This window comes from Coffea arabica, chromosome 11c, assembly GCF_036785885.1.
Source record: "Coffea arabica cultivar ET-39 chromosome 11c, Coffea Arabica ET-39 HiFi, whole genome shotgun sequence".
NCBI classification, from domain to species: domain Eukaryota; kingdom Viridiplantae; phylum Streptophyta; class Magnoliopsida; order Gentianales; family Rubiaceae; genus Coffea; species Coffea arabica.
In genome coordinates, this window is record NC_092330.1 from 19,071,095 (window position 1) to 19,143,183 (window position 72,089).

The window sequence follows — 72,089 nt, forward strand, 5'->3', positions numbered from 1 at the left end:
CATGGGACTGACTCGAATAAGCTTTTGATCATGGGACTGACCCGAAAATGCTTTTGATCGTGGGACTGACCCGAAAATGCTTTTGATCATGGGACTGACCCGAAAATGCTTTTGATCGTGGGACTGACCCGAAAATGCTTTTGATCGTGGGACTGACCCGAAAATGCTTTTGATCATGGGACTGACCCGGATAACCTCTTGATTGTGGGACTGACCCGAAAATGCTTTTGATCATGGGACTGACCCGAATAAACTCTTGATCATGGGACTGACCCGAAAATGCTTTTGATCATGGGACTGACCCGAAAATGCTTTTGATCGTGGGACTGACCCGAAAATGCTTTTGATCATGGGACTGACCCGAAAATGCTTTGACAATCGGTCAGTGGGATTAAACCCGAGCCTGCCGTGATAAAATTTGTGTTGATTTTTGATTGATGATTTTTTTTTCCTTTGCTCTTCTTTTTGACTTTTGAAAATCTTTCCAAAAAATTAATTTGCCCCAGTATGATGAATTTTTGCAATGTGAGTCCAGAGTTGATTCTGTATCGCCATGCTGTTGTATTTTTTGATGAAATTTACTTGCGACATTTTCAATCTGCCTTTGTTCACCAGAGGACTCTTTCCGACACCGATTCCAGTGCGAGGTGTGCTTACTTTCATCTGTGTATGCAATTTTCTGCAAAAGAGAGAAAAAACAAAGAAATTGCCACCATCATTTGATCCGTTTTCCTTTGAGAATCGTGTAAACATGAGTCTTTCAAGGCCTTTATCAACTTTTGCTGCGGCAGTCGATTGAGTTGGATTTTTCACCCTAAGGCTTTTCCGATTTACAAACTGATCAGGTATGTGCTTTGCCATATTGTGAAGTCTGCGTAACTGACTTTGTTGAACCTTAACCCTTTTCAAGAGATGACTGAACCCAAGTGTGCTTTGAATAAACCACGGGGATTGTTATTCACCAAAATTCAAAGATAAAGAATGAAGTATGCAAGAAAATTCACATGTCATGAAAGAATAAATATGCACAAGAATGCACACATAACCATTTGTGCTTAAATTCTACAAAAATGCCATGAATGCAAGTAATTTGGAAAAATGAGCTTCCTAAGAATGTATTTGTAAAAGAATGTTTTACAAAATGACACCGTTTTGGCCAACAAATGTCATATTCAATTCTCTGGATATCTTTGTTCTGGAATTCAAAATTGACAGAAGTATGACAAAATGAGAAATCCAAATGCACCAAATCACCAGCTGTTCTTCCTCGTGCTCGCTCGCTACAAAATCCTACCTTGGTGCCCTTTCGGGTTTTTACCAAGGTTGCCCCCTCCTTTTTTTTGTTTTGTTTTGTCTTTTGTCTTTTGTCTTTTTTCTTTTTTTCCTTTTTTTTCTTTTTGAGGTGCCCTTTCGGGTTTTTACGTAAGGAAGCAATGGAAGAGCTCGACCATAATCGCCTCAGGAGTATGAGTTAAAGATTTCTGACATCAGTAAAATGCACTTCCCTTGTAAGATTAAGCGAAGGCATTATGGACATCACTTGTCAGTTGATTAGCAAACTTTCCAATAGAAATATAGCAAGTGACGAAAGCCAGGACTTTGGGCTTTTGTAATGGAGTCAGGTGGGGTATTTCAAGAAAAGTTAAGGCTTGAAAACAAATTTTGATGAGAGAGGTGCGAAATGACCTGAAATTGCATCATTTGAAATCATTTCCAAATTTTGAACGAAGCTGAGGAAAATTTGCCCCAGTTTGATTGGATTTTCTCTCTTTGCATTTTCATTGCATTTCCTCACTTTTGCATTTTTCTTTAAAGCTAATTGCCCCGGTGTGGGGTTTTCTTTTCTCTTTTCCTCTTTTTCCTTTTGATCATCTCTTTTCAAAATGAATTTGCCCCAGTATGGGGATTTTTCCTTTTCCCTCTCTGATAATCTCGTTTCAAAATGAATTTGCCCCAGTGTGGGGTTTGCAATTCTCAGGGGCTGCCAAACGAAAATTATTGTTCTGATAGCTCAAAAGGGATGACTAGGGATGAAATGTTTTGATTGGAAAGGAAGATGGCCTGACCTTTGCCTCGTCCCTTGCATGATTTCCAAAAGAAATTTGCATAATCAAAAATAAAACTTCTTACACATATCTGAGTTGATAGGTTGCAGGAATGTCTGTCCATCTGTTTCTGCCCAAAATGATTGTTCTGCCAGGTAATACCTTTTGAACGCCTAATGAGCTTTGCCAATTTGAAGCAATTTTTGCCTTTGGCTTCATCTTTCATTAGCAAAATCACTTTAGCACTTTGTTCCCTCCTTCAAAGGATCGGTGGCGGACCTTTTTGTTATGAACACAGGCCATGGGTTTTGGCAACATTGGCCATGGCACATAGCATTCAACTGTTTCTCATCAATCAAAATCAATCGTTGATGACGCTGCTTTAACCCATCAGCTTCCAACCTGGCAGGAAAGGGATTTTTCAATGAAGAATTTCTCAATGAAGGGTTTTCTCAATGAAGGCTTTCTCAATGAAGGTTTTCTCTCAAAAGAAGAGATTTTTTAATGAAAGGCTTCATCAGATTCCAGAACAGTGATATTCAAAGGATCAAATAATTTCATCTTTGGCCATCTAAAAGAATTAAAAAAATTCATGACAATGATCAAATAAACAAATAAAACCAATTGTGCATTTCATGAAACTCCAAATCAAAGCGAAAACAAGACAACACTCAATTTGCAAAAGGCGCTTTCATTAAACTATTCACACATGCAAGAAAAAGTTTTTGTGAACTTTAGCAAATGACAACCCCTAGATTTATCGAAATTATCTTCGAGGGGGAAGATAGTCAGCCATCCAACTTGTGCAGAGCTCCTTTAGGATTTTCAAATTTCGTCATTGGAGGTGGATGCCTCAAAGGTGTCCTTGTGTTTAGGAAAGGGATTTGTACTTATACTTGGTCCTTGTTCACCCTTTCCCTTTAGCACTATTTCCCCAGCCTCGATCATGTCTTGGACTTTGTGCTTAAGTGCCCTGCAATCGGCAGTTGAGTGGCCAGGTACTCCCGAATGATAGGCACAAATAGCATGTGGATTGTACCCAGCAGGCATGCCATGAAGGTAAGTTGGAGGGGGAATCACGCCTATTTTGTTGACAGCCTTCAATTGCTCATACAATTGGTCCAAAGGCCTGCCTAGGTTGACGAAGGTTCGGGTACGGCTTTGATTGTAGGTTTCAGTGGGTCGGGGATAGTTGTAGGTGGGTCTATTTGGTAGGGAAAATCTTTGGTGGTAAGGGGGTCGAGGACGAGTTTGTTGAAAGCTTGGTTGAAATATTTGGAAAGGAGTTGTAGGCGGGTTGGCATAATTTGGGCGAGGTCGAGAATGGGTGATATTGGTGTGGTGAACAGGATGAGGGCTTAAATAGTAAGAGTAAGGGTATGAGTAGGTAGGGTATTGTTGAGGTCTGGGTCTTGGGACAGGGTTTTGACTCCAGGTGAAGGTAGTTTCCCCCTCTTGCTTTTTGAATTGTTGCTTCTTCCCATTACCTCCTTGGCTTTGCAAAGCTTCCACTTGAGTTTTTAGGGCAGACACATTAACAATTTTTCTAGCCTTCACGAAATCATCAAATTCCTCAAGCTTATTAGCAATTGCGGCAAATGAGCATCCAGTCATGCGAAAAATTTCTTCAAAGTACGGCGGATCATGTGCCTTAATGAAAGTGCGTATGATTTCGTCCTCCGTCATTGGTGGCTCGACTTTTGCAGCTATTTTCCTCCACCTCTTGGCATAAGTCTTGTGATCTTCAGATGGCTTCCTCTTTGTCCCTTCCAACGTGGTTCGTGTTGGAGCCAGCTCGCAATTATACTCGTACTGCTTTACAAACGCATTGGACAGGTCCAGCCAGGTCTTTGCTTCTTCAGGTTTCAGCTTGGAATACCAGTCGAGTGCATCCCCCTCCAGACTTTCTGGGAATAGCCTCAAAGGCAGATTTTCATCATCTGTTGGCCTACCCAACTTGTTGGCGAACAGTCGGAGGTGTGTCTTGGGATTGCCCGTCCCATCATACTTGTTAAACTTCGGAGTTTTGAACCCCTCAGGCAATTGCACATTCAGGAAAAGGCAAAGCTCATCGTAATCCAGGACTCCTTGCTTGTTCACCCCCTGACTCTTCCTTATAAATTCATCAAAACAATCAAGGCGCTTAAGCAGCTTCATATCAACGGGAGCGGAAGATTCCCCCATTTCTGGCTTGGTTTGAAAAGTATGGTCCGGCAGGAATGGCTCAGCAGCAGGGTAATAAAAGGTATGTGGCTCAGGTGGTATATTTGAAGTGATTTGGGGTTGTGGACCTCGCATGTGAGTAAGAAAAAATGAAGGATGAGGAGGGTAAGTGTATGGCAAATTTGTGGTGGGATAGGTGAAAGTTTCTTCAGGTGCAATAGGGAATGATGGAGTAACAGTGGCGTGGGCCGAAGGTAGGACAAATGTCTCTTGCTCAGGCTGTCTGGCGGGTACAGGTTCAGGTTGAACTCCGCTGCTAATTAGCTCATCATCCAACTTCCTTTGAGCGGCTATCTCAGACGCCATCTCTCCAAACTTGGTAAGCATCTCAGTCAACTGAATCCCCAAACTTGCAGTCTCGGGTTGAGCGGTAGTAGCAGACCTATCTGACTGTTCTGGTTGTGAACTCATGTTTACACGATTCCTTTGGACTTGACTACGGGATCGTGTTATGATGGGGCTTCGACGAGAAGCTATGTTTAAATATTACCTGAGAATTTTTGAAAAATTGCCTTTAGATTCAATCCTCGCTTAGTTATTCCAAAGAAAATAAAGAAAGGGAAAAGAAAAAGACAAGAGTTAGTAGATATCCAGAAAATTCGGATGCATGTCCTATGGGGGAACCCTTTTTTGTGCCAAGGGTAGGCCTAGAATGAGGATGCAATCCTCTAGGGTAGGCACTATACCATACCTGATGGATCCGATCAACTCATTGAGTGAGGAGTAATTTTGAAAAATTTGGTCAATTGAAGTGAGAAGAGACGTTTATCAAAATGAGGATATCGTCCGAAGGGATTGATTGCTTTTGATTGATACAAGAATTTGCAAAAACGCACAGGTTTGACCTTGACGAACTTCTTATCGAAGAGATTGGAATTCGTTTTGACAACTTTTCTTAGTGGAGCACGGGTCAAAACTCCAACTGATCAAATGGCTGGATACAATGGATGGTTTTCTCAAAAATCGACTAAATTTCCCAATTTGAAATTGAAACCCTGATTAGTCAAATGGGTTGAATGAAATTGACCATTTATTTAAAATCGACCGGATTACCCTAAAAAGGGAAACAGGTCAAATGAATTGAATGAAATTTAACTTATCCAAAATTAATCAGATCACCCTAAAAAGGGTAAATTGATCAAATAGATTGAACGCAACTTGATTTATTCAAAATCGGCTCGATTGCCCTAAAAATGGGTAAATTGGCCAAATGAATGTGTCGCGCCCCATTTTTTTGAATGAAATAAATAAATATGGTTTAAAATGTGTTTTTGATTCAAATTGTAATTTGGAAAATGAATTGTGGTTTAAAAGGAAAAATGGGTCTAAATGGGGATTTGAGAATGCGACGATTTGACCCAAAGTTATAGTTTAAAAAGGGTTTTTTTGAAATGAAAATTGGAGTCGCCACTTGGTAATGAGTTAAGGTGTACCAAGTCACCTAAAAAATGAATTTTTTGAAAAAATAGGAAAAAGTAGTAAGAAACCCCTTTTAAACGACTCCTAGTCCACGTAAACCAAAGAAAAAGGTTCGGGAGTCACATTTGACAAAGGGGAAGGCAAGGATAAAATCCAAGGCACCCCTTTGACCTAGCCAAGGCTAGTTGCATGATTTAATCAAAGATTTTCTTGTTTTAATCAAAGAATTTATTACATTTGGATGCACTACATGAATGCAAAACGGAAAAGAAAATGCAATCCTAAATTCTATGATGTCTCTTGTGAGGCTTTTGGTCCCAAACCACATGAATTGTGGCGGCCAACAGAGGAAAACCTCATAGAGGTCGATTAATGCAAATGAGAGTTCGAATTCAAGTGTGCAAGTGTGTGAGTGTATGAAAGATGCATGAAATAATAAGTGCAAGTGTGCGAATGTAAAAAAGGGTGCATGTGTGAAATTGTATAAAATTCAAGTGTTTTTTGTGTGCAAGTGTATGAAAATAGAATAATAGATATATAAGGTAAAGTGGAATTTCATTTGTGAAGTGGAAATAAGCAAGTAATAGGTAAAATGTAGTAAAAAGTATGGTTTGAAAAATGTGAAAAATTGTGGTTAAAAATGTATGGATGGGATAAAATGAAAGTATGACCCTAGAGGGATGCAACAAATCGGGTACGGGAAAGACTCCTAACTTTTCGACTTCGATTTTCCCTTTGATTAGAAGGCGAAACTAGCGTGCTAAGGCTATCGAGTAGCCACACTCGCTCGTTTCCCTTATCGGAAGGGGACACTCACACAAAATGAACCCTATAGCTAGCATGGGATGCAACACCTAAAATGAGGGGAGAAGGGGTTCGAGGATCATGCCAAATGATAAAACTAAGGAAAATGCGTGATATGTGGTGAACAAGCAAATGATGTACTAACGAGGAGAAATCCCTAAGGGTCTAGCGTTGGACTAGCCCATTCTATGAATTCCGACTAGCGTTGGACTAGCGGAAACGTACATTCATCCATCACATTCATTCATGGCCATGGAAAGCGAGTAGACATGCCAAACACTCCTAAACACATAGCACATAACATTTAGCATGCTCAACTAGATGCAAGGCCCTAACAAAGCAGCAACACATAGCATATAAACAAGCAATAAAGCTAAGGAGCCTGTTACATTTGCGAACTAAAACAAAAGGGGAAGGGGGAAATGGACAAAATGCTCGCCGAGCCCTATCTATTACAAGCCAAGAGGTGTACACATACCCCACAAACAAATAATGAAAAAGCAAAAATAAATGAAGTAGATGACAGAAATTTAAAGCAAGGTAAGGATAGCAAATTAGGCATGCAATTCTCACTTAGCACGTTGGATCACTTAGAGAGTGACAAAAAAGATAAAAGAAAGTTATACCTCCCCCGTTTGTGAAGCTAGTAAAAAGTAGAATGGCTTCAAAATAATAGAGGAATCAATGCACCAATTAAATAGTAAAGTATAAGGAAAATCACCAAAAATTCCCTTAATTGCAACTCAAATGAAATCACATAATGCATGATTACCAAAAAAGTGGAATGATCCATCAAATTCCCAAAAATAGCAACTATTAAGGACCCAATTGCAATATTAATAAATCACCCAAACCCAATTCAAACATTTTAGGAACTTCAAGGGTCCAAAAGCAAAGAGAGAGTCATGTCATGGTTCCAATTGCAATCAATTTAGGACTCAATTGCAAGAAATGAAAACATAATTGGGTCTTAATGAAACAAGGGGATATGTGAATGATCAAAATGCAATTATTCTAGGACTTGAAGGGTCAAAGTGAAAATTTTAGAAATATTTCATGCATGCGTATGAATTGCTACGAGGCTATGTTTCTGCAACAAAGTTTCAACCATTTCTTAAACTTTCTGCAACATTCCAGCCACATTTTGCTCTTTGATTCATTATCTCAAACAAACAAAAATTCAAAGTCTCAAACCACTAATACCACACGGTCATTAAACATTCATCTCACTTTCCAACATAAGATCTTTATGTTTAAACATCAGAAAATCATGCAAAAGGTCACGCAAGCAGCAAATTTCTGGAAAAACAAACATACAAGAACTGGTTCGGCACTTGAACTGTCTAAGTTCCAGCCAAGTTTTCCAACATGCTTCAAGTATTTAAGATCTAAATATGCAAACTCAGCACCAAACTTCCACTTCCCCCACCCTCTTTCTACACAAAACTGACCAATAGATTAGAAGAAACCAAAGCCTAGTGCATGGTTACAGTGAAAGAAAACAGCAAAGTAGCCACGGCAACCTTGCTCTGCTGCAAATTCTGCGACCAGCAGTTTCATGTCTTCCTTACCTAGTTCAAGGGTATTCATGCACAGTAACTCAAGTCCGGACACTTCCTAAACTGAACAGACATAGCCATGGTAGTTCAAAGCAAACAACGGCAAAAAGAAGGAAAATGCAGTCTGGCCGAATTGATAAAAATGCAACAGAATTTCTGCTATCAACAAAAACAAAACAAGTAAGCTGCTGTATTTTTTTTTTAGGCGAAACATACCTATGTGCTGAGTTAGTGGGCTATTGTGAACAAACAAATCATCGTTTTTATCAAAACACAAGCACAATCCATCTAAAAAAATTATAAAACGCGAACTGAACATTCAACGAAAGAAAATCAGCAACAAATGGCCAAAAACAGCGTCTGAATACGCATTCATCTCTCGGTCCCCAACAAGAAAAGTCTAAACACATCTTTGTTAGAAAACACTCACAGCATCCTAAACAATCAGCAAATGAAAACAATACCATCAAACGAGCAACCCAAGAGAGAACAAAAACTGATCTTTCCCGTACTGCTGTATCGAATCGAGCCTCAAGTTTGTTGCAGCGAATTTTGTGCTCGATGCTCAGCCTAAAGTAAACTAAAACCCAGGCAATAGGATCGGCAAACATCACACAAGTCAAGCAAATATAACAGTCTCACTATGAATCATATACTCAAACCCAAACTTAAACCAGACTTACGGACTAAAATGAAAGGCTACAAGCGACCATTGAACCAATAGATAGCAAAAAAGTTCAAACCAACAAAGGAAGACAGTTTCTAATTCTAAAAGAGATAAGGATATTACCTTAATCACAAAATGAATCGGGGAAGGACCAAGAAAAGAATTCGGATGATTCTGCCAGGCTTTCGGAAGACGTAAATGGAGACCAGCGATGATAACACAGCACCATCCTTGCAACTTCAAATCTCCTTTCTTCCTGACTCTGCCCCCATTCTATTTTCTGTTTTCTTCCTCCTTCTTGCCGTCCACCTTTTAGCTATCTCTCCTTCCTCTCTCTAACTTCCAACCGCCTCCTTGAAGCTCTCTCTCAATCTTTTGTTTTTCCTTATCTGGTTTCTCTCGGCGCCATCGTTCTTGGACAGAAACGATGAGCTGATTTCCTTGCTGACTCGGTGGCTAGCTGCTTCTTTGGTTCCCTTGTTGTCACTCAGAAAAATTTTCTTTCTTTTCAGCCGCTACTCCGATCCCTCTACCTTCTTCTGGTTCCTCATCTTTCTCCCTTTTTCCTCTCAGATTTTTTTTCGATCTCTTATGCCGCCGCCTACCTTCCGTTTGTTTTTTCTTTTTCTTGCCGTAACCTTCACTCCCGTCACCTCTCTCTCTCGCTCTCCCAACTCAGCCGAAACCTAGCCCCCCAAAAAATCTAGAATCCTCCCCTTCCAGGTGTCCTAGACACCTGGCCTCTTATGGCTCCTCAAATTGTGTTCAAGGACCTCCTGCCATTTCTGTTTGCAAGCTGCGTTAAAAAATGCAGCTTTTTCTGCTGCGACGTTTTTTTTTTTTTTTTTTTTTTAAAAAACAACTTGATAATTACAAAAATGATAAAATAAAAATATAAATAATAAATTGACAAAAACCAGATAATAATAATAATAATGAAAATAATTTAAAAACTAAACAACTAGAAACAACAAAAATGGCCATTTTTCCATCTTTTTTCTACATTTTTTCTTTTTCATAGTTTTTTCTCATTTTTCACCTTTTCTCTTTTTTCTAAATGAATCAAACAACAATAAAAGATAAATTAAGTCGAAATGACTAAAATAAAGCTAAATAAAACAAAATTGCTATTTTTCTTTTCTTTTTCCTCTTTTTTTTTTCCTTTTTTATGATTTTTCTTTTTTCATGATTTTTCTACGCTAAAACTTAAAAATAAAATAAAAACTAGAAACTAAAAAAAAAAACTAAAAGCAACCACGACAAATGAAAATAAAAAATAAAATAAAAAAAATTACACCAAAAATTTGGTGTCTACAGAATGAAATTGAATTAGTGATTTATTCAAAGAATCGGCCGAATGACCCTAAAAAGGGTAAATTGGTCAAATGAATTAACAATTTATTCAAAATCGACCAGGTGACCCTAAAAAGGGTAAATTGGTCAAATGACCCTAAAAAAGGTAAATTGGTCAAATGAATTGACGATTTATTCAAAATCGACCAGGTGACCCTAAAAAGGGTAAATTGGTCAAATGACCCTAAAAAAGGTAAATTGGTCAAATGAATTGACGATTTATTCAAAATCGACCAAGTGACCCTAAAAAAGGTAAATCGGTCAAATGAATTGAAATTCATGGAATGAATTGGCAAAATGGATTGGTTGAATTGTCCGGCCATTGGTTATTTCAAAGAATTAGTCTATGAGCCTTCTAAAATCACGATTTTGGCCTCAATTTATTTATCGTCTCAATAGGAGGAATCATTTGTGAATTTTCTTCAAATTAATGTCCTTTTATGCAAGGGATTTTTACCAACTTTGATAAAATGACCAAAAAGTGATTATTAGACGCTCATATTCCAAAGATCACTCTATGAAAATGATCGGATCCTACCTTACCTTGTGCACTCCTCCTTTGGATGGTACAAAATGTAAACGTGCAAGTCTCGTTGGATTAAGTATCCGAGACACAAGACGGCTTATTCCTAACACGGGATCCCCTAAATGGCATTCCCTTTCTAGGGTTTAGTGCATGATGCCAGTTATTAAAGCAGGAAAAAATGCAATTTGAAATGAAACGTGACCTAAGGAACCCTTTATCTGCCAGGGTAAGCCTAAAAATGACATGCAATCATGCAATATACCAAAATCTTTAAACGTGCAATAGCCTGTCTACAAAGGTAGGTTCTAAAAGAAAGTCATGCCAGACCTCTTATTTCCTAATGTTTGTGAATGCAAAAGACAAGAGACAAGGAAACGTGAGTTCAACACGTAATCACATAACACATTGGACAATTAAGCAACAAAGACAGATAAGGAAAGAGGGGTGGGACCCCTCCCCTCGTGAATAGTGTCCCTAGTTTAGGATAAGGCCAACTCTACCCTAGGCAATTCTATCATGGATGCATGAGGTTAGGGCTCACTAATGCATCTAGACTCGATAGGTCATAGGTCCCCGAGCCTTCAGACTTAGAAACCAAGGGTCATCAATCCCAAGGTTCTTTGTCGGTGGCTCGAGCGATTCCCCAGACATTGCTACGCACACGTCGTGTCACGGCCACATGTCTGAGTGAATCTATCAAAAATCCTCAATCTTCGACTAAAAGCTATAGGCTATTAACCCAAAGCTTAAAGCGGAAGATTAAGTGACCCCTCGGATCGTGCTACGCACACGTCGTGTCACGATCACACGTCCAAGTAGGTCGCCTAAAATCCTAACAGGGTGGAGTGGCGTGACAAGCCACTAAAAGAAAATAAGAGGGATAAAAGAAGTAAAGCGTATGCTCGTATGCTAGTTCTCGTTTGGAGGGGAGGGGTCAAGAACCAACGCGAGGCTCTAAGGTAGAATCCCCTCCCAAATGCAATGCAAAGCGCGGAATCACATACAAACATCCATTCATCAAAACAATCGTAGGCGAACGTGTGAGGAAGTGAGTTGATACGCGAAATGCAAAAATCCTAGAAAAGGGAAAAATGCAACCCTAAACATCCAATGTGATAAATAAAAAGGTTTAAAAGAAGAAAAGAATTTGACTAAATCGATTGCTCGGACTCTCAAGTCCCCAGTGGAGTCGCCAACTGTCGCGCCCCATTTTTTGATAAATAAATAAAATGGTTTAAAAAAATGTATTTTGTGATTGGAAAATGAATCGTGATTTAAAAGAAAAATGGGTCTAAATGGGGTTTTGAAAATGCGACGATTTGACCCAAAATTATAGTTTAAAAAGGGTTTTTGAAACAAAAATTGGAGTCGCCACTTGGTAATGAGTTAAGGTGTACCAAGTCACCAAAAAATGAATTTTTAAAGAAAAATAGGAAAAAGTAGTAAGAAACCCCTTTTAAACGACTCCTAGTCCACGTAAACCAAAGAAAAAGGTTCGGGAGTCACATTTGACAAAGGGGAAGGCATGGATAAAATCCAAGGCACCCCTTTGACCTAGCCAAGGCTAGTTGCATGATTTAATCAAAGATTTTCTTATTTTAACCAAAGAATTTATTACATTTGGATGCACTACATGAATGCAAACCCTAGACCTAGGGGTATTGGGGGAAATTTCTCTTCAAAGGTTAAGTGGTGCCAATCACATTAATTGTGAAGCCCAATAACGATCCTTCGAAGAAGTCACGAATAATGCAAGTGGAATGCTCAAACAAGGAAAGAAAATATGAGAGGTGTGCAAATGAAGGCAAAAGTGCTCGTGTGCAAGTAAAGGGATAAAAAATGCATATGTGCAAATGAGACAAAGTGTTCGTGTGCAAGTGAAGGGATAAAAAGGTGTACGTGTGCAAATGAGAGGAGAAGTGTTCGTGTGCAAGTGAAGGGATAAAGGTGTATGTGTGCAAATGAGAGGAGAAGTGAAAGTATAAAATGATAAAGTGGATTAAAAAATGCATGAGCCTAGGGAATCCATGCATATTGGGTACGGGGAGACCTAAATCGTGACTTAATTTGCCCTTTTATAGAGGGAATACAAGCATGCTAAGGCTTAGAAAAAGCCACACTCGTCTATATCCCATATTTAAGGGGACTCTCAATCAAATGAACCCTATAGCTAGCATGAAATGCAAAAAATCCTAAAATGGAGGGAAAAGGGGTTCGAGGGGCATGCAAAATGATAAAACTAAAAAGAATGCATGACATGTAATGAACATGCAAATATGTGCTAACGAGGGGAAATCCCTAAGGGTCTAGCGTTGGACTAGCCCATTCTATGAATTCCGACTAGCGTTGGCCTAGTGGAAACGTACATTCATCCATCACATTCATTCATGCTATGGAAAGCGAGTAGACATGCCAAACACTTATAAACACAGCACATAAAACTTAGCATGCTCAACTAGATGCAAGAACCTAATTAAAGCAAGTAACACATAACACATAGGCAATTAAAACCCTAACTATTACATTTGCTAGCTAGGCACACGTCTTCGATAGGTCTTCATTGAATGCTCCTCCAAGCCCTATCTATTACAAGCCAAGAGGTGTACACATACCCCATAAAGAAGAACTTAAATAAAAGCAAAAGTAAATGAAATGAAAGAACTAAAGAAAGGCAATGAAAGCAAATAGTCATGTAATTTCCACGTAACACGTTGGATCACATAGGAGAGACACAAAAAGGGATAAAAGAAAATATACCGCCCCCTTTGAATGGTGTCCAAATGAAAGAAAAATGGCTTCAAAACAATAAAAAGGTCAAGGTACCACTTTAATTGAGAAAAATTAAAAGAAATGCGCAAATCTAAAGCTCACTTGATCGTAAAGCCCCTAAAGTCATGACTTAAGTGCAATTGACAAAACATGGTAGTTAATTGAAGCAAAGCAAGCAATGAAATTGCAAAAATTAAAGCTGTCAAGGACCAAATTGAGGATATTATTCAATTTATGGGTCATATTGGCACAATGGGAAACTTGATGGGTCAAAGTGCAATTTTGAATGATTTTTATGCATGCAGCAACGTAAGAAAACAAAATTTTCTGCAACTACAAAACCTGTTGCCTTTCTCAAACCTGCGGCAAGTTCCAGCAAACAACTCCATCCATTTTATCATACAAACAAATTCATCAACCCAGAAATTATTGACCCAATTCAAAACATGAAATTTTGGGTGCAAGATTAAGATGGCAAATCTGGTTTTGATCATCAACAAAAGAAGGAAATTCATTATCCATCAATAACAAAAGAAGCAAATCTGGCTTTGTGCACCTTCAGCCGCAGCTTTTCTTGCATTTCAACATACAAATGTGTTCACCATATACCAGAATTTTAACTACCAATCACCAACTAAACTTGTAACTTCATTGTAGGATTGAAACAAGAAAATGGAGCTAATCATCAAAGGTAGAAAGAAAACTAAACAGCAAAAGAATGAAACAGAAAAAAACGCAGCAGGCTTTCTGCAATTCGGCACTTTACAAAATCCAGCTTTCAAACACAATCAAATCCAAGCAGAACTACCACACAATCCTCTCCCTTTTGTATCATGAAACTGGTAGATTTAAACACCAAAAGTCGGATAACAACATGCACATTTGGACAGCTCAAGCAATCTTCATATAAAGCTTATGAAACATTTCTGCAACAATAAGAAGTTTTCGGCAGCCAGCAAAAGCTTTGGGAATTTCGGCAACCAAAAGTGCATTTGCTGCAAATTCCTTCGACAGCCTTTGCAATTTTCACACGATCCTTTGGTAAACAAAATTTGTACCACAGCTTTGACACAACTTCAATCAAAACATGGTTGGAAACCTCTAGAAAAAACAATTGCTGGAAACATTTAATTGTCAACTTTCACGCAGAAACTACAAAGACCCACTCTTCGAACTGAAATTATTCCTACGCCACTCTCCCTTCTACAAACTTCTGCAACTTTCGAATATTAGCGGTTTGATTCCAACAAGAAGAACCATTCGAACCTTCTAAAATAATCGCCAAAATCTCCAACTAAACATCTAGCTTTATAAACAGAATTTTAGGACAAAGATATACGAATGCAGAAATGAAGATGTATATTATCAACTGTAAACTTAGCAAAACAGAAATCGCATCAGCGCATCAGGACAAATGGGAAAAATGAACCCACAACATGCTATTTTAACCTGAAAAGCAGTCCAATCCACTACCACGCACTGAACTAGACATAAAAAACAGATTATACGCGTACAGAAATAGAACCCATTGGACATAATCACAGGCTCCAGTTGGAATGATTGAACCAAACATCTTTACCGACTTGTCATGACCTCTAGGAACTGAATAGAGACTCAAAACTTAGACCTTCATCACAAATTCTGGGAGCAAAATAGACATAAAGTCGGCCTAAACGAAATCAAAAATGCAGGAGAAGGAAAAACGGAAGGGATGGTTTGTGAAGTCGGCACAAAATCTGGATACTATCATTAGTAAAGAAAACTCAGCTACAAGGACACAATACACAACTAAAGAAAGCATCTTTAGCCTGTAAAATACAAGTAACAAGCAAGGAAGATTACCACAAAAGGAATAAACTTGCAGGCAAACAGATTCTTGTACCTCCTGGTCATATCCGAAAATTTCAGACAGGAAGAGGTTGTGGGTTACCTGTTTTGATGCTATAGAACGGGATTTATGGTTGGAATCTGAAGAAAAGGACTTGACTTCACCACAATCTGAGGGAAGATAAGCTGCGGATCCTCTTTTCCTTTGTTTCTCAGCTTCGATCCTCCAGTCACTTTTCACGAAATCTCCTTCTTTCCTGCTCCTTTTCCCTCTCTCAGAGTCACGGCTTTTCTTAGCCTTTCTCTCCTTTCTTTCTGGCGTCTAAACGTTACCTTCCTTGGTTCCTTCCCCTCTCTATTTCATTCCCTTTCCTGTTTTCACTTTCCGTTTTCTCCTTGTCGAACTCACGACCGCCTTTTCCTTCTCTTCCTGTTTTTCCTTTTCTTTCTTTTGCCTTATCTCACTCTATCCCGTCATTCCCCCTCGTAGCTCTCTCTATTTTCAGCCTTGTCTTCCCCCATTTTGGTTTCTCCCCCTCTCTCCTCTTTTGCGGCTGTCCCTTCTCTTGCTTTTTTATATCATCAACCCCCCTCCTAAACCCTTAAAACATTGCCACCATATTTGCAGCTTAAGGAGCCGCACAAGTCCTTTGCAAACTGCAAAAAATTGCAGCTTGCATGCCACGGCTCAATTTTTTTTTTTAACTAATTTATTAATTAAACAAAAATGATAATAATAATAATAACAATAATAACAAAAACAACTTAATTAACATTGGATAAAATAAATAAACTAGAAACAGCAAAAATGCCACTTTTCATTTTTCATTTTTCTCATTTTTTCACTTTTTTTTCATTTTTCATTTTCATTCTCATTTTTCCATTTTTTCCAAGAAAACATTGAATTTAAATTAAAACATATTTTTTTTGAATGCTTTTTCTTTTCTTTTCGAGAAATTCTATGCTAAAACTTAAAAATAATAAAACTATAAACTAAAAACTAAAAATCGAATAAAACTAACACGACAAATAAAAAACTAAAAATAAATAGTAAATGAAATTACACCAAAAATTTGGTGTCTACAGGGCTCAGAGGCCGATATACTACGTCAGCCGTGCTTTGCAAGGGCCGGAAACGCAGTACACAATGGCAGAAAAATTGGTCCTTGCCCTGATGCATGCCGCCCGGAAACTCCGACCTTACTTTCAGGTCCATAGTATTATTGTCATGACTGATCAGCCGTTACGACAGATACTCACAAAGCCTGAGATCTCGGGCAGGATGACCAAGTGGGCCGTCGAACTGGCCGAGCACGACATCGGCTATCAGCCTCGCACCGCTATCAAAGCTCAGGCCCTAGTAGACTTCCTTGCTGAGGGAGCCAGTTTGTCCGTGGCTGAACCGAGCTCTTTGTCCAAGGAGGAACGGCCGGAAGAGCCGTGGGTACTATTCGTGGACGGAGTCTCGAGTAAGGAAGGGAACGGAGCCGACCTACTGCTCACCTCACCCACCGGGGAAGAGCTGACCTACGTGCTCAGATTTGACTTCCCGGCATCTAATAATGAGGCGGAATACGAAGCCCTATTGACTGGATTGCGGATAGCCCACCAGATGGGTATAACCGCGATCAAAGTCCGGAGTGACTCCCAGCTCGTAGTCCACCAAGTTCACGGAGAGTACGAGGCCAAGGAGGACATCATGAAAAAATACTTGGCTAAGGTACAGGAGGCAATCACCCTGTTTAATGTTTTTGAAATCGAGCGAGTGCCAAGATCACAGAACAAGCGCGCGGACGCTCTGTCAAAACTGGCGTTTTCCTCGTTTGCCTATCTGAACAAGGAGGTCTTGATGGAGGTAGTCAGGCAAAAAAGCATCGACCAGGTCCAAGTCTTGGCTATAGACAGCCCGGCCTCTTGGATGACTCCCCTCGTGGACTTCCTCAGTCGGGTGTCCTCCTCGAGGACAAAACCGAGGCTTGCTGACTACAGCTCAGGGCTACCAGGTACGCCTATGCTGGGGGGACCCTCTACAGGAGGTCGTATTTGTCCCCCTGGCTAAAGTGCGTGACTCCTGAGGAGGGCGACTACGTCCTCCGTGAAATTCATGAAGCCTTATGTGCGGCGCATGTGGGATCCTGGGTGTTGGCCAAAAGTGCCTGCTCCTAGGCTACTATTGGCCCTCAGTGTTTCGAAATGCCGCGGCGCTAGTTCAGCAGTGCCGAGCTTATCAGGTGCACGCCCCGCTGCGTCACCAGCCACCTCAGGAGATGGTCCCCATCCACAGTCCTTGGCCCTTTGCCCAGTGGGAAATAGGCCTTCTGGGACCTTTTCCTCGAGCTCCCGGGAGATACAAACACCTCGTAGTGGCCATCGACTATTTCACAAAGTGGATGGAAGCGGAGCCTCTGCCCACTATCTCTGGGAAAGCAGTTCAGAAATTATTCTGGAAGAACGTAGTCTGCCGCTTCGGGATCCCGCGTGTCTTGATATCTGACAACGGGCAGCAGTTCGCGGAAAACCGTTTCAAGAGCTAGTACGGGGAGCTCTGGATCAGCCAACACTTCATGTCGGTCGGTCATCCCCAGGCCAACGGCCAAGTGCAGAACGTTAACCGGACCATTCTGTAAGGACTGAAGATTAGGTTGGAACTGGCCCAATCTAACTAGCTAGAGGAACTCCCTAGTGTCCTCTGGGCTTACCAAACTACGTCGAGGACAGCCACTCATGAGACCCCTTTCTCCTTGACTTATGGGGCAGAAGCGGTGGTACCAGCGGAGATCGGCCTCCCATCGTCTCGGACACAGAATTTTGTTGCAGCAACCAATGAAGAGGAACTGCGGTGTAACTTGGACATGCTGAAAGCCAAACGCGAGGAAGCGGCGATATGGATGGCTAAATATAAAAGCCAAAGTAGTCTGCTGGGAGCCTCGCCCTTCTCCAGGGGAATCTCCACCAGCTCGGCCCCAACATCGCTCTTACCCACCAGGTCCTTCAGGGCATGCTCCTTGCAATACCCATCGAAGAGCCAGTCTAGCTTCTTCTCGGTGGCAGGGTTGTAGTCCTTAAACACGGCCAAGTTGAAGCCAGGCAGGCCAAGCTCCTTCACCTGGTCCAGGGCTCGCGTGAAGCCGACCTGAAGGATGGGCTGGTTGAGGAGGGCGACGTGTTCAGCAAACTGTTCGGAGGAGATGAACTCCCGAACAGCCTTCTTGTGCTCCCGGCTTATGGTGCCGAAGAGCTCAATGGCATGGTCCGCCTTCAGTTTCTCCACGCCCGTCCTCTCCTGGTCCAGCTCTGACCTGGTGGAGGCGACCTGGACCTGAGCCGTTTCCAGCTCCTTCTCGGTCTTGCCCAACTTGGCCTTAAGGGAGTCCGTCTCCTTAAGGGCATAGGCAAGCCTTTGCTCAGACTCCCGATTCTTTTTCTGCAGTTTCTCCAAGTCGGGAGACAGCTCGGAGAAGCCGGCCGCCAGGGCAGCCCCAACGGTATTGGCCTGAGGAAAGAAAAAGGAAATAAGCATTCTACGAAATCGAGTTGGAGAGCAGAAACACAAGTGGCCTAAGTGGAAGGAAGCTTACTTGGGTCTAGGCGGTGAAGTACACGCCCTGGAGCTCGGACGGGCTGGCCAGCTCCATCCACCTCCTGTCTCGCAGGAGGACCGAACCCACCACCAACTCGTGAGCCACCTCGGGAAACTGGACTCGGTCGTTGATGGAAAGCCCCCAGGACGGGCAGAAGCGGCGGGGGTCGTGCATGGAGGGAGCCTGGCCCGGTTTCATGGGGGCCACACGGCGGAAATGTCGCAAGCTAGGGGAGGCTTCTCCCATGCGTGCTCTTCCTCGGAGCCAACCCCCAGGTGGACTAGACCCGCGTGGGGCGCGCCCCCCGACGTGAGCAGGAGAGGGGCCTCTTCCCAGGCTGGGAGGGCTTATCCCCCCGGCCCCTCTTCTGCCCGGTCGTCTTCTTCTTGCCGGCGACCTGCTTGGAGGGGGACGAAGACTGGGACGCTTCCTTTGGGGGGGCCGAGCTGCCCCCTGGAGCCGGAGATGCCTCAGAGGCCTTATTGGCAGCCTCTGGTTGCGGGGTAGGGGCGACCTGCTCGGAAGGTGTGCCCAACAGTTTGGAAAGCCTCCTCACTGCAACAAACACCACCAGGTTAGCAAACGCAGGTTAGTAAAAGAAAAAAGAAAGTAACGGACTACAGGGGCATAGAGGCGACATTACAGGTGTCGTAGTCAGTAGGGGAGGGCACCACTTCTCCAAGGGACCCGAACAACGTCCCCATCAGCCCGGCCGTGGATATCTGCTCGGTGGAGAACCTGGCCGCATAGAATTTCACAGTAGAGCTCACCAGCTGGCTGAGGGCTTCGGAGTCCAAGTCCCCCGGGTAGGGGTCGGAATCGACCTCCCCGACCTTTCACACATTAAGGGGAAAATGCGTGGATTTAACAAAGAAGAAGTCCCCTTTCCAACTCTTTATGGAAGAGGAGACCCCGAAGAGTAGATCCTGGGTGCCCTTCCCCCCCCAAAACTTTACTAATAGTTCGGCGGGAGAAATAGTACCACCCAGGAAGGGAGAGCTTGAGGGTGTAGAAGGCTCGGAAGAGAGAAAGAGAGTAGGGGATGGAGCAGATTTAGTAGTAGATCAGGAATCCGGTGATGATCCTGATCAAGTTCGGATGAACCTGGGTGATTCTGAGCCCCTAGTAGCTCAGGATCTCGGATAGAGCCGAAGGAATGGGGAGTCGGAGCCTTGCGACCAGCTGCTCCCTATAGATGGCTACAAAGCCGACGGGAGGTCGGCTGGCTCGGTTGTTGGGCCCGGCAGCCCTCGGCTCGAAGGCCGGGGGAATGGAAAAAGACCTGACCAGCTCGGCAACCTCCTCGGGTGAGAGGGTGACCTCTTGCTGGTCAGGATGACCGTAGTCGAATCCAGGATCATCCCCCAGCTCGGAAGCAGGGGTCCCCTCGGAGGAATCCCTGTCCTCGCCAGCCCCTCCCTGGGTTCCGTCAGGGGAGTCATGTGGGGACTTGGGGGAGGGAACGGAAGTGGCCTGCTGCTCAATGAGAGCGTCGAGCTTGGCCACCTCCTCCAGGATTCGGGCAGAAGGAGAATGGGCAAATGGAGAACTCATGATGATTATGAGCTCGACCAGGTCAGAGATGTGGAAGTTGGGATTAGAGGCAGAAGAGGAAGAAAGTGAAGGAGGGGAAGATGAAGATGAAGATGAGGATGAGGATAAAGACGAAGAAGAAATAAGGATCCTAAGGGCTCTACGATGGGCAGGAACTCGAGATGCGGTGGAAGTAATGCCGGACTGATCCGACATAAAAAGCAGAAGATGGCAAAGGGAAAAAAAGAGCAAAGGAGGAAAGAAAAAGACTTACTGATAAACGGAATGGGAAAAGATGGAGGAACCGCCCGAATCTGGGCATTGTGGGCCGGAAGTCTTGCCGCTGGAATTTCAGGAAGTAAGAAAATACGCGAGGAGAGGAAAATGGCAAATAGAGTCGGAGAGAATCTAGAAGCCCTTATTTATAGGGAGTGAAATGGGGGGAAACGGCTGCTTGAATTTGAACCGTCCCTATGTGAACGCATTTAAGAGCAGTACGGAAACCGAAGAGACGCGACAGCCGAAAGGACATGAGCGCAGCTTTTCAGTGACAGCACTGTGCTAGAGGTGACCCTGGCAGAGCAGGGCGACGCAGGTCTCCCACGTGGCAGGGGTGTAGATTAGATCTGTTTGGAAGCCCTACCTAATCTAGGGGGCTAGTGCAGAGGCCCCGTCCTGGACCCAGACACGTGGCAGCCCAGGGAGACCAGAGCTGGGCCTGGACCCCAGGCCCATGGGAACCGTCCTGGGGCACACCACCGCTAGGGCTCCGAAGGGCTCCAGGGGACAATCCCGCAGAGGGCGGGGAGGATTCCCTCAGCGCGGGATTGAGACTATCCCGAGCAGGTCCCGAAACGTACGGAAGTCGGATTCTTGAGCGGGTATAAATGGTAACGCACACCAACTACATAAGGTTCGCTCACTATTGGCAAAATACTCCCAACTGCTTTACTCCTAGTAAACTCCGTTCACCGGGAGACTAACTTGACCGTCGGAGTGACCCCGGAGACCACCTCGGAGCTCCCCTGTCAGTTACCCTAGAAACCACTTGTTGTTTGTTTTGCAGGGTTGGAGCACGCTCTCCTCATCAGCACACCGAGCTCATCAGGTCAGCTTCATCCAGGGAAGCTCAGCGCTTCTTCAGTACCCTTGCTTAATAGCTTATTTCCAAGTGCAACAGTGGAGAAAATGTTAAGAATCTGTGCAACAGTGGAGAAAATGTTAAGAATCTGTGCAACAGTGGAGAAAATGTTAAGAATCTGTATCCCGACCTCTAGAGGAAATGATTATTTGAGTTGGGAATCAGCGAAGAACAGAAGATATACTGTTAAATCAGGATACAATCTGTATCCCGGCCTCTAGAGGAAATGATTATTTGAGTTGGGAATCAGTGAAGAACAGAAGATATACTATTAAATCAGGATACCATTTAGCCTAGACTTTAAGGTATGCATCTATACCACAATCCTCCATTCTAAACAAAGCCCTTGCGAAAATCCATTTTTTGGCAGGGGGGTTAACAATTCTTCTCCAACTAATATATCATTTTTCAAAAGAAGTTGCAAATTCACACCCTTATGTCTGAGATGTCCTAGCAAGAATGAAACTACCTCACATCTATTTCTCGAATATGATTTGCACAAAGAATGTGGAGATCTTCCATGTTGGGCTTGATTTTAGCAGTGGACATCCAATAGCATTCAAACAATGGTGTCAGCAGTAGATTCAGTTGGCACCATCTAAGGACCTTATACTGTTATCTTTTTTGCATTCTTTGACAAATTTGGATTGCAAGAAATAAGTTACTTTGGGAACGAGTGAGCATCCATCCGCTGAAGCCTTTTCAATCTGTTTATCGGATGTTTCACACTTCCACCCTATTGAACTAGATTGACTGTACAACGAGCCTGAATTCTACAACCGAGCCTCTGGTAATTTACAAAAGGGACCATGGAGTTGTATTTTCAACATGATTCATCTGTGCAATGTGGGTACCCTAATATTATTCTTATAGATGGATCATTTGACAGTCAATCAATGAGTGGTGGCATTGGATATGTTGTTAAGAACTCCCAGGGGATGACAATTCATAGTGTCCAAATTGGTGCTAGTTGAATCAGCCATTCAGTTGGGGCTTTTTTGCCTGTTTGGAGGCCATTATCGGGCAAAATTGCTTTGTTATATAGATATCTTCATTAAAATTGATAGCAGTTTACCACTTTCATACACAAGTAATCCAACAGAGTTGCCCCCTAGTGTTAGGAGTGTAGTATTGGATAACTCTCGCTATGTCTTATTTTTGCTCCCATGAATTAGCAGTGGTAGCTTGATGTAATACTACTCCTTTTTTATGAATAAATAAATGTTTCTCTTTTGGTTTCAAAAAAAAAAAAAAAGGAAGTCCATATGAGTAGCTCTCCTACCCCCTCATTTCCAGCACCTCCAAAAAAATGTCTATTCCCATGAGAGCTTTGCTCATGAGAGTTTTGCTCTCTACGGGTCTTTCTTCCCTAGTTTGCTCATGAGAGGATTCCAGGCTTTATTCCCATGCACGCCTCTTTCTTCCCTAGTTTCTAGTGGAAGCGTCATCAATCTTCGTTTCATCACTTCTTGTTTCATAACCTCAAATTTCCTTCATTTGTTCATTTCTGTAAGTTTCTTTTTCATTTGTTTATAGTTGTGTCGTGTATTAACACTTCTTTGCTTTGACTTCTTCCTCAGGTTGTAGTTGTGAGCGGCTTATCCTTTTGGCACTTTTCTATACTCTTTACAGCACTATATTAATCATCCCAGTGCATTGGCTGTGGCTGAGGAATTGGAAAAATTGTGCCAAAATCTAAAGCTCCGGGATGACAAAGAAAAAGTTATGCCAATGCCAGGAGAGAATGAGGCTGTTGACTCCACGTCACATGAGTTATGTATTTTGGGGAAGCTTCTCACTCGGAAACCTTTTAACAGTGAGGCGGTAATGGTCACCATGAAGAAAGCCTGGAATCCTTCCAAAGGTTTAACATACATTGCCGTTGGACATAACCTTTTTCTATTCAAGTTCAACAGTATTATGGATAAGAGAAAGGTTTTTCTTGGAAGGCTATTTGTTATTGGTCATTTTGTGGGAAATGTGCAGCCATCAAAGGTGGAATTAAACTTTTGCTCTTTCTGCGTCAAAGTTTACAATCTTCCATTTGGTTGGATGACTATCAAAACTGCAAAATTTATTGGCAATAGGCTAGGTGTCTACGAAGGTCTAGATTCCAAAAAAAGAGGAATTTCCATGGGGAAAATTCATGCAGATCAGAGTAAGACTTCAGATTGACCGCCCACTTAAAAGACTAATGAAGTTATTCATTGACAACAATGTACACTCGGTGCACTTTCGTTATGAACGACTCCCACTCTTTTGTTATTTTTGTGGCAAGGTGGGTCATGGTGATCGGGATTGTGAGGATAAATTTAGCTCAAACACTGTTCCTACAGGGGAACCTAGGTATGGAGCTTGGCTTCAATTTAAGCCTAAAAAACAAATTTCAGGCCACCAGTCCGGTGAATGGTCATCAGCAACGAATAGAAAGGGCAATTTCAGCGAATCTGCAAAAAATAAGCGTCCAGTTTTGGGGGAATCCCAAATCATAGATTTGGTTAATTTGAATTCAAACTCAAAGTCCTCTGATCCTATAAATGAGATTTGGAGAAAAACAGATTTGGATAAAGGCAAATCCCAGATATCTCATGGTAAAAAGGCTGAAGATACCTGTTCCCCGTTGTGGAACACGAATTTCTCTTCAGCTGCTTACAACCAAAAACACCACCTAAGTGTCCCTATTAAACCATCCTTATCCAACACAATTAAATCCCACATCCCACCAAACCAGGACTCTATTACCAACCACCTTATCTCCATGAACCGTTCTTCCTTATCTACTTTACAAACATCAAATAACCTGGCAAATAAACCACACCAATCATACCGTGATCCTGTACCCGCTAAAACTAATAAGGCTCAACAATACTCAAGCCCACCTCTTATTATTACCAAACAAACCCCTAGCACGCCAAGTCCAATCCCTCAAAACTCCACCTTAGCCTTTCAAAATCCAAGCCCCAAAGCTGCAATTAAACCTGAAGCATTGGAGAATATTAACCCAAATGTTATTCCTTTCACTCCTAACCCCTCTAACCATCTCAACTCAAACCAACCCTCAACAACAACTCACCTGATCAGACAACCCCTGTTTCTACAAACCAATCTAGACCGTCCACACCAGAGTTATTCCTTGTTGATGCAACGTTGACACAACAACGAAAGTACTCTGACATTAAGGTGATGCGCTCTGTTGCAGCAGTTGTTCAGCATAGAAAGAGTAACCGAAAACCTTTGACCTTGAAAGTTCAGAGTTCTAATTCAAGCACTCCTCTGTTTGCTCTAAGACAAAAAGAAGTGAGAAGGATCCCAATTCCAAGGATATTGAGATGGAGGATATAGATGTAACTAAAAAAACATGTCCATGCATTATCGATTTATTTAGAGCTAGATTAGGCCGAGCATGTGCAAGTCAGGACTTTATCGATTTATTTCCAGAAACAAGAGTGGTTAATGTCCATGCATTATTCTCTAATCATATTCCGATTTTGCTAAAAATTAACAAATCCAACTATTTTCCTAGAAGTAGTGAAAGCACAAATAAGAAAAAGCGGTTCATGTTTGAAGCTATGTGGGTTAAAGCTGAGGATTGTGAGGAGGTTATCAAAAAATCTTGGGAAGAAAAGTCTGCAATAAATGCCTCTGATAATTTACGAGTTAAAATCGAAGAATGTAGACTGGGTCTCTTACATTGGAGTCGGGTGAAGTTTGGTAATTTCAACAAAGCATCTGATGTTTTGAGGCAACGGATTGCCCAGCTCCAACAAAGGGTAATTACTAATTCCACCAAATCTGAAATTGAGATCCTAACGAATCAACTAGACGATATTTTGGACAGGGAAAATCTCATGTGGAAGCAACGCAGTAAAGTACAGTGGTATCGTGAGGGGGACAGAAATACCTCATTTTTTTATGCTCGGGCATCTCAAAGAAAGTGTCATAATCAGATTGAGCGACTCTAAATAAAGAGGGCAAATGGTGTCAGTCGCATGGAGATATAGAAGATATCATCCTGGACCATTTCGGTAATATTTTTTCCACTTCACAGCCGTCAAATGAGATGATTAATTCTGTTTTGGATAGAGTACAAAGTAAAGTGTCAACCCAGATGAACAAGTCGCTTCTTCGACCTTACTCATCCAATGAGATAACTAAAGTTTTAGGTCAAATGCATCCTCTTAAATCCCCAGGTCCGGATGATATGTCTCCAATTTTTTACCAAAAATGCTAGCATATTGTTGGGAAAGATGTCATTCACTGGGTACTTCAATTTCTAAATAATGAGGTTTTTGATGATTCTTTTAATTACACATATATTGTTCTTATTCCGAAGTGTTAGTGTCCATCCAACATTTCTCAATTTCGTCTAATCAGTTTATGTCATGTCGTCTATAGGTTAGCATCCAAAGTTATTGTTAATAGATTCAATAAAGTTCTCTCACAAATCCTTTCTCCTTTTCAATTAGTTTTCATCCCAGGTCATCTTATTACTGATAAAATTTTAATTGCTTATGAAGTAAATCATTCTCTCAAAAACAAAAATTCTGGCAAGGAAGGATCCATGTCTATTAAGTTAGACATAAGCAAAGCTTTTGATAGGGTGGAATGGTCTTTTTTGAGAGGCATGATGGTAGCTTTAGGTTTTTCTCCTATCTTCGTTGATTTGATTTTTCAATGTATCTTCACAGTTTCATAGTCATTTTTACTTAATGGAAATAAATTTGGCCATCTTCGACCTCAGCGTGGCATAAGGCAGGGTGATCCAATTTTCCCATGCTTATTTTTAATTTGCTCGGAAGCCTTTTTTTGCTTGTTGCAAGAGGCTGTTCTCTGTGGTAATATTTCAAGAGTTCGAGTGGGGCACAATGGACTGAAAATCTCACATTTATTGTTTGCAGATGACACGCTATTATTTACAAAGGCAACTCTTCAAGAATCCCAACACATAAGCTCTATATTACAGATCTACAAAGTTGCCTCGGGTCAAGAAATCAACTTGGATAAATCTGCCATTGTCTTCAGTACCAACACTTATTCAAGAGTGAGAGATAGCATTACTCATTTTCTTAATATCAGAGAAGTTCATGCACATGACAAATATCTTGGTCTTTCCACGATTATTGGTCGTTCCAAAAGTGAAGTTTTTGCATCTATTCGGGATCGAATCTGGCAAAAAATATTAGTGGTTGGAATGAGCAGCAGCTTTCTAGGGCAGGAAAGGAAATAATGCTGAAGGCTGTGGTTCAGGCTATTCCTACTTATTCAATGTCATGTTTCAAATTTCCAGATTCCTTATTATCAGATATCCAATCAATGATGACAAAATTTTTGTGGGGTGATGTAATAAGGAAAAACCTATTCATTGGATAAGTTGGGACAAATTCTATTAAAAAAAAGAAAAGGAAAGAAGGGGGAATCTGATTCAGACAACTTCAGGCCTTCAATTCAGCTTTGCTTACTAAGCAAGCTTGGAGGATTGCTACACAACCGTCCTCCCTTTTACATCAAATTTTTAAGGCCAAATATTTTCCTAACTCTAATTTCTTTTTGGCAGGATTAGGGTCTCGATCCTCATTTACTTGGAGAGGGATATATGAAGCATGTAAATATCTGGTCATGGGAAGTAGATGGAGGGTTGGTAATGGAAGAAGTATCCAGATTTGGAAAGATCGCTAGCTACCTGGGCCTACAACTTTCAAGATTGTATCTCATTCGGATAGGTTGCCTGAAGATACTACAGTGGATTACCTGATTGACAGCGATAAGAAAAACTTGGAAACAAGATCTATTACATGAGTTATTCTAGCCAGATGAGATAGAATTGATTAAGAGTATTCCGATTGGTGATACTCATAATCAAGATAAACTCGTATGGCACTTTACAAAAAATGGATTTTTCATTGCTCGAAGTGCTTACCATCTAATGAAGCAACAATCCAGTAAATGGCAAGACATAGCTTTTGGGAGCAATAGAATAGCAAAAAGAATCTGGAAACGGTTATGGATGTGATGCCCCCACTTCTCCTTAGGGTGAACCCAAGGGTATCGGCGGGACGCCTACCTAGCTCTCGCCAAGGCTCAATACAATCAAATTTAAACTTAAAGGTAACCAACCAATAGTAAACATCAATATAAAGAAAGGCGCTTCCTTAAATAAACATTCAAATCTTACATGACAAGTTCAAATTGTACATCAAATCTCCCCCTAAACACACTCACCATAAGTCGACTAATCAATTACATCCAAAATTATAATCAAACGGTTAATCAAGTAATTCACAATTAACAATAAAACACGATTAATAAGGATACGGGAGCTCTCAAGAGCTAAATTCCACTTGCTTTGTCAAGACTCGATACAATACCTCCACGTGATGACACTCCGTCAACCGGGTAGGTATTAAGTTCGCAGAAACTCCACTTACTTCCCCCAACTATCATTTCACCCTCTCGGATCCGTAACCAAACACGCACGAAAGAGCGATACTACACGAGTATGCCAAGCAAGATCTCAAAAGATCAAGCTTTATAATATTTCATGGTTCACCAAGCTTCTCAACCAAGCCCATGCCGGCTCAAGTCACAAGATTAACCAATGGAATTTGGGCGTTCCCCACGAGTACACGTATAAGTCGATGAGATTCGTTCCAATCGACATTGAGTCAAACTCAAGTAATATTTCACATATGAGCAAGTCAATTATATAATCAAGTAAAAGAGAACGAGTGCAATAAAGTACACACTCAACTCGACAAGTCATGTTCACATATACAAGCAAGATTAATCAAGTAAACACAACAATTCATGCACTTAACACTCACCAATTCAAAAGTAATTGAACGAGTAAAGTCTTTAGTTGTCCCCTCCGAGATTCTCTTTAAGACTCGCTTGAGAACCTTAAGAAATAGGGACCATACATCACTCACGTAAACTCACGACCACTTATCATTCAAGGAAGAATGTGCATTCGTTTAAACGTAGAACAATGTCACAAGAGGCTTTTCTGTATTGAAATTCAAGATTCAACAGTAAGGATTTAAAGTCACAAGGAAAACTTGTATCCTCCATGAGATCGGGTTTAAAATGGACTATCAATATCAAAAGAAAGTAAAAAGTTCTTAAAAGCTCATTTCCTACGAAATTGGAAATTTTCTGCTTTGCGCGACAAAACTTGGAAAACTAGATCTTGAGTTCGGTCCATCCAAAAATGGAAAACTTTATACCGTTGGAAACTAGATTAAAAGCACTAAAAGTTCCCAGAAGACACCCTTCCAAGATTCCAAGCAGAAAGCATTCATTTTTCAGCTCAAATTTGCTGATTCATGAAGACAAGACAAAACCAGTCTTGATTTTCAGCAATGTTTGGAAATTCGACAAAATTCACAGGAAGTGAATCAGTCTCTGAAATTTATAACACGATAAGGGCCCCAAATAAAGTTTTAAGCACAATAAGTGGAACTGAATTCAGAGTTTTGAGCAACAAAATATAACAGTTTGAAGTCGGTTGATTTTCATGACCTGATTAGTGGATTTCCAGTTTTGAAGAGCAATCTTTGGGGCATTATTTGGGTATCGAAATGGCATTGAAATTACTCCAAATTTAGTACACTTAAACTTATATATATGAACAACCTCTTCATCAAAATTTAAGCAAAAACTCACAAGGGAAGGCAGTTAACGAAACAACCCAATTTTGTGAAATTTCTCAAAGCTAATCTGCCAACCTTATCTCTCTTTCTTTTTCGAAAGTTTTGTCCAACGAAATCAGCCCCAATTCGCTCCATTTTTGAAACCAAGGTTCCAGAACATTTAATGAGCAATTTATGGGTAATTGACTCTAAAATTTTCGAAATAAAACACCCCAAAACAGAATTGACCATTCGGTCAGCAGGGAAGTGTAGACACCAAATTTTTAGTGTAGTTTCATTTATTTTTATTTTTATTTGTCATGTTAGTTTTTATTTACTTTTAGTTTTTAGTTTTTCATTATTAGCCATTTTAGCGTAGAATTAATCGAAAAAAAAGGAAAAAATCATTAATCAAGCAGAGGAAAAATCTTAGCTTTTTGTTGTATCTTTTGTTACTAGTTTTGTACATTTTTATTTAAGCTTTGTTATTTTGTATTATTGCTGATTAGTTAAGTGAGTGAAAAAAAAGAGGGAAAAAGAGCCGCATGCAGCAGCGTGAAAACATATACCATTTTCTGGCAAATCGATGGCTGAGGATATAGAAGGGAACCAACCCTTCATCCTCACCTTTGAAGTGAAGGTTTAGGGGTTATGGTTCCCCATATAAAAGCAAAGAGAAACAGCAAGAAAAGGGGAACGGCTGCAAGGGAAAGGAGGAAAACACAGAGGGAAAAGAAAAGGGCTAGGGAGAGAGCAACGGCGGCTAGGGTTTTGAGAGGTAGAGTAGCAATGGAAAAAAAGAGAAGCAAGGAGGAACGGTGAAGCAAGACAAAGAGAGGATCTGTTGACGGTTGAAAAAGCTAAAGGAAAAACGGCGGCTGTGAGAATCTGGGGCAGGGGATAGAGATAAGTGTAGACACCAAATTTTTTATTTTTTTAACTTTATTTGTTTGATTAATTCAATCTTAACTTTATTTGTTTCAATTCTAGGGTTTTTATTTTATTTTGTTTTATTTTATTTTTATTTTTATTTTTATTTTGTTCTAGTTTATTTTATTTTGGTTTTCATACTAAATTTCAGAAAAATGGAAAAAAGAAGAAAAGGAAAAAATTGACAAGTGGAAATTTGCATGTGGGACAAGTGTCCCCTCTTGTTTGTTAACAACACATCACCAAGGTGGCAAGGGGTTAGGGACACTTGGTAAGTTTTAAGGAATTTTTGGAAAAAGAAAAAAAAAGAAAAAAGAATTGAGGAGCCGAGAAAAAAACAGAAGAAATGCAAGCAAGAGGCAGCGGCTGAAGGGGGGAGCAGGGAACCAAAGAAAGGCAAGAAACAGAGGAATCGAGAAGAGGGGGCTTGACGGCTGAGAGGAAAAAACAGGGGGAGAAAACCTAGAAACCAGGGGGGGTAGAGAGAAGAGGGGCCGATGGAAAAGGGAGTGACGGCTGAAAATCGAAAAGGAAAAAACAAAACGAGAAGGAGACGGCTAGGGTTTTGGGGAAGAAACAACGGCAGAGGAAGAAAAGGGCCGCAAGAAAAGAAAAGAGAGGGGAACCGAGAGAGAGAGCTCTCGGCTAGGGAAAAGAATGACCAACAGAGAAAAGAAATGGGCGACAGGCAGAGAGCTTCACCAAAACTAAGAAAAGGGGAGGGATTGAAGAGGGTTTCGTCTAAAAAAAAAAAAAAGAGAACGAAACAGGGCAGGAGGAAGGAAACTAGAACAGAGGGCTTCGGCAAGCTTGGTGAAAAAAAAAAACCAGAAGCAAGAAGGGAAAGGCCGCGACCAGGTCTGCCGTTGCCGCCACCGGAACCCACCATCATCGCCCGTGGATCTTCATCGTCAAGAGCTCTGTAAGTTTTCTATTTTAATTTCCGTTCTTCTCAAGAGTGTGAAATGGGTCTGCCATGGCTTCATCTAGTGTGATTCTCCTGTTAATTGGCTTCATTTTTGAATACACATGCTGCATATGTTGATTGAGTTGAATGTCTTGATTTCTGATAAATTTTGGGGCTGATTGACTTCAATTTGAACAAAAATCTGATGAAACTTTTAATGCCCCCAATCTGTTCGATGTAATGTCTAGCCGAAAATTCTTTGTTGAAAGATGGTTTTGTTGCATTTGTACGTTTGAAAGAAATCGGACAAGTCAGTGAGTTAGGTTTGTTGCAGCAGTTCTTTTGTTTTCCATTTTGGTTGGCTGACGTATTGTTTCGAATGTCAATAAGGTTGTCTTGTGTCACTTCTGTCATTTATGATCTGCTCCAAAAGCCTAATTCATCAGTTTTGGTACTTAAATCAATGTTTGTTTCTGATTTCTTTTTTTTAGAGGAGTAAATTGTTTCGGCCATGGATTTTTTTTGTGGGGAAAAGCAGCTACTGGAACTCTGGTTTTGTATTATGATTTTGTTTGTTTGGTCCTGAGTGACTCGGTTTGAGTCTTGGGGCATTAGTTGGTGTATCTACATGCTCCATTGGGGCTTATAAATTCTGTCCCATGCATGCTGAAATAGTAGAGAAGAAGCTGCCGCATGATTCGTTAGTCATCGTGGGTTGCTGAAATTCATAGTTGCTCCAAATACTTGATTCTCTTGCTGTACAATTAGGATAGCTGGTATAAAATTACTATAAGCTATGAAGATTTGACTTGCAAAGTGGCCTAAGGCAGATTTCGCAGGTCTTTCACCATGTTGCAAAAATCTGAACTTTCAAAGTGCTATTGGCTTCATTTCGAGTTTATTGATTTATAAACATAGCTTGCTTTTCTGGTTCCCTTATGAAGAGTTCAACGTTTGGTCAAGGAGTGGAATGTTTTCTGTTGCATGATTTGGTTGGTCGTTGCAAGCAGATGATGAAGTTTCTTTTTGCTGCATTTTCATGTTTTGTCCTTGTTTTTTCTTGGCTCGGGTTTTATCCGGGGGGATCATCAAAGTTGGAAAATCATGTTTGGTTTTGTTAAAAGCAATGAATGGTGGATAGGTAATGAGTGCTGGTATGAATTTTGTGTGGGTTGAAGTTGCAATTTTGGTAGCAGAAACGATTGAGGGAAGTTTCATGAGCTGCAAAATTTTGCTGCAGAAAGCTTTCTCGTAGAATTTGCAGGAAGTTTGCATGATAATTTCTAGAAATTGCACTTTGGCCCCCCAAGTCTCCCTTTGTTGCACTAAGGCCCAAAACCTTCTGCAAATAAATCATTTTTACCTCTTTCAAGCTTAAATTTTTGTATGTTTTACGTGTGTTTTTTTTTTAGTTCATTAATTCTGAATTTTGGAATAAAATTAGGCTTTAACATATTTGGTTCACCCATCAGTTTGTTGGATTATTCTTTGAGTCAATATAATAAAATGGCCCATTCCCTTTCGTTTTGGATTTCCAGTGGGCTGGGAAGCTTTGGCCCAAACAAATAAAGGAAATGGTCCAATGGCTTGGTCCATTAAGAAATCAGAAAATGATTTTGCAAATCATTCCTCAGACTTTTCCTTAATTATGCTACGGCCCTAAAAATGTTAGGCTTCTTTCAATTGGGTCCTGATTTAATTGCAAATAGATCCCTAAACTTTATTTTTCTTTAATTTTGACCTCAAAACTTTGTTAATTTTTGCAATCAAGTCCTTTCTTCTTTTGACTTCTTAAATGTGGATTGTTTATTTGATTTAATTGATTCAATTTCACAATTCATTTTTATCTTTTATGAATATTTGTTAAAGTGATGCCTTGACCTTTTCTTTGTATTTTGGAGGGTAAATAAGTGATTTCATTTCATTGGGCCCCAATTCAAGGGAGGTACATCCTAATCCCTTATTTTTTACTTTATTTGACTCTACGTGCTCCTACGTGTTATGTGTGAATATGCATGCTTTACTTTGCTTTTCATTTTGATTTGATTGCCTATTTTGTTTTCTTTTTATTTCATGTTTTAATTGGCAAGTTATTTGAAAGGCACTTGAATGCCAAATTTGTAATAGTTAGGTATTTATTTTTTATTTATTCATTTCCCCTTTTTAGATTGTAGTAGGGCTCCCCTAATGTAATAGATAGGGTTTTCTTTGCTTTATTTGCCCTGTGTGATTTGCATGCTTATGTGCTACGTGTTACTTGCTTTCTTAGGGCCTTGCATCTAGATATCATGCTTACTTGCTACGTGTTTATGTGATTATTGTGTTTACTTGCTTTATTATGCTCTATTTTGAGTTATTAGATTGTAATAAATGTGTGCCGTCGCAACACTAGTCCAACGCTAGTTGTGGCCCCTTTTCCCGAATCCACACTAGTCCAATGCTAGTCGTGGCTTATTGTTTCGATTTTCCACTAGTCCAATGCTAGTAGGGATCCATAGGCATGGGCTAGTCCAATGCTAGACCCAATAGGCTGTCCCCTCTCGTTAATGCATACTTGCATGTTTCACTACATATCATGCATTTTTCTTAGTTTTTATCATTTGGCATGCTCCTCCAATCCTTTTCCTCTCATTTTAGGCTTTTTGCATCCTCATGCTAGTTATAGGGTACATTTGCTTGAAGATTCCCCTTTTGATAAGGGAAACGAGCGAGTGTGGCTACTGAATAGCCTTAGCACGCTAGTTCTTCCTTCTAATCCAAGGGGAAATCAAAGTCGTGAAATTAGGAGTCATTCCCGTGCCCGACTTGATGCATTCCTTCAGGGTCATACACTTTCATTTCTTATATCACCTCCACGCTCTTTTAGCCACATTTTTTCACTACTTAGACTTTTCTCAATCCACAATTTCTCACCACTTTCATCCTATCACTTGTTTATTTTCAACCTCGCAAAATGGCACTCAAATTGCACTTATATGTATCTACTATCATATTTTCATTCATTTGCACACACAAATACCTTTATTTTCTCACACTTGCACACTTACACTTGAGTCCTCATTTGCATTAATCACGACTTCTATGAGAGCTTTCCTTATTGGCCACCACAATTCATGTGGTTGGGACCAAAAAGCTTCATAAGAAACATTTTAGATTTAGGATTGCATTTTTTCCTTTTCGCATCCATTAGTCATATCCAACATGCGATACATACCTTGGGTAGAAAAATTAGGAAAAGTGGGGCTAAGTCACGCAACTAGCTTTGGCTAGGGTAAGGGAGTGCTTTAGGTGTTGCCTTTGCCTTCTCCCTTATCAAATGTGACCCCCGATCCCTTTCTTTGGTTACGTAGATCCAAAAGTTCTTTAAAAGGGTTTATTTACTTTTTCGTTCAAAAATAAAAAATCATTTTTGGGTTGCTTGGTACACCCTGTCGCGCCCCATTTTTTGATGAAATAAATAAATGGTTTAAAAATGTATTTTTTGATTCAATTTGTGATTGAAAAATGAATTGTGATTTAAAAGAAAAATGGGTCTAAATGGGGGTTTGAGAATGCGACGATTTGACCCAAAATTATAGTTTAAAAAGGGTTTTTTGAAACAAAATACGGAGTCGCCACTTGATAATGAGTTAAGGTGTACCAAGTCACCCAAAAAAAAGATTTTTTTATTTTTTGAGAAAAAATAAGAAAAAGTAGGAAGAAACCCCTTTTAAACGACTCCTAGTCCACGTAAACCAAAGAAAAAGGTTCGAGAGTCACATTTGACAAAGGGGAAGGCAAGGATAAAATCCAAGGCACCCCTTTGACCTAGCCAGGGCTAGTTGCATGATTTAATCAAAGATTTTCTTGTTTTAATCAAAGAATTTATTACATTTGGATGCACTACATGAATGCAAACCCTAGACCTAGGGGTATTGGGGGAAATTTCTCTTCAAAGGTTGAGTGGTGCCAATCACATTAATTGTGAAACCCAATAATGATCCTTTGAAGGAGTCACTGTGAGAACCCGTAAAACCCTAATATTTTTCCTAGGGTTTTAGTTTCCTTAATATGCGTTTTCTGCATTTTCTGGCTTAGAAATATTTTCTTGGTGGATGTTATGAGCAATTATAGTTTTTAGATAATTTTTCTAGTATTGGAGAATTTTTAGAAAATTAAGAATATATATTGGACGTGGGACCCACTAGTGCGAAAAGTTCGGAAAAATTCGGCCAATAAGGTTAAGTTTCGGATACTGTGTAAAATTTATCGGGTGTTAAGAGATAAGTAGAGGGGTGTGAAATGATTGATGTGAGAGAGAAAAAGAAGTGATAAGATTGCATTAATGAGGTGACAAGTGTCACCCTCTTATTGGTTTTACTTTAAGATTTACTATTCACTATTTTGACTTTTGACCAAATTGAGTAAATATCTTGAAAAATTGCTCAAAAATCACCATTTTCTTCTCCTCCATGGCCGGTTCTTCCTTGAGCCAAGAAGAAAGAAATTCTTCAACTTTCTAGCTTCCATTTCACTCAATCTTCCAAAACCAACCACATAAATTAGATTCTACTCCATAAAATCTATCCATTGGGTGCTAGTGAGTGGTCTAGTGAAGTTTGTTTGAAGAGCTAAGGTGTCCAACATCTCTATCTCTCTTGTTTACTTGGTAAGTGGTGTGTGACTTCCCTCTTATACTTAATAAAGCTTAAATTATGCTTAGTAGTGGCTAAAGTGATGGATTATGTGATTTATTTCTTGATTTGAAGAGTTTTGGTGAAGTTTTCAATTTTATGATGAATTTTATGATTTAATATGAATGGGATGCTGTGGCCATCTATGATGGTTGATAATGAGGGGTAATGACTCATGTGGGTGTGAATTGGTGATAATAGCAACTAATTTTGGGTTTGGAGTGAATTGTGAAATGTTAGGGTTTTTCAACCCCTAATTCTGTCTGGTTTTGGATCATAGGGTTATAGGCCGAATTGGACTTTGCTCAAAACATGAAAGTTGTAGGTATTGATGATTTTGAAGTGCCTGCAAAATTTCAGGTCATTTGGATTAGTGTAGAGTGAGATATGCCGATTTTACTGTTGCTGTTCTGGGTTGATCAGAATGCGAAAACTGCACTTGTAATTGGCCATTTTGACTGGAATTGCTTTGGATTTAGGTGCTGGTGTCTTCTGATAAAATGTATCTGGATGTCTTAGCTACCATATACCTTTGGAATTTCGGCATTTGGACCTGTATAGACTGAGTTATAGTAATTACAGCATTATGTGATTTGTAAACCTGTTTTTGGTGTTTTCGGTTGAGTATTTGGCATATTTGACCTAGTTGTGCTAGGATTTGGACTGAGTGACCTTCTACGTTGTTGTATCCCTGTTCCATAGCTTCGAAACAGTGGGCCTTACACCCCCATCCGATAATCGTAGTGAAATTGACGCCATTACCGCATAATAAGGCCAAAACAGTTTTTCTATTCGGGGCCAAGACTAATGCTATTTCTAATTTCTGGTTTGCTATCATGCTTATTGATGCATATGAAACCCTATTGGGGTTGTGTTCAGCATTGTTTTATGACTCGTTATCGAGTCTCAGTGTATTTGCTTGCTTGTTCTAGGAGGAAACGGTGGTGCACGACGTTCGTTTAACGACGGTGCATGAAACATCATTTTCTCACTTGGTGAGTATACTACTCACTTAATTGTTACTATGTGGCTTTGCTAAATGTATATGTGATGCCTTGAAGGCTTACTTGGATATTGGAATTGATTAAGGTGAGGGTGTACTTGACCGCCCTCACCCCTTTTGATAGTATCACTGATTAGCTACCGTTTTACTGCATTACTGAACTTGATATATTGGTTGGTGAATTCCATTTCATGGAAACTGCTTTGGTGTCGTTTGGACGAATGTCCAACGGCCTTACTGTATTACTGAGCTCAACCCCGTTTGGTAGTCAATTGGATCGAGCCGGCGAGGGCTTGGTCGTGAAAATTGTCATGCCACGGGGACTGTACTAAGGAACCTTGTAGTAATGAGACTCTTGGTTCCGGTATACTCGAGTATTACCAAAAGCTACTGAATTGGAGTGCGGGCCCGGTTGGGGAATGTTGGGTGGAAGGAATGGAAGTAAAGAGTTGTCTACGGTTGGTTATTTTTTTAATATTGACGGAGGGTCAATGGGGTTGGATCAAGAATATAAGCGAGGAAATGGGCTCCTGAGAGCCGTCCGTATCCTTTCACTGATTTGATTTACTTCTTATTTGCATACTTGAACTGAACGGTTATGTTTATGTGATCTTAGCTGCTATGGTGGTTGTATTCTCACTGGGCATATAGCTCACCCCGTTTCTTTTGTTTTCCTTACAGGAATATGACTCTTTTGGAATGAATTTTGTTAAATGGTTGCCGAATGAACTAGATGAATGCCTTTTTTGTATTGTATATAAAATGGGACCCTAAATGTATCATTAGGGTCGTTTTCACTTTTGATTTGGCAACCCACATATGTAGTGACTTTTGTATCACTTTTAAATGCCATTGTGGCTTGTAAATGGTTAATGTTATGTTGTATATGTTGTTCGATGTTTGGTTGGGTTTCGGACGGGTCGGTTACCATTCCTAGCCGACTCTGGATTTCATTTCTTTAATGTTGGGTTATTTTGCCCTCTTGCCTTGTTTGCGCGCATTATAAGTTTCAGAACGTGATAGATCGCTTTATACTGCACCGTTAGTCCTGGCGAGAGCTGGGCAGGCAGTCCGCTAACCTCTTTGGTTCGCCTTAGGGGAAGGTGGGGCTGTCACAGGTGGTATCAGAGCCTAGGTTTGAATTAGCCTGGGTGTTATAGGAATGCTTGACTTGAGGATTCTATTGTTTATGCCTATTAAGTGTATTCATGTTATTTCTCCTTTGCTATAGGATGGATACGAGTGGTGACCCTAGTGCTAGTCCTTCGGGAGTGAGACCTCCCAGAGCACTCCCCGTGATTGCATATCAGATCAGGCAGAAGAGGGCCGTGGTGCGTTGGAGCCCGGCCAACCGCCTTCGACGGTGTGGGTGCCGTGATACTTATGCTTACCCGAACGCCTTAGTTTTGGCTGTGGCAAAGGAGCGTAAGGAGCTAGCGGATGATAACACTAAGTTGGAAGCGGTGGTTGCTACGCTAGAAGCTGAGGTGACTCAGGTTAAGGCAACCAATGAGAAGCAAGCCGCACGTATCAAAGAGTTAGAGTATGACGTGCTTGAGGTCGAGGACCGAGTTGACGACCTCTACGACCAATTGAGGTATGCACGCGAGCGCGAGGTTAAGCGAGCTCGCAAAGTTAGGGGTTGTGCTGAGGCGATCCTTAATCTGTGCGACGATGGTCTCGAGGAGTATAGCGATGAGGCTTCGTATGAGGGGGCTGAGGCGGGGGAGGAGTCTACCCCGTCGCCTGGATCCCAGACCCCAGCGACTGACTAGGCCTTGATCTTTAGGCATCTTTTGGATAGTGGTGGTTTTTGTATGTACATAGGGATAGGGATAGAGCCTTAGCTAACCGTTTTGGATGTAGGGTTAGCTATGTGTAAATCTCTTTTGATAGGCCAATCCTCGGGGGGATCGTTTGTGTTTGTACGTGCTTTGGCCGTACTTGACTTGACTGATTGTATATATGTGTTTGGCTTGTATATATGTGTGTTTGTGATTATGCTTGGACTGTATAAATATGTGTTATTGTGCAAAGTTTAAGTGTTACTTACATGCCTTGTACTGCTTTGGTTTAGTATTCTTGCCTAGACCAAGTAAACCTTATGGAAGGTACACGAAGTGGTAGGGGTCGTGGGCGCGGAACTAGACAACCCACACTGGTTAGGGAAACGGGGGAAACCTCTACTGGACCCAATCCTGGACCGCAAATAGATCCGAATGTGCAAATAGCTGCCGCTATGCAGCAAATGACCAATTTACTAGCACAAGTAGTACAACAACAGGGCCAGAACCCAAACCCTAACCCCGGAAACCCTGGCCATCATATTGAGAGCGAAGATAGAGTTCTAGAACGTTTTCAAAAGTTTTCCCCGCCGAAGTTTGTTGGGGGACCCGACCCTGACGTTGCTGAGAAATGGCTTGAGAAGATGGTTGATATATTTGCAGCTCTACACTACCCAGACGAACGGCAGGTGACTTTTGCCGTATTTCAACTTGAGGGAGCGGTCCGTTCCTGGTGGAACGTAATTAGGCAGAAATGGGAACGGGAGCAGACGTCGAGGACTTGGGTGAACTTCATCCGAGAGTTTAATGCAAAGTTTTTCCCTTTCCTAGTCCAGGAGAGGAAGGAGGACGAGTTTATAAGGCTTCGCCAAGGGGCTCAGACTGTGGCGGAATATGAGAGTCAGTTCACCCGCCTGTCCAAATTCGCGCCTGAGCTAATCATGACTGAGCAACGACGGGTGAGGCGCTTTATTCAGGGTTTGAACGTTGAGATCCAGAAAGACCTCGTGGCGGCTCAAATCTCTACGTTTAGCGAGGCAATGGAAAAAGCCCAACGAGTTGAAAGTGCACGGCTGCAGGTCCGAAACTTCCAGGCTAAGAAGCGTGGTTTTCCTGGGAGTACGTCTGGACAAGGTGAGAAGAGCACTCCCTCGAAATTTGGACGAGGAACGGGTGGTGGCCGACAATCGGGTTCAGGCAGAGGGACTCCGTTTAGGGGTGGTCAAGCTGGGCGAGGACAGAGGGGAATTGCTCAGAGTGGCTCGGCTTCGGCACCTCGCGGTCCCTGTGGGCACTGTGGGAAAACAAACCACACTGAGGATAATTGCTGGAGGAAACAGGGTAAATGTCTGCGGTGTGGAAGTGCGGACCATCAATTAGCTACTTGTCCGGTCCTGAAACAAGATGGAAAGGGGAGCCAACCATCGTTGAGGGCCAATACTGGACCAGCCAAGGGAGATGGGTCCAAACCTAAAGTACCAGTTAGGGTGTACTCTATAGAGCCCCATCAGGTTCCAGAATCTTCTGAGGTTGTAGAAGGTACGATCCCTATTTTCCACTGCTTTGCCAAAGTTTTAATTGATCCTGGTGCCACTCATTCGTTTGTTAACCCTGATTTCATGTGTGGCATCGATATAAAACCTGCTAGCTTACCATATGACCTAGAAGTTAGTACACCTACGGGAAATCAACGTTTGGTGACTAGTATGGTTTATAGGAATTGCGATATATGGGTAGGTGAAAGGAGGTTTTTAGGAGACCTGATTAGCTTGTCCATTAAGGGGTATGACGTGATTTTGGGTATGGACTGGCTAGCAAAATATAACGCCCAACTGGATTGTAAAACAAAAATAGTAGAATTTCGCATTCCCGGCGAGGCAACCTTAAGGTTGGATGTAAGGGGTAGGTTAGCTTCGTCTACACTAATTTCGGGCATTCGAGCTAGGAAACTGATAAGTAGAGGGGCGCAAGGATTTTTGGCCTTTTTAATTAATACCCCTACAGATAATCTAAAAGTGGAAGACGTGGCTATAGTGAGGGAATTTCCGGATGTATTCCCTGATGAGTTAGTAGCTTTACCGCCGGAAAGGGAGATAGAATTCCGAATAGACTTGTTGCCTGGAACCGCACCTATCTCGAAAACCCCTTACCGAATGGTGCCTGCAGAACTTAAGGAGCTTAAGTTGCAGTTACAAGATCTTTTGGAGCGGGGATTCATTCACGAGAGTGAGTCTCCATGGGGAGCTCCTGTTCTATTTGTGAAGAAAAAGGACGGAACCTTGAGGATGTGCATTGACTATCGGGGTCTAAACAATGTTACGATCAAGAATAAATATCCACTGCCCCACATCGACGAGTTGTTCGACCAGTTGCAAGGAGCAGTGGTCTTCTCCAAGTTAGACCTCCGACAGGGATACTACCAGTTGTTGATTAGGAAGGAGGACATTCCGAAAACTGCTTTCAATTCAAGATACGGGCATTACGAGTTCGCCGTTATGCCCTTTGGATTGACCAATGCTCCCGCCGCCTTTATGGACCTGATGCATAGGGTTTTTAAACCCTATCTAAACCGATTCGTCGTTGTGTTCATTGACAACATTTTGGTCTACTCTAAGACACACGAGGAGCATGAGGAGCATTTGAGAGTGGTATTGCAGACGCTACGGGAACATCAACTGTATGCCAAGTTTAGTAAATGCGAGTTCTGGTTGGAGAAAGTAGCATTCCTGGGTCACGTGATCTCCCACGAAGGTATTTCGGTTGACCCGGCGAAGGTTGAGGCCGTGACAAATTGGAAGAGGCCAGAAACCCCCACGGAAATTCGTAGCTTTCTAGGTCTAGCTGGGTACTACCGAAGGTTTATTAAGGATTTTCCAAACTGGCAGGACCTCTAATTGACCTAACGAAGAAGCATGGCCAATTTATCTGGAACGGCCGATGCAAAACAAGTTTTCAGGAATTAAAGAGAAGATTGACCATGGCTCCGGTACTGGTTTTACCAAATGGAGTGGATGGGTTTGCGGTTTATGCGGACGCGTTGCGAGAAGGCCTAGGGTGCGTTTTGATGCAGAACCGGAATGTGATTTCTTTCGCTTCTAGGAAGTTAAAGCTTCACGAGCAGAACTATCCGACTCACGATCTGGAACTAGCTGCAGTTGTCTTTGCACTGAAAAAGTGGAGGCATTACCTATATGGGGTGACCTTCGAAGTGTACTCGGATCATAAAAGTCTTAGGTACCTCTTCTCCCAGAAGGAATTGAACATGAGGCAACGAAGGTGGATGGAATTTCTGGAGGACTACGACTGTACAATCAATTGCCATCCGGGAAAGGCAAATGTGGTAGCAGATGCTTTGAGTCGTAAGGTGCAAGTAGCAGGGTTGATGATTAAGGAATGGGATTTATTAGAATCCGTGTGCGAGTGGAGACCCTGTCTTGGGAGTCATAAGGTGATATTTGGCAATGTTAGGGTAACCTCCACTCTACTGGAATGTCTTAAAGAGGCACAAAAAGAAGATTTGATGGTACGGAAGTGGAGAGAGAAAGTGAAAAAGGGAGAAACTACGGACTTCAATTTGAGTCCTGAGGGTATTTTGAAATATCGAAACCGAATAGTGGTACCGAAGGAGGAGTCAATGAAAATGGAAATTCTGGAGGAAGCCCATCGGTCCAAGTATACAATCCATCCGGGTAGCAGCAAGATGTATCAAGACCTGAAAGGAACCTATTGGTGGGACAATATGAAGAGGGAAATCGCTCAGTACGTGCAGAAATGTCTCATTTGCCAACAGGTGAAAGCAGAGCATCAAAAACCATCGGGTTTGTTACAACCCTTGGAGATACCCGAATGGAAGTGGGAAAACATTACAATGGACTTCGTTTCAGGTTTACCGAGGACGTAAAGAGGACATGATGCCGTTTGGGTGATCGTGGATCGATTAACCAAATCGGCCCATTTCTTGCCGGTGAACATGAAGTATTCAATGGACAAGTTGGCCCGACTGTACATGGACGAGATAGTAAGACTACACGGTGTTCCTGTGAGCATCGTCTCCGATCGGGATCCACGGTTTGTATCTCGGTTTTGGCAGAAGTTTCAAGAAATTTTGGGAACGAAACTCAATTTGAGCACAACCTATCATCCTCAGACAGATGGCCAGTCGGAACGGACAATTCAAACTCTTGAGGACATGCTACGAACGTGCATTCTGGACTTTGGAGGCAACTGGGGTCAGCACATGACCTTAGTAGAGTTTGCGTACAACAATAGCTTCCATTCGTCGATTCAAATGGCTCCGTACGAAGCTCTCTACGAACGCAAGTGCCGGTCGTCGATTTACTGGGATGAAGTTGGCGAAAAGAAAGCACTGGACCCGGCAACTATTCCATGGATGGAAGAGGCTCAAGAGAAGGTCAAGTTGATAAGGCAACGGCTTCAAACGGCCCAAAGTCGACAAAAGAGCTACGCGGATAATCGAAGAAAAGACTTGGAGTTTGAAGTTGGAGACTACGTATTTCTCAAGATCACACCCTTACGAAGTCTTACAGCGGGTAAAGGAAAGAAGCTTCAACCGCGGTACGTCGGACCCTACAAGATTCTTCAGAGGGTTGGAGCGGTCGCATATCGATTGGAACTGCCATCCAGTCTCTCTCGAATCCACGATGTGTTTCACGTCTCAATGCTAAAGAAGTATCATCCTGACCCATCCCATGTCTTACAACCGGAGGAAATCGAAGTGGACGAATCGCTTGCCTATGAAGAGAAACCAGTCCAAGTGCTTGATCGGAAAGTCAAAGAGCTCAGAAACAAGCGGATTCCGCTAGTGACAGTATTATGGAGGAACCATGGGGTAGAGGAAGCTACCTGGGAAGCGGAAGAGGAAATGTGAAAGAAGTATCCAAACCTTTTCGGGAATTAAGGTGAAGAATTTCGAGGACGAAATTCTTTTAAGGGGGAGAGAGTGTGAGAACCCGTAAAACCCTAATATTTTTCCTAGGGTTTTAGTTTCCTTAATTGCATGTTTTCTGCATTTTCTGGCATAGAAATATTTTCTTGGTGGATGTTATGAGCAATTATAGTTTTTAGATAATTTTTCTAGTATTGGAGAATTTTTAGAAAATTAAGAATATATATTGGACGTGGGACCCACTAGTGCGAAAAGTTCAGAAAAATTCGGCCAATAAGGTTAAGTTTCGGATACTGTGTAAAATTTATCGGGTGTTAAGAGATAAGTAGAGGGTGTGAAATGATTGATGTGAGAGAGAAAAAGAAGTGATAAGATTGCATTAATGAGGTGACAAGTGTCACCCTCTTATTAGTTTTACTTTAAGATTTACTATTCACTATTTTGACTTTTGACCAAATTGAGTAAATATCTTGAAAAATTGCTCAAAAATCACCATTTTCTTCTCCTCCATGGCCGGTTCTTCCTTGAGCCAAGAAGAAAGAAATTCTTCAACTTTCTAGCTTCCATTTCACTCAATCTTCCAAAACCAACCACATAAATTAGATTCTACTCCATAAAATCTATCCATTGGGTGCTAGTGAGTGGTCTAGTGAAGTTTGTTTGAAGAGCTAAGGTGTCCAACATCTCTATCTCTCTTGTTTACTTGGTAAGTGGTGTGTGACTTCCCTCTTATACTTAATAAAGCTTAAATTATGCTTAGTAGTGGCTAAAGTGATGGATTATGTGATTTATTTCTTGATTTGAAGAGTTTTGGTGAAGTTTTCAATTTTATGATGAATTTTATGATTTAATATGAATGGGATGTTGTGGCCATCTATGATGGTTGATAATGAGGGGTAATGACTCATGTGGGTGTGAATTGGTGATAATAGCAACTAATTTTGGGTTTGGAGTGAATTGTGAAATGTTAGGGTTTTTCAACCCCTAATTCTGTCTGGTTTTGGATCATAGGGTTATAGGCCGAATTTGACTTTGCTCAAAACATGAAAGTTGTAGGTATTGATGATTTTGAAGTGCCTGCAAAATTTCAGGTCATTTGGATTAGTGTAGAGTGAGATATGCCGATTTTACTGTTGCTGTTCTGGGTTGATCAGAATGCGAAAACTGCACTTGTAATTGGCCATTTTGACTGGAATTGCTTTGGATTTAGGTGCTGGTGTCTTCTGATAAAATGTATCTGGATGTCTTAGCTACCATATCCCTTTGGAATTTCGGCATTTGGACCTGTATAGACTGAGTTATAGTAATTACAGCATTATGTGATTTGTAAACCTGTTTTTGGTGTTTTCGGTTGAGTATTTGGCATATTTGACCTAGTTGTGCTAGGATTTGGACTGAGTGACCTTCTACGTTGTTGTATCCCTGTTCCATAGCTTCGAAACAGTGGGCCTTACACCCCCATCCGATAATCGTAGTGAAATTGACGCCATTACCGCATAATAAGGCCAAAACAGTTTTTCTATTCGGGGCCAAGACTAATGCTATTTCTAATTTCTGGTTTGCTATCATGCTTATTGATGCATATGAAACCCTATTGGGGTTGTGTTCAGCATTGTTTTATGACTCGTTATCGAGTCTCAGTGTATTTGCTTGCTTGTTCTAGGAGGAAACGGTGGTGCACGACGTTCGTTTAACGACGGTGCATGAAACATCATTTTCTCACTTGGTGAGTATACTACTCACTTAATTGTTACTATGTGGCTTTGCTAAATGTATATGTGATGCCTTGAAGGCTTACTTGGATATTGGAATTGATTAAGGTGAGGGTGTACTTGACCGCCCTCACCCCTTTTGATAGTATCACTGATTAGCTACCGTTTTACTGCATTACTGAACTTGATATATTGGTTGGTGAATTCCATTTCATGGAAACTGCTTTGGTGTCGTTTGGACGAATGTCCAACGGCCTTACTGTATTACTGAGCTCAACCCCGTTTGGTAGTCAATTGGATCGAGCCGGCGAGGGCTTGGTCGTGAAAATTGTCATGCCACGGGGACTGTACTAAGGAACCTTGTAGTAATGAGACTCTTGGTTCCGGTATACTCGAGTATTACCAAAAGCTACTGAATTGGAGTGCGGGCCCGGTTGGGGAATGTTGGGTGGAAGGAATGGAAGTAAAGAGTTGTCTACGGTTGGTTATTTTTTTAATATTGACGGAGGGTCAATGGGGTTGGATCAAGAATATAAGCGAGGAAATGGGCTCCTGAGAGCCGTCCGTATCCTTTCACTGATTTGATTTACTTCTTATTTGCATACTTGAACTGAACGGTTATGTTTATGTGATCTTAGCTGCTATGGTGGTTGTATTCTCACTGGGCATATAGCTCACCCCGTTTCTTTTGTTTTCCTTACAGGAATATGACTCTTTTGGAATGAATTTTGTTAAATGGTTGCCGAATGAACTAGATGAATGCCTCTTTTGTATTGTATATAAAATGGGACCCTAAATGTATCATTAGGGCCGTTTTCACTTTTGATTTGGCAACCCACATATGTAGTGACTTTTGTATCACTTTTAAATGCCATTGTGGCTTGTAAATGGTTAATGTTATGTTGTATATGTTGTTTGATGTTTGGTTGGGTTTCAGACGGGTCGGTTACCATTCCTGGCCGACTCTGGATTTCATTTCTTTTATGTTGGGTTATTTTGCCCTTTTGCCTTGTTTGCGCGCATTATAAGTTTCAGAACGTGATAGATCGCTTTATACTGCACCGTTAGTCCTGGCGAGAGCTGGGCAGGCAGTCCGCTAACCTCTTTGGTTCGCCTTAGGGGAAGGTGGGGCTGTCACAGTCACGAATAATGCAAGTGGGATGCAAATGAATGGAATACATGTATGCAATATGAAGGCATGAGTTTGAAAAAGTAATAAAAGACAATAATGTGTAAGTGAGAGTGTGCACGTGAGTGGGCAAGGTGCGGTATGTGAAATGATAATATGAAGTGCATGTGTGCAAGTAATGACAAAAGTGCTCGTGTGCAAGTGAAAATATAAAGGTGCACATGTGCAAGATGGAAGGAAAAAAATGAAAGTGTGATAAGAGTATAAAATGGTAGAGTGGATGCATGATCCTAGGGAATGTATGCATATTGGGTACGGGGAGACCTAAATCGTAACTCAATTTGCCCTTTTATAGAGGGAATACAAGCGTGCTAAGGCTTAGAAATAGCCACACTCGTCTATATCCCATATTTAAGGGGACTCTCAAGCAAATGAACCCTATAACTAGCATGAAATGCAAAAATCCTAAAATGGAGGGAAAAAGGGTTCGAGGGGCATGAAAAATGATAAAAACTAAAAAGAATGCATGACATGTAATGAACATACAAACATGTACTAACGAGGGGAAATCTCTAAGGGTCTAGCGTCGGACTAGCCCATTCTATGAATTCCGACTAACGTTGGACTAGTGGAAACGTACATTCATCCATCACATTCATTCATGGCCATGGAAAGTGAGTAGACATGCCAAACACTCGTAAACACATAGCACATAACATTTAGCATGCTCGACTAGATGCAAGGCCCTAACAAAGCAAATTAACACGTAGCAACTAAGCAAGCAAGACACATAAGACAATTAAAACCCTAACTATTACATTTGCTAGCTAGGCACACGTCTTCGATAGGTCTTCATTGAATGCTCCTCCAAGCCCTATCTATTACATTAGGGGGACCCTACTACAATCTAAAAAGGGGGAAAGGGAATAAAATAATTGAATCCCTAACTATTACAAGCCAAGAGGTGTACACATACCCCATAAAGAATAACTTAAATAAAAAAAATAAAAGTAAATGACATAAATAAAAGAAATTAAAGAAATGCTAGGAAAGCGAAATAGACATGCATATTCACATAACACGTAGGTCACATATGGTCAAACAAGGCCGAGATAAGGGATAGAGTGTACCTCCCTTGAATCAGCGGAATTACTAATTCACCCTCCAAAATAATAAAAAGGTCAAGGTACCACTTTAATTATCAAATAATCACATGAAACAACCATTAAACACAAAAGTGGAAATTAAACACGAAACAAAAATCAAATATGGAATGGATCATGCACGTGCAAGCAAAACTCGATCTCAAATAAAAAGGTCTCAAGAATCTAAAATGGAGTGCTAAATTGAAATGCTTAAGGGGAAATCCATCATCATCAAATGCAACAATCACAAAAGAGAAAAAAACTATTCATAGAAATTATTTGTTATGATTAAATAACAAAATTATCTAAGAAAGACTGAATCAAATGAAACCAAGACTATGAATTCCTCCCAAATTATTAAGCCTTCATGATTTTATCCTAGAAATTCCTTAAAAGTGGTCCACAATTTATTATAAAAAAAAACATCAAGGTAAAATCACATAAAAGGGATCCAATTACAAACGTTAATCAGTCATGTGAGCCCAATAGAACATTTAAGCATTTCGAAGGTTCAAGAGTGATGAAAAGGTCAAGTCATGATTCAGATTGCAAATTCTTTAGGACTCAATTGCAAGAAATTAAAATATAATGGGGCCTCGGTGCCACAAAGGGAAACTTGGGGGATCAAAAGGCAAAAATTCAGGAGCAATTACATGCATGCTACGTAGAAGAACCATTTTTCTGCACCAATTCTGCCGTGAATTTCCTTCCATCTTATCATGCAAATAGGTTCATCCAATGCCAGGATTTCTACCATCAATCATTGACTAAACATTCAACTTCATTGCAAGATTACAACAAAAATTGAAGCTGTTAACCATCAAGAAAACAAAACTAAACAGCAAAGGAAGAAAGAATGCAGCAAGATTTTCGGCAATTTGCTTCCTAAGCTTTGAAACCTCGGCAGCCAAAAATAGATTAGAAAACTTCTTAATCAATCTTCCAAGCTTTGAATTAATTAACAACTGCACAGCTACCATAATCCAAGCAAGCAAAATCATGTGAGGAAACTATGTTAATTCATGAAGGAATGCATGCAAGGCAACGAAGAAACATTCTACAATCAAAGCTTGCTGCAATTTTCCAAGTTTGGTTCATTACCATGGCAGGGAATGCAATTCTCAACAGAGAAAATGGAACTTGCAACCAACATGTCCAGGATGCACTTAGCCAAAGATCAAAGAAATCGTAAACTCCAAAATTTCAAAACAGGATTTGACCCATGCTGCTGCAACAAACCAAAGGACTTCAGCTTGTTGCAGCCAACTTCATGCCAGTTACAGAAGAAGTAAACTTTCGGCAATCAAATCTGTCAGCAAACTCCAGAAATTTCTGCAATTTCCAGCTCTCAAACAGGCAGGAAACAGCCGTGAAACATGAATGCAGATGGAAATACAATTATACCCACTACTTCCGCAGGACTCCAGTTAACACAAATCACGCAACAAACACATTCAATAGATAAAATCCATTTTCCAGCCACCATTTTTCTTTTCATAATCTAACAATGGAATTCAGGACATATGCAACCCACAAAACCCAAGAAAGCATCCATCTCTTCAAAACAAAAACAAAACTTTACACGACCTATTCTCAAATTCGGCCATAAATTATGCATTTCCCATAAAACTCAAACCAGATTCATAGATAGAACTTGTATGGAGGACACAATCGAGTGTAAAGACCAAGACTTTCAGCATTCACACATGATTCAGCAACTTATAAACCAGTCCAAAGTAAAAAATGTTACCTTTGATCCTTGACCGAAGCTTGATGTATTCCAAAAGATGAAATCTTTGTTTGTTTCTCTAGCTTTCTTGTAGCTGCACCTCCTGATTCTTTTCCTTTGCTCAATCGAACCAGAAACCTTTTCTTCCCTCCTTGCTATTCAGATTCTTCCTGGAGTCCTCAGCTGTCAGCTCCCTCTCCCTCTGTTGTTCCTTTCCTTTTGATGTTTTTCCTATCTAGTTTGCAGCCGACCCACTCTCCTTCTAGCTCCCTCACTTCCCAGATGTTGTCTCTCCGAATTTTCAGTTCAGCCGCTCCTTCCCTCTCGGTTCCCTCTCTTTCACTCTCTCTCAGTCTTTCTTTTACTCCACCACCAACTCCCGCCCCCTCTGGTTTTTTAGCCGTCAGCCTTCTATCTTCCGTATCCTCTCTCAATCCCCCCCGGCTGCTGTCTTCTTTTCCTATTTATATGGAACTCCCTCATCCATAAACCCTCACCCCAATGGTGAGGATGAAGGGCTTGTCCTTGCCCTCACCTCCAGCCATCCGATGATGCTTCTGAAATTGTGCTTTGCACGCTACAAAAAATTGCAGCGTGCATGCCGCGATAATAATTTTTTTTAAAACTAATTAATTAATTAAACAGAAATGATAATAATAATAACAATAATAATAATAATAATAATAACGAAAACAACTTAATTAACATTGGATAAAAATAAACTAGAAACAACAACAACAAAAAAACGCAACTTTCCATTTTTCCCCTTTTTTTTCATTTTTCTCATTTTGCATCATTTTCCATTTTTCCCTTTTTTCAAAATAAATTAACAAAAATAAACAAAATGCCAAAAGATTGAATTTAAGAGAAATGAACGTATTTGGTGAACCATTTTTTCTCTTTTTCCTCACAAATTTTACGTTAAAACTTAAAACTAAAACTAAAGCTAAAACGTGAACCAAATTAATATGACAAATAAAACTAAAAATAATTAGCAAATAAAAGACAAATAAAAAGGTAAAATGAATAAAAATAAAATAACAACTAAAATGCAGACAATCTAAAACAAAACATGAATTAGATGCCACATACAAATTATTTAAAATTTGGTGTCTACAGTTTGCCCCTCTTTGTCTGAGTTTTGAAAAAACTTGAGACAAAAAAGTAGACACCAAATACTTACCTGTGTTATTCGGCTGCAAAATGATTCGAACGGACAAGAATTCTGAAACGGGACTGACCCGAACATGAATCTAAAACGGGACTGGCCCGAACAGGAATTTAAAACGGGACTGGCCCGAACAGGAATTTAAAACGGGACTGGCCCGAACTTGAATTTAAAACGGGACTGACCCGAACAAGAATTTAAAACGGGACTGGCCCGAATAGAATTTAAAACGGGACTGGCCCGAACATGAATTTAAAACGGGACTGACCCGAACAAGAATTTAAACGGGACTAACCCGAACAAGAATTTAAAACGGGACTGACCCGAATAGAATTTAAAACGGGACTGGCCCGAACATGAATTTAAAACGGGACTGACCCGAATAGAATTTAAAACGGGACTGGCCCGAACATGAATTTAAAACGGGACTGACCCGAACAGGAATTTAAAACGGGACTGACTCGAACAAGAATTTAAAACGAGACTTCACTGGGGAAGTTTAAACAATGAATTGAGTTTTTTACCTGAGAATAGTTCAACTTTTGTACCGAGAGGGAAATTTGGATCTTTGTGATTGAAGCGATAGCTGATGTTGTTTCTTATGATTGAGCTTTGCAAATAACATCGATCCTTGCTTACTGGGGAGGCTTTGTCTGTCATTGATTTAGGCGCCAAAAAGAGAGTGACTGTTTTTGTTTGTAAATACAACATTCCTGCAAGAAAAGAAGAAATAATGGACTTGCCACCATTGTTTGATCCGATTTGCCTTGAGAATCGTGTAAACATGAGTCTTGTGATGCTTTTACTTCGGCTCGGCGGCGTCTGCCTTAGTCGAACTTGAAACCTTTCAATTTCTGAGACTGATAAAATACGGATTTACCACGTCACCCAATCCAGGTGGTAGCTTTGTTGTATGTTACTCCCTGTAACTGATGATTGAATCCCCTATCTTTGCACAAACCTTAGGGTTTATCATTCATTTGAATTCAATGGTGAAAGAATGATGCATGAAAATTAGTTATATAAAAATCAATGTATATGCAAGATGATTTCCTATGTCAGGCAAAGATGAGCATGCAAAAGAATGTAGACAATCATAAGCATTCATACACAAATAATTGAGAACAACCAAGAGGTTTATAAAAATACATTTTGCAAAAGAATATTTGTAAAGAATAATACAAATTTAGCCGACGAATATCATATTCAAGACTTTGGATATTTTCTCTTCGGAATCCGATATTGGCAGAAGTATCACAAATATGAGGAAAACCCTAAATGAACCAGGTCACCGGTTGTTCCTTCTTGAGCTTGTCTGTTGAGAAAACCTATCTTGGCGCCCTTTCGGGTTTTCACCAAGGTTGCCCCTACCCCTTTTGTTGCTTTTGTTTTTCTTCTTTTCTTTTCTTTTTCTCTTTCTTTTTTCCTTCTTTTTTTTTTGTTTTTTCTTAACGAGGCGCCCTTTCGGGTTTTCACCTAAAGAATCAATGAAATATCTCAACCATGATCGACTCAGGAATATGAGTTGAAGATTTCTGGCATCAGTAAAATGCACTTCCCTTGTGAAATTAGGCGAAGACATTACAGACATCATCTGCCCGTTGATTAACAAATTTTCTAATAGAAATGCAGTAAGTGACGAAAGCCAGGACTTTGGGCTTTTGTAATGAGGTCCGGTGGGGTGTTTTTCAAGAAAGGTTAAGGCTTGAAAGCAGATTTGATACGAGGGGTGAAATAACTTGAGATTGCACTCTTTTAAAAACAATTCCGAAACTGAGGAAAATTTGCCCCAGTTTGATCAGATTTTCTCTCTTTGCATTTTTTCATTGCATTTTCTCACTTTTGCATTTTTCTTTGAGAAACTAATTTTGCCCCAGTGTAGGGTTTTTCTCTTCTTATCTCTCTTTTTAAACTAAATTTGCCCCAGTGTGGGGTTTGCAATTCCCAAGGGTTATCAAACGAAATTTGTCAATTCTGATGGCTCAAAGGGGACAAGTAGAGATAAAATGTTTTTAGTGTAAAAGAAGATGGCCTGACTTGCATTTCGCCATTTGCATGAATTTCTAAAGAAAATTTGCATGATCAAATGAAAAACTTTTTGCACATATCTGAGTTGATGGGTTGAGGGAAAGCCCGTCCATCCATTTCCGCCAAAATAAGAGCTCCGCCAGGTAATACCTTTTGGACAATGAACGGCCCTTGCCAATTTGGAGCGAACTTGCCTTTAGCTTCATCTTGCATTGACAAAATTCGCTTCAGTACCTTATCACCTTCTTCAAATGCCCGCTGATGGACTTTTTTGTTGTAAGCCCGGGCCACACATTTTTGATAGCACTGACCATGACAGATAGCATTGAATCGCTTTTCATCTATCAAAGTCAATTGCTCATGGCGCTGCTTGATCCAATCGGCCTCCTCCAATTTAGCTTCCATAAGGATTCGTAGCGACGAAATTTCAACCTCAGCTGGTAATACAGCTTCCATCCCATACATAAGTGAATATGGCGTTGCTCCAGTCGATGTCCGAATAGAAGTCCGGTACGCCATCAATGTATAAGGCAACTTTTCATGCCAATCGCGATGCTTTTCTGTCATTTTGCGGATAATTTTCTTCAGATTCTTATTTGCGGCTTCTACAGCTCCATTCATCTGAGGCCTATAAATGGCAGAGTTGCGGTGTTTGATTTTGAACTGCTCACATAGTCCATCTACCATGTCATTGTTCAAATTCTTGGCATTGTCCGTGATAAGCGTTTCGGGTACTCCAAAGCGACAGATGATGTGATCTCTCAAGAAATTGGCTACTACCTTCTTCGTGACATGTTTGAATGACTCCGCTTCAACCCATTTGGTAAAGTACTCGATCGCCACCAATATAAATCGATGTCCATTTGAAGCAGGAGGATTGATTGTACCAATCACGTCCATACCCCACATTGAACAGGGCCATGGGGCGGTCATGCTATGCAACTCAGTGGGTGGAGCGCGTATAATGTCACCGTGCATTTGGCATTTTATACATCTCCGGACAAAGTTTATACAATCATGCTCCATAGTAAGCCAGAAGTATCCGGTTCTCATGATTTTCTTTGCTAGCAAATGGCCATTCATGTGAGGTCCACAAACGCCACTATGCACTTCTTTCATCATATATTGAGCTTCATCTTCATCAATGCACCTTAAAAGGTTCAAATCCGAGGTTCTTTTGTATAAAATTTCTCCATTTAAGAAATATTTTGAAGCCATTCTACGCAGAAAACTCTTGTCCTTTGTATTAGCATGCCAAGGGTAAGACCCAGTTTTGAGAAACTCCTTAAGATCATTATACCATGGAACATTATCGGAGGACTTGTCTACAACCCAACAGTGGGCAGGTTTGTCTTGAAGTTGAATCGAAATTGGCTCGATCTTCAATTCATCAGGATATTGGATCATAGAAGCTAAAGTGGCCAAAGCATCGGCAAATGCGTTTCGGGCACGTGGAAGATGTCTGAACTCCAAATTTCGAAATTGCTTGGCCAGAGTGAGCAGACTGCAATGGTAGGGCAGAATTTTTGAATCTTTGGTTATCCACTGTTTCAAGGTTTGATGCACGAGCAAATCTGAATCACTGAAAGCTATCAATTCTTTGATTTCCATTTCTAAAGCCATTTTGAGACCAAAAATGCAGGCTTCATATTCAGCCATGTTGTTTGTGCAGGCAAATTGCAATTTGGCAGCGGTAGGGTAATGCTTCCCTTCGGGTGAAACCAAAACGGCTCCAATTCCAACTCCGAGAGAATTCGAAGCTCCATCGAAGAAAAGCCTCCATTCAGGGCTTTGTTCACTCATATCATCTGTAGCGCCTACGAATAAAACTTTCTCATCAGGGAAATAGGTATGAAGTGGCTGATAATCATCATCCCTTGGATTTTCCGCCAAATGATCAGCTATAGCTTGCCCCTTGACCGCCTTTTGTGAAGTGAAAACAATGTCGAACTCTGATAGAATTATCTGCCATTTGGCCAGGCATCCGGTTAACATCAGCTTCTCCAAAAGATACTTCAAAGGATCAGATCGAGAAATAAGATAAGTGGTATGGCTCAACAAGTAGTGTCTCAACTTTTGAGCCGCCCAGGCCAATGCACAACAGCTTTTCTCAATGAATGAATAATTAGCCTCGTACTGCGTGAACTTCTTGCTTAGATAGTAAATGGCTTGTTCTTTCCTTCCAGAGTTATCGTGCTGACCTAGAACACACCCTACTGCTCCATCGAGTACAGATAAATACATAATCAAAGGTCGGCCCGGTTTGGGCGGCACTAAGACTGGTGGATGCAACAAATAATCTTTAATCTTGTCGAAAGCCTGTTGGCACTCCTCATTCCAATACAACGGCACATTCTTTCTCAATAATTTGAACAACGGCTCGCATGTGGCAGTTAGTTGGCCGATGAACCTCCTAATGAAATTGATCTTCCCTAAGAAGCTTTTCACGTCCTTCTGAGTTTTCGGCACTGGCATATCTCGAATTGCTTTGATTTTCGCCGGATCTATTTCTATGCCCTTCTTGCTAACAATGAATCCCAACAGCTTGCATGCAGGTGCTCCAAAGGCGCATTTCGCAGGATTTAACTTCAAATTGTACTTCCGCAATCTTTCGAATAACTTCTTCAAATCAACCAAATGGTCCTCTGCCCTCTTAGACTTGATTATGATGTCATCCACGTAGACCTCCATCTCCCGGTGGATCATATCATGAAATAGGGTTGTCATGGTCCTCTGATACGTTGCTCCAGCATTCTTTAAACCGAAAGGCATGACTCGGTAGCAAAAGGTACCCCAAGGGGTAATGAAAGCAGTCTTCTCCCTATCCTCTTCTGCCATCAAAATTTGGTGGTATCCAGCAAAGCAATCACAGAAAGATTCAATCTCATGTCCGGCGGTATTGTCCAAGAAAATGTGAATATTTGGCAGAGGGAAATCATCTTTAGGACTGGCTTTATTAAGGTCTCTATAGTCAACACAAACTCTCACCTCTCCACTCTTTTTTGGAACAGGGACTGGATTTGAAAGCCAAATTGGGTAATGGGAAACAATGATAATGTTGGTTTTGAGTTGTTTTTCAATTTGCTCTTTTATTTTGAGGCTTATATCTGGTTTGAATTTTCTGGATTTTTGTTTTACGGGTGGAAAAGAAGGGTCTGTGGGTAACCTATGCACTACCACATCAGTTGAAATGCCAGTCATATCATCATAAGACCACGTAAATACATCTTGGAACATAGTCAAGAATTCAAGCATTTCCTTCTTCTGCCTCTCATTCAAATGAATACTAATTTGCACCTCCTTAACTTCATCCTCAGTGCCAATGTTAACCTTTTCTGTTTCTTCCAGGTTCGGTTTTGGTTTTTCCTCATATTGTTCAAAGTCCTTTGCAAAAGAATCGAATACCTCCTCATTATCACTCTCGCTTTGGAGTTCGGATTCATAGACCTCCAAGTCGTGAGTGATATAGAGATTGCCGTTATTGAATTCCAGAATTGTGATATCCAAAGGGTCAAATAATTTTATTTTTGGCCATCTGAAAGAATTAACGAATGTGGGATAATAAGCAAATAAACATACAACAAACAAATGAACAAGCAATATGAATATAAACAAGCGAATAAACAACACAATATGACAAGAACAACTTGTGCATTTCATAAAACCTTTGATTGAAAGCAAATTGAAATGAAAACTTAACAATATTTACATGCGCAAATGTTAGTCAAAAAGTAAAATTGTTTTCATTGGCTATTTACAGATGCAAAAGTATTTTCATGAATTCACATGAATGATAAACCCCTTTCAGTTTACCGAAACTCCTTCTGAACGGACAGGGACTCGGCTGTCCAATTGGGAATTGATCCTTCGGGGATGTCAGGAAATTCAGCTTCGCCTCGAACACTATCTTCAAATGTTGCCCCAACGAACAATTGGGCCAAACTTGCTTCAATTTCGTCAACTGGGTTGATTTCTGACATGATCACCTCGGCTGGTCGTGGGAAAGTATAATGCAGGGGTGGAATGTCAAGAGCCCTTTGCCTTCCTTCTTTCTCCGCTTTCTTGCGCTCCTTCATTTCTCTGATATCCTTAGCAGTCGGTCGGAAGCCTAAACCAAACGAATCCTTTTTCTCAATAATCTCCACTGGCTTCAAAATTCCTTGCAGATCTCGTCCCAGCCCTTTGTCAAATTCATAGCCTCCACGGATCATCTCCTTAGCCATCATGACACTGGCCCTTGATAGAGCTTGCTCCTCCTTTGTTATCCAACTGACGGAGACAATATCAGATGTGCTATGAGGGGTCACTGTGGAGCTTCGGCTACCCTCTTCTTTGGACTCGGAATCGGTGATTACAAGGCAATCCTCCTCGGCAAATATAGTTATCAGCTTGTCATTTACTACGAATTTCAGCAATTGATGCAATGAAGAAGGCACAGCCTCAGACTTGTGAATCCATGGCCTGCCAAGCAAAACGTTGTAAACACTAGAAAAGTGCATGACTTGGCAGGTTATTTGAAACTGGGCGGGCCCCATTTCAACTACTAAATCAATTTCTCCTATTGGCTCTCTTTGCGCTCCATCAAAACCTCGGACTATGGTCCCTGAAGGCCTCAGCTTGACGTCTTGCAATCCTAGCTTTTTCAAGGTGCTCCAGGGACATATATTAAGAGCGGATCCATTGTCAATCAATACATTTTTCCGTTGCACCTCACAACTATGTACAGGGCCTTGTTATGTCCAATGCCTTCTGCCGGTAATTCCTCGTCAGAGAAAGTGATTTGTTTGGTGAATAATACGTTCCCAACCACGTGTGAGAAATTATCAACTGAGATGTCCCTAGGGATTTGAGCTTTGGTCAACACCTCGATCAGCGCGTCCCTATGCATGTCTGAAGAAAAGAGTAGATCCAACATGGATATCTGGGCAGGCGACTTGCTCAACTTCTCAAGTACATTGTACTCACTTCTCTGAATTCTCTTAAGGAAATCCAAGGCTTCTTTCTCGGTGATTGTTGGTTTAACGGGCGGCTTGGAGTTATTTGCTTGAATCGGAATGATATTTTCAAATGGACTTGTGGCCTTTCCTGATCTGGTGACCACTGACACTTCCTTCTTCGCAATTGACTTTTTCCCAATTTGTATGTCAGGTTCATCATAATTCCATGGCACTCGTTGCAAGCTTAAAACAGGCTCTTGCTTCGGGAATTCAATAACCACCGGCTCCAAAGCCTCACTCTCAGCTGGCGTGAGATCCAAAATAAAGGGCTTTTCGTCCTCGTCAAATGGCAATTCTATGACAAAGGGTTGGTCTGTGACCCCAAACACTTCAGCTTCCCTTGCCAATTCTCTGACTGGTTCCACATACTCCGTATCATCCAGAATAACCCCAATGATATTGGCATGTTCGGGTAAAGGGTTCCTATTTACGTTCGGCCCTTGCGCCTCCCTTTTCCGGATTACAATCTCCCCGGCTTCAACCATATCTTGGATTTTATGCTTAAGCGCCTTGCAATCAAAGGTGGCATGTCCGGGGGCCCCAGAATGATAAGCACAGACAGCTTGTGGATTATACCACGTGGGCATGCCATATGGGTAGGTAGGAGGGGGTACTGTACCAATTTTCCCGGCGGCCTTCAACTGGTCATACAATTGGTCCAGAGGCCTGCCTAAATTGGTGAATGTACGGCTAGGTGGTCGGTTGTAAGGTCCAGGAGGTTGAGGATGGTTGTAAACAGGTCTATTTGGTGGAGGAAATCTTGGGTTATATGGAGGGCGAGGTCGGTTTTGGGGGAGATTTGGTTGGGAAATTTGAAAAGGGGCTGAAGGTGGGTTAGGATAGCTTGGGCGAGGTCGAGGGTGGTGGATGTTGGTAGTATATACAGGATGCGGATTTGAGTAGTAAGGGTAATGGGGTTGGTAGATTGGGCTGTGTTGGTATCGGGGTCTGGGTGAAGGGTTTTGGTTCCAAATAAAGGTTGCATCCCCCTCTTTCTTTTTGAACGGCGGCTTTTTCACATTGCTTCCTTGACCTTGTAAAGCATCCAACTGGGATTTGAGAGCAGAGACATTAACAATTTTTCCGGCTCTCACAAAGTCATCAAACTCTTCCAATTTATTCACAATTGCAGCAAAAGAACAACCAGTCATACGGAAAATTTCTTCGAAATATGGAGGATCACGCGCCTTTATGAATGTGCGAATAATTTCATCCTCAGTCATCGGTGGCTCCACCTTCGCAGCTATCTTTCTCCATCTTTTGGCATATGTCTTATGATCTTCAGATGGTCGCCTTTTCGTTCCTTCCAGAGTAGTCCGGGTTGGCGTTAGCTCACAGTTATACTCATATTGTCTAATGAAGGCATTGGACAGATCGAGCCAGGTCTTCACTTCCTCTGGCTTTAGGTTGGAATACCAATCGAGAGCATCCCCTTCTAAGCTTTCTGGAAATAATCTCAATGGCAAATTCTCGTCATCCACTGGCTTGCCCAACTTGTTAGCAAACAAGCGCAGGTGCGTTTTAGGGTTGCTTGTTCCATCATATTTGTTGAATTTAGGGGTCTTGAACCCCACCGGCAGTTGCACGTTCGGAAACAGGCACAAATCATCATAATCCAACACCCATTGTTTGCTTAAACCTTGGCTTTTCCGGATAAATTCATCAAAACGATCCAAGCGTTTAAGTAATTTCATATCAATCTGGGCAGACGACTCTCCCATTTCTGGCTTATTTTGAAAAGTGTGCTCCGGCACCACGGGCTCCGCAGTAGTCTGATAAAAAACTGGTGGGTTCAAATGCATGGTCGGATCGCCTTGAGGCTGAAATCCTTGACCATAAGGAGGGTAGAAAGGAGGATTTTGAGTAAAAGCATATTGCGGGTTTACAGTTCCCTCAAACGTAGTTTGAAATGGAGGAATAACAAATGGTTCGGATTGTGGTTGTGTAGTGGGCACAGGCTCAGGTTGCACTCCGCTACTAACGAGCTCGTCAATCAACTTCTTCTGAGCGGCCATTACCGATGCCATTTCCCCAAATTTTGTGAGTAACTCTGTCAACTGAACCCCAGGACTTGCAGCTTCCGGCTGGGTAGTTGCAACGGCTTTATCGGATGATTCTGGTTGAGTACTCATGTCTACACGATTCCTTTGGGCTTTACTTCGGGATCGCGTAATAATGGGGTTTTTCCGAAAAGCTATTTTGAAATTTACCTTAGAATGCAAAAGACTTCTTTAGATAAACCAATGATTACTGAATTTCTGCAATTTATTCAAAAAAGAGAAAAAAGAAAAAGACATAAGTTAGTAATTATTCAAACAATTCGGATGCATGTCCTATTTGGGGGGCCCTTTTTGTGCCAAGGGTAGGCCTAGCATGATGCAACACCTTCGAAATGGGACCCGTAATACAAACCTGTTTTTGACAATAATCCAAAATGAGAGCAAAAGAAAAATCATTTTCATTGATAAACTTGCCAATATTTACATCATGTCACGAAGACGATTCCGTACAAGATTGCCAAAACTTCTGAACCTATCTAATACAGAGTCCTTTGTTTCCCTAGCATATGGAATTCTAACACATTCAGTTTGGTCATATAATTCTGCACATTTCCTTTTCAGCTCTTGACGCCTTCCTCCTTCATTTTCATACAATTGCTTGCTTTGCTCGGCCATCCCTTTGTATGCTTCGACAGACTTACTTAACTGCAGAATTTCCTTATCCTTTGCTTCGATAATGGCTTTCAACTTTTTCACCTCCTCAGATGGCTCATCTTGAATTTCTTGCGCAACGGATCCTCCTACCCAGTCTTCGTATTGTGAAGTCGTCAAACCCTTCTGCTTGAGCTCCGGGATGTATCTAAAACTCACGTCATCAGATAGCGTCACCCAGGCGTCAATAATCCGATCTTTCATAGGGATTTGATTTGGGCACATTCCCCAGTTAAAAATAATGGTGACTTCGCTCATGTCAAGCACGGGTGGTATTTCTTGGGTACGCCCTAATTGTCTGAGAAACCTTTTTGGGGCGTAGGCGGTAATCCCTTGAGTACCCAGTAGGAGAATGAATTCGGATGCCTGAGTGCGAAGAACGGGTTTAGTACAATCGGTCCAATCCAACACCCATCTAATATTTTGATCGGTCACGTTCTTCAAGAAATCCACAAACTCAGATGCATTGCACGGCAGACTGTCTCTATTAATCCTCTTGTGATGTGTGGTTATCCAGTTGTATGCGAACATTGGTAGACTCGATGAAATAGCCGGTCGTCTCATGAAATGCTCCATTCCCCATATATGTAAGATCAAATTTGAACCACAAAAGAATTTTTTCCCTTTCTGACAGGTAGTGCAGGCTATGAAGATGTCGGCCAAAATGGTAGGAATAATGGAACACGGCCTATCATTAATTCCGAGAAACAAGTCATACAGGATTCTAGTGAGCTTGAAGGCTATCTTTTTGTCTTTCCTAGGAAAAAAGTAGGTTCCCGTCATGACTAAACCGTATACCCAGACTCTCTTTCGATCCCACGTTTCCTTGGAAGTAAACGAGAAGTCCCCTCGATGCCTCTCAAAACCATCTCTTAGCACAAATCGATCAAATAAGAACTTCGCCTCTATATTTTGGTCTGCCCCTTGTAGTACTGATTCCTTTAACCCAGTGAAACGGCAAAATTCAGCTTTGTTAGATACTAGCGGCAATACCACGGCAATTCCTTGAATCGGCAAATTGAGAAATCCAGCGACTTCCTCAATTGTTATGGTCATCTCCCTTTTTCCAAATCTAAAAGCAGAACAAGTGGGGTCCCATAGATGCACCAAAGCTTCTACCAAATATCCATCGGACTTAATGTCCTTGAAATCCCCGATGTGTTCTAATCGATCGGCTATTTGGTTAACCTCATTGGGTGAGAGTAACGTGGGCCATCTTTGTACCTCTGGCGGCACTACTAACATCTGTTGCACTCGGCGAGGGCTTTCCATCTAGAAACCAAAACCGGAGTTAAATACCTTACCTACAGGTCCCATTTCTCTGGTTAACAGGAATTTAAACGTGCAAATCCCAAAAATTGGGTTAAATACCCATGGGATTTAGGTTGGCTTGTCCCTAATGTGGGATTCCCTAAGTGGCATTCCCTTTCTAAGGCTTATGCATGATGCCATTCTTATCAAAGCAGGGAAAAATGCGATTTGAAATGATACGTGACCTAAGGAGCCCTTTGTTTGCCAGGGTAAGCCTAAAATGGTATGACATTAATTTATGAACAAGATATATCACAATTTTCACACGTGCAATAGCCTATCTACAAGGGTAGGTTTCTAAAAAAAAAAAGTCATGCCAGACCTCTTATTTGCTAGGGTTTGTGAATGCAATTGGGACACAAAACCAAGAAAAGTTAGCTCAGTCCGATAAATACACATAACACATTGTAGCAACGAAATCAACACAAGGAAATAAAGCAATAAAAAGAAGAAAGGGGTTGGACCCCTCCCCTCGTGAATAGTGTCCCAAATAGGGTAAGGTCGACTCTACCCTAGGCAAGCTAAAATGGATGCATGAGGTTAGGGTTCACTAATGCATCTAGACTCGATAAGTCATAGGTCCCCGAGCCTTCAGACTTGGAAACCAAGGGTCATCACTCCCAAGGTTCCTTGTCGGTGGCTCGAGCGATTCCCCAGACGTTGCTACGCACACGTCGTGTTACGGCTACCCGTCTGGGCGAATCTAAAAAAAAAATCCTCAACCTTCGACTAAAAACTAATAGGTCATCAACCTAAAGTTTAAAGCGGAAGATCGAGTGACCCCTCGGATCATGCTACGCACACGTCGTGATATGATCACATGTCCAAGTGGGTTGCCTAAAATCCTAATAGGGTGGAGTGGCGTGACAAGCCACTAAAAGAAAAATAAATGAGGGGTAAAAATAATTAAAGCGTATGCGCGTATGCTAGTGCTCGTTTGGAAGGGAGGGATCAAGAACCAACGCGAGGCTCTAAGGTGACACACCCCCCCCAAATGCAATGCGAGCGCGAGGTAAGCAAGTAAACATACATTCAATCAACCAATCATACATTCGTGAGCGAGGGAGTAGTTGGATACGCGTGAAATGCAAAAATCCTAATAAAAGGAAAAATGCAATCCTAAACACCCAAATGTGATATATGAAAAGATTAAAAGAAGAAAAAGATTGATTAAATCAAATTTGCTCGGACTCTCGAATATCCCCAGTGGAGTCGCCAACTGTCGCGCCCCATTTTTTGATGAAATAAATAAATGGTTTAAAATGTATTTTTTGATTCAATTTGTGATTGAAAAATGAATTGTGATTTAAAAGAAAAATGGGTCTAAATGGGGGTTTGAGAATGCGACGATTTGACCCGAAATTATAGTTTAAAAAGGGTTTTTTGAAACAAAATACGGAGTCGCCACTTGGTAATGAGTTAAGGTGTACCAAGTCACCAAAAAAAAGATTTTTTTGTTTTTTGAGGAAAAATAGGAAAAAGGAGGAAGAAACCCCTTTTAAACGACTCCTAGTCCACGTAAATCAAAGAAAAAGGTTCGGGAGTCACATTTGACAAAGGGGAAGGCAAGGATAAAATCCAAGGCACCCCTTTGACCTAGCCAGGGCTAGTTGCATGATTTAATCAAAGATTTTCTTGTTTTAATCAAAGAATTTATTACATTTGGATGCACTACATGAATGCAAACCCTAGACCTAGGGGTATTGGGGGAAATTTCTCTTCAAAGGTTGAGTGGTGCCAATCACATTAATTGTGAAGCCCAATAACGATCCTTTGAAGGAGTCACGAATAATGCAAGTGGGATGCAAATGAATGGAATGCATGTATGCAATATGAAGGCATGAGTTTGAAAAAGTAATAAAAGACAATAATGTGTAAGTGAGAGTGTGCACGTGAGTGGGCAAGGTGCGGTATGTGAAATGATAATATGAAGTGCATGTGTGCAAGTAATGACAAAAGTGCTCGTGTGCAAGTGAAAATATAAAGGTGCACATGTGCAAGATGGGAGGAAAAAAATGAAAGTGTGATAAGAGTATAAAATGGTAGAGTGGATGCATGATCCTAGGGAATGTATGCATATTGGGTACGGGGAGACCTAAATCGTGACTCAATTTGCCCTTTTATAGAGGGAATACAAGCGTGCTAAGGCTTAGAAAAAGCCACACTCGTCTATATCCCATATTTAAGGGGACTCTCAAGCAAATGAACCCTATAACTAGCATGAAATGCAAAAATCCTAAAATGGAGGGAAAAGGGGTTCGAGGGGCATGAAAAATGATAAAAACTAAAAAGAATGCATGACATGTAATGAACATGCAAACATGTACTAACGAGGGGAAATCTCTAAGGGTCTAGCGTCGGACTAGCCCATTCTATGAATTCCGACTAACGTTGGACTAGTGAAAACGTACATTCATCCATCACATTCATTCATGGCCATGGAAAGCGAGTAGATATGCCAAACACTCGTAAACACATAGCACATAACATTTAGCATGCTCGACTAGATGCAAGGCCCTAACAAAGCAAATTAACACGTAGCAACTAAGCATGCAAGACACATAAGACAATTAAAACCCTAACTATTACATTTGCTAGCTAGGCACACGTCTTCGATAGGTCTTCATTGAATGCTCCTCCAAGCCCTATCTATTACATTAGGGGGACCCTACTACAATCTAAAAAGGGGGAAAGGGAATAAAATAATTGAATCCCTAACTATTACAAGCCAAGAGGTGTACACATACCCCATAAAGAATAACTTAAATAAAAAAAAACAAAAGTAAATGACATAAATAAAAGAAATTAAAGAAATGCTAGGAAAGCGAAATAGACATGCATATTCACATAACACGTAGGTCACATATGGTCAAACAAGGCCGAGATGAGGGATAGAGTGTACCTCCCTTGAATCAATGCCCTAATGAAGCGGAATTACTAATTCACCCTCCAAAATAATAAAAAGGTCAAGGTACCACTTTAATTATCAAATAATCACATGAAACAACCATTAAACACAAAAGTGGAAATTAAACACGAAACGAAAATCAAATATGGAATGGATCATGCACGTGCAAGCAAAACTCGATCTCAAATAAAAAGGTCTCAAGAATCTAAAATGGAGTGCTAAATTGAAATGCTTAAGGGGAAATCCATCATCATCAAATGCAACAATCACAAAAGAGAAAAAAAACTATTCATAGAAATTATTTGTTATGATTAAATAACAAAATTATCTAAGAAAGACTGAATCAAATGAAACCAAGACTATGAATTCCTCCCAAATTATTAAGCCTTCATGATTTTATCCTAGAAATCCCTTAAAAGTGGTCCACAATTTATTATAAAAAAAAAACATCAAGGTAAAATCACATAAAAGGGATCCAATTACAAACGTTAATCAGTCATGTGAGCCCAATAGAACATTTAAGCATTTCGAAGGTTCAAGAGTGATGAAAAGGTCAAGTCATGATTCAGATTGCAAATTCTTTAGGACTCAATTGCAAGAAATTAAAATATAATGGGGCCTCGGTGCCACAAAGGGAAACTTGGGGGATCAAAAGGCAAAAATTCAGGAGCAATTACATGCATGCTACGTAGAAGAACCATTTTTCTGCACCAATTCTGCCGTGAATTTCCTTCCATCTTATCATGCAAATAGGTTCATCCAATGCCAGGATTTCTACCATCAATCATTGACTAAACATTCAACTTCATTGCAAGATTACAACAAAAATTGAAGCTGTTAACCATCAAGAAAACAAAACTAAACAGCAAAGGAAGAAAGAATGCAGCAAGATTTTCTGCAATTTGCTTCCTAAGCTTTGAAACCTCGGCAGCCAAAAATAGATTACAAAACTTCTTAATCAATCTTCCAAGCTTTGAACTAATTAACAACTGCACAGCTACCATAATCCAAGCAAGCAAAATCATGTGAGGAAACTATGTTAATTCATGAAGGAATGCATGCAAGGCAACGAAGAAACATTCCACAATCAAAGCTTGCTGCAATTTTCCAGGTTTGGTTCATTACCATGGCAGGGAATGCAATTCTCAACAGAGAAAATGGAACTTGCAACCAACATGTCCAAGATGCACTTAGCCAAAGATCAAAGAAATCGTAAACTCCAAAATTTCAAAACAGGATTTGACCCATGCTGCTGCAACAAACCAAAGGACTTCAGCTTGTTGCAGCCAACTTCATGCCAGTTACAGAAGAAGTAAACTTTCGGCAATCAAATCTGTCAGCAAACTCCAGAAATTTCTGCAATTTCCAGCTCTCAAACAGGCAGGAAACAGCCGTGAAACATGAATGCAGATGGAAATACAATTATACCCACTACTTCCGCAGGACTCCAGTTAACACAAATCACGCAACAAACACATTCAACAGATAAAAAATCCATTTTCCAGCCACCATTTTTCTTTTCATAATCTAACAATGGAATTCAGGACATATGCAACCCACAAAACCCAAGAAAGCATCCATCTCTTCAAAACAAAAACAAAACTTTACACGACCTATTCTCAAATTCGGCCATAAATTATGCATTTCCCATAAAACTCAAACCAGATTCATAGATAGAACTTGTATGGAGGACACAATCGAGTGTAAAGACCAAGACTTTCAGCATTCACACATGATTCAGCAACTTATAAACCAGTCCAAAGTAAAAAATGTTACCTTTGATCCTTGACCGAAGCTTGATGTATTCCAAAAGATGAAATCTTTGTTTGTTTCTCTAGCTTTCTTGCAGCTGCACCTCCTGATTCTTTTCCTTTGCTCAATCGAACCAGAAACCTTTTCTTCCCTCCTTGCTATTCAGATTCTTCCTGGAGCCCTCAGCCGTCAGCTCCCTCTCCCTCTGTTGTTCCTTTCCTTTTGATGTTTTTCCTATCTAGTTTGCAGCCGACCCACTCTCCTTCTAGCTCCCTCACTTCCCAGATGTTGTCTCTCCGAATTTTCAGTTCAGCCGCTCCTTCCCTCTCAGTTCCCTCTCTTTCACTCTCTCTCAGTCTTTCTTTTACTCCACCACCAACTCCCGCCCCCTCTGGTTTTTTAGCCGTCAGCATTCTATCTTCCGTATCCTCTCTCAATCCCCCCCGGCTGCTGTCTTCTTTTCCTATTTATATGGGACTCCCTCATCCATAAACCCTCACCCCAATGGTGAGGATGAAGGGCTTGTCCTTGCCCTCACCTCTAGCCATCCGATGATGCTTCTGAAATTGTGCTTTGCACGCTACAAAAAATTGCAGCGTGCATGCCGCGATAATAATTTTTTTTAAACCAATTAATTAATTAAACAGAAATGATAATAATAATAACAATAATAATAATAATAATAATAATAACGAAAACAACTTAATTAACATTGGATAAAAATAAACTAGAAACAACAACAACAAAAAAACGCAACTTTCCATTTTTCCCCTTTTTTTTTCATTTTTCTCATTTTGCATCATTTTCCATTTTTCCCTTTTTTCAAAATAAATTAACAAAAATAAACAAAATGCCAAAAGATTGAATTTAAGAGAAATGAACGTATTTGGTGAACCATTTTTTCTCTTTTTTCTCACAAATTTTACGTTAAAACTTAAAACTAAAACTAAAGCTAAAACGTGAACCAAATTAATATGACAAATAAAACTAAAAATAATTAGCAAATAAAAGACAAATAAAAAGGTAAAATGAATAAAAATAAAATAACAACTAAAATGCAGACAATCTAAAACAAAACATGAATTAGATGCCACATACAAATTATTTAAAATTTGGTGTCTACACACCCTAACTCTATACCAAGTGGCGACTCCGTTTTTTATTCAAAAACCCTTTTTGAACTTTGTTTGGCCAAACCGTCGCATTTCACAATCCCACGGCCTTTATTTTTCACTTTCACACGTTCACATACATATCTCACACACACTACTTCCACACTCATTTCAAAAAGTGGGGCGTGACAATAAGAGTGAGAGAGGTTGAGAGGAAAAACGGGGAAAGGAAGAGCAACGGGAAGAGTGAGAGGGATAGACCGAGAGGAAAAAGAGAGATTGAGGAAGGTTACGGGTAGAAAGAAACGAAGAAAAGAAAAGAAAGAAATGGGATGAAGCCTCGGGCGAAAGAGAAAAGAACAAGGGTTTCAGGCTAAGGGAATCTGGGAGGAAAAGTTTCAAGGCTGGCTGGGAAAGAACAAGAATCTGAGAGAGGAAGGAAAAGACTATGGAAAAAAGAGGAGATTTTGGGAAGAAGAAAGAGCTGCTGAAACCAGTTGGAAAACGTCTCCAAACCCAAAGAAACGCAGTCCTCGTCGCTGCTCCATCTGCGCATATTTTCTTGATTTCGTGACCAACACCCAGGTGGCATCTCTTCATTTTATCTCACACAAATCCAGTTCCCAACAGTTTTCAGGTATGGTTCCACTCAAAAGCTAACATCATCTGTTCATTTGTTGCTTTCTTTGTCCGGATTTTCCTTTGCTAAGTTGTTGTGGTTGCTGACGTTTGATGACGATGACTGTGAGTATTGCTTGGTGATGTTGTTGTGTTGTTGATAAGCTTGATGGCGGTCCTTTTTGCTCATCTGAAATAAGAATTCAATCAAAAAGCCATGAACAGATAGCATTTCTTGCACATGTAATCTGATGAACTAAAGGTGGCGTCTTTGGTCCTTGTTTGTGCGTGCAAGTTAGGTCTGAGAAATCTTAGGAATGTAAACTACAAGATTCGATTTTTGATTGTTGGTTTGGGTTGGAAGTTTGGTACTTGTTTGAATTTGTTGGCATGAAACTCAGAAATTGCAGTTTAGGAAACCAGATTTCTGCTAAGAAGATGCATGAATTGTCAAACCTTTTAGCCGTTGGTTTATTGAACTTGTTCCATAACCTTATCATGTTTACTTTTGATGTTTCTTTTGCCATTGTTTTTTGTCCCTGTCTTGTGTAGCTGAGGCGTTAGTTTTGAAGTGAAAACATCTGATACATGATGAGTTGCTTTCTTGAATGTTGTAGCTTAATGTTTTCAAACAAAAATAATAAAGTTCTTGCTGCATTTTAGTGGTTGTTCTCGCTTTCTTGGCCTGGTTTCTCTCAGTTGATCAATGAGTGTGTGACGCCCCACATCTCCCTAAGGCGGACCAAAGGGTATCCGCGGACGCCTGCCCAGCTCTCGCCAGGACTCAAGCAATTTCATTCAATTTAAATCTGAACAAAACATTTCGAAGAGAGAGAAACATGAATACAAATAGTGCGGAAGCGTTTAAGCTTAACAAGTCACTTAACATGTAACCATTACATCGGAAATCACAATACGTCTTAAATTCAAAATACATGTCAGGGCCCAAACTTTTACATTTCAATTCCAAAAGTACAACTCAAACCAAGGCCTAGTCAAAATATAGCAGGAGTCTTAACAAAAGTACAACGAAGGGTTTCTCCATACTTCTCCAAGATTCGGTCCTGTTAAGGAAAACAAAACTATAGGGTGAGCTAAACGCTCATGAGGCCAAAAACACACATGCAAGCACTTTGTTCAAATAGCAATTCCAAATTTAACAAATAAACCATGTCCTTTCAATAATCAATTATTCGAACAGGAAAAGTAATCAGAAACAATTCAAGGATATAGTAGCTCTCAGGAGCTAAGTTCCACTCGCTCTGCCGATGTCATTCGTATACCTTCCCGCGTTGACCCTCCTGTCAACCGGGTCGGTATTTCCATTTCCGTAGATCACCACTTACTTCCCTCCATCCACCGTACACCTCAAGGGCCCACAAGTCATTTATAAGGCGATATTCCACGAGTATGCCAAGCAGGACCTCTCATTAGGTCGAGCTTATATATATATATCTCATGGCTCGCCCAAGTTCCCGACCAAGCCCATTGCCGGCTCGAGTCCAAGGTCGGCCTATGAGTTTGGGCGTCCCCCATTCATTTGAAAGTCGAGGAGGTTCACTCTCACGACACATGCATTCATGACATAACATTGCATTTCATTCATTCATTCAATGCATTTCATTCATTCATTAGAAATTAGAACGAGTGTGATAAAGTACACACCCGCCCTTATTGTTAAAACTTCCAACAATTACTACAAATAAGCAAGTATCAAGGATTCACACACTTAACACTCACCGAGCAATTCAATAAGAATTATTTTCTGGAAGTTCAAGTGTCCACTGTGAGATCCTCTTGAAGGTCTCCTTGTGCGCCTGGCAATTAATAGTGGATAATCACACAATTAACCCACTTATCAAGAAGATTGTACACTAGTACAATCTAAGGATTATTTCGCAAAAGGAACCTCAATTACACGTAAATCGAGGTTCAACTTGCCTTTTATTATGTACAATATTATTTGAGTTTTTATCATGAAAATCGAGGGCAAAACGTTTGAATAATACCAAGAGAATTAAGAGTTTTGGAAAAACTCCTTTGCCTTGAAATTTGAGAAATTTCAGTTTTATCCTAAATCTTTGAAAATTCGTATCTCTCTCGATATAAGCCCAAAACTGGAAAACTTTATACCGTTGGAAACCTTTTGGAAAGTGTTAAAAGTTCTTAGAAGACACCTTTCCACGAATCTAAAGGGAAAGTACTCAAAAATGAGCTTGAAGGTACAGGTTCGGCGTACAAGGCAGAATTAAGTTGGATTTCGGCCAACTTTGGAAATTCGGTACGATTCACACGTTGCAAACCAGCCTCTGAAATTTGTAACTCAAGTAGTGTTGCAAGTGAGGTTTATAACAAAACAAGCGGATCAAGAATCGGAGTTTCGAGTACCGAGATACGGTAGCTCGAAGTTAGGGAAATTCAAGACTGGAGAAGAATTTCCAGATTTGAACCTCCAACACTAGGAATTTAATTGGGTATCGAAACGAACTTGGATTGGTACCAAAATTGGCAGTATTTTACTCCCATATGAAAGGTACAGCTTTATCAAATTTCAGGGAAAAATACCTTCGGAAAGATAGTTAATTAGTCAACCAAAGTTTAGGAAAAATTCTAAGGCAATCTGCCTTTTGACTTCCATTTCCAAATTCAAATCGTTTAACCATGAAAACTATCCAACCATGGTTCATTTGTGAAATAAAGGTCTATGATACATTCATGATACCTTTGGTAAGTGATGAGCATCAAGACTTCAATTAATAAAAATCATTCCCAAGTTTTTCCCCAAATCAGTCCAAATACTATGTTTTTCCAAAACAGGGCAGTCCTCTTGTTTTAGTCACAACTCAATCAATTTAACTCAGAATGAGGCACGGTTTATGGCGTTAGAAAATACATTCATAGGACTAAAAGTTCACAGAAGGAAATGTTCTGAAATTCGGCAAGCAACCAGCTCAAAATTGAGCCTCAAGTTGCTGCCTCTACAAGCCATTCCAGCAAATCCGAGAGACAGGACAGCTAACTTAAAACATTTGGTTCGGATCACTCACAAAGAATACGAAGGTGAATTTTATCTCAAATTAAAGCCAGGAATGTCTAGTTTCAAACGCCACCGACGGCACTTGATTTCGACACCCGAGGACAGAGTTATGGCCAAAATGCTACCGCTGGACAGGGTTATCCGAAAATGATTTTCCAGCTTGCCTAGTTCACGAATAAATTCATTTGCCCATCCAAACGTTAATGTTTTCCAACGAAAATTTTTACACATATAGTATAACATATAAACATCAGGTTCATGCCAATAAATCACCAAAAATTAGCCTTGTAGTGGCCAAACAAAACAGGGGTAGTTTCGGAAATTTCTTGTCATGACCTCAACTTTGAGTTTCCAACAATAATACTCCATAAATCCATCATTATAACCACTAAACTACCATTAAATCCAACATTAATCATCTAATCAGCAACAACAACCCAAGTGTGGGAATACAAAGAGCCCACTTTCACATTTTACAACCATATCAAGCCATCCATACACATGCAATAGCTTAAAGATGCATTTCTACCATCATAACCCAAGCTTAAGGTGTAGGATGAAGTTATACCTCCTTAGTGTCTTAACCCAGAAATTTTTGGTCCTCAAGGCTCCAAGAAACCGTGAAAATGCAGCCCTTTTTGTTAGCTAAATCCAGCCTCCAAGTAGTTTGCTAGATGATCTCCAAGTTTGGTGAAGATTGGTTGAGGTTTTGGGTTGATTTAGTGAAGAAATTTGTGAAGCAAGAGAGTGAGTGAGAGACGAGGTTGTGGCCGGCTGCTTAGTGAGAGAAGATGGAGAGTGATCAGATTTCTTTTAGCTTCCAAGAGAAGATTAAATGAGTAGTGCACATTCACTCCAAAGTCAACTCTTATTAGGGCGTGTTTGGCGCGATTAGGGCTCGATTTTCTCGCACGTTTGATTCACTAGTGCACTGAACCTCCAATACATTTATATTCATGTAAGTATTATTCACTCTTAATTGTCCCGAAATAAGGGTCTAAAGTCCCTCAAATAAAGTCGCGCGTGTGAAAACGCGTACCGTCAAATTTAACGTTATAACGCGAAACTTCCGAGAAATTCTTATAACGATTGCACTACTAACTATCACTTGAGTATTTATTCATAAGATTACCTATTTTAGAACCATCCTACAAGTCTCCAATATTCCAAGCTTATTGTGCTCCTACGCGGATAAAATCTCCAAGCACTATTCACTATTTTTACTAAACGCGCTCCAGGAAATTAATTTTTGGAACGAATCATTTTAAAAATATAACGAAGTTATATTACCATGTATTTAGGTCTAATAAGACTAGAAAATATTCCTCGTGGCAAAAATCCAATTAAATAATTTATTAAGCCGCAAAATTAAGCATAAAATAATAGTTTTTACGAGTCTTCACAGAGTGAGGATTATGTGGGTCGGGGCTAATGAGATAACAGGTTGTTAGAGT

At 40.7% G+C, this 72,089-nt stretch overlaps 2 protein-coding genes and 1 long non-coding RNA gene across 3 annotated transcripts; 1 reads left to right on the top strand and 2 right to left on the bottom strand.

Moving 5' to 3' along the window:
• Window positions 1-6,813: 6,813 nt before the first annotated feature.
• LOC140016372 (uncharacterized) lies at window positions 6,814-9,189 on the bottom strand. The gene is made up of 2 exons (XR_011822756.1): window positions 8,841-9,189; window positions 6,814-8,630 (listed from the first exon to the last, which is right to left on the bottom strand). It is a non-coding gene; the product is annotated as an uncharacterized lncRNA (long non-coding RNA).
• Window positions 9,190-16,339: 7,150 nt separating this feature from the next.
• LOC140016497 (uncharacterized) lies at window positions 16,340-17,251 on the top strand. Its single transcript, XM_072070028.1, has one exon. It carries the CDS (start codon window positions 16,340-16,342, stop codon window positions 17,249-17,251), a length of 912 nt encoding a protein of 303 aa, XP_071926129.1.
• Window positions 17,252-56,876: 39,625 nt separating this feature from the next.
• LOC140016498 (uncharacterized) lies at window positions 56,877-58,907 on the bottom strand. The gene is made up of 2 exons (XM_072070029.1): window positions 58,523-58,907; window positions 56,877-57,799 (listed from the first exon to the last, which is right to left on the bottom strand). Exons 1-2 carry the CDS (start codon window positions 58,905-58,907, stop codon window positions 56,877-56,879), a joined length of 1,308 nt encoding a protein of 435 aa, XP_071926130.1.
• Between the last annotated feature and the right edge of the window lie 13,182 nt (window positions 58,908-72,089).

Bases quoted from the DNA above. Each gene is read 5' to 3' on its own strand.
- LOC140016497 (XM_072070028.1), top strand. From the start codon at position 16,340: ATGGCAGAAAAATTGGTCCTTGCCCTGATGCATGCCGCCCGGAAACTC.
- LOC140016498 (XM_072070029.1), bottom strand. From the start codon at position 58,907: ATGGGAGAGTCGTCTGCCCAGATTGATATGAAATTACTTAAACGCTTG. The intron at 57,800-58,522 runs GTGAGCTAACGC...AAATTGGTACAG, and splicing joins TAGACAATATGAGTATAACT to TACCCCCTCCTACCTACCCA.